This window comes from Thermobia domestica, chromosome 1, assembly GCF_964235325.1.
Source record: "Thermobia domestica chromosome 1, izTheDome1.hap1.1, whole genome shotgun sequence".
Lineage (NCBI taxonomy): Eukaryota > Metazoa > Arthropoda > Insecta > Zygentoma > Lepismatidae > Thermobia > Thermobia domestica.
The window spans coordinates 374,841,532-374,913,620 of record NC_137454.1 but is presented as its reverse complement, the minus strand read 5'-3'; the positions used below and the strand labels follow the sequence as shown (position 1 = coordinate 374,913,620).

Genomic DNA, 72,089 nt, shown 5'->3' with positions numbered 1-72,089 from the left:
GGTGAGATGATCGTATGTTACTGCTGAGTGTACAAAACTTTATGTGTAAGCAGCACATGTTTATTATTGAGACCCCATATTGTATCTTTAAGGTTTCGTAAGAGATTCAAACAACAACGGATATTGGCTTCCAGTTCTGTGAAATGAAGTTTCCAAATAAGATGTCTGTCAAAGGTTAGACCCATGTATTTGAGATTAACACTGTGAGAGTCAAGCAATAAATAAAATGTGCTAGATCGACATTTTATTGACGAACACAAAAATAATAATCTATGCTCGAGTTTAAAACTTCCTTTCAGAATACAAATGTACGTGTTCAAAATAGAAAAAGTAAAACTGCAATTAGTACGATTTTTAGTAACTAAATTATTGTTTGTAATACAAAGTAAACTTAACATTAGAACGTCATATATTCTATCCACAAGTTTATCTTACAAACGACGTCATCTGTTACATTATTTTCCTTTCTTTCTTTCTATAATTAAAACCAATTAAAATTTTTGTTCAAGGCATTTACTTTTCAGACACAATTAATCCATAGAAATATTAATTTTAAAAGAATGGTTATGCGATTTCTTGAATAGCTTTTAGACTCTATTTTTTCTAACTTTCTCTTCAATCTTCTGAGAAAGAAGTAACTAGTAACACTGCTTAATCTTATCGTACCTTTTTTGTTTATAATGTATACACAAATGGTACATTTTCTTTTATCTTTGAGAAAATATTGTGTCAGAGAAATATCAAGATTACGGTAAGACTTTTACTTTCACGGATGTTGACAAAGAACTTTTAGCGGGAAATTCCAAGCCCACTGCTCAATGCAAGTGACTTCTTTATATACCGTTGTTTCGTTATAAAAACAACAAATGAATGCAACACTAATTGAAACGAAGGAATTATGCGTTGCTAACATTATTTAAACAAGTTTGTTGATCCGCTAGCCAAGGGAGCCGATTTCTTTGTAAATTGGGGGGGGGGGAGCATTCAGTTGCAGAAGGTATACCGGTACTATATATGAAGATTTTAAGACAAATTGCACTCAAATTATTCCAAATATTCATAAATACAATAGGGGGACCCCCTCGCCCACCCAGGATAGGCGCCCTTGCCTCTACCATATGTTTACATGAATACACGTGTCCAAATATTCTGTAAGAAACTCAGGCCTGCATGCAGGGGGTGTCAAGGGGAGCCGGCCCCCTAAAATGTTTACGATAGGCTTGCAAATGAACTATAATATGGTGATGAAGTATAATATGGTTGGATCGCCCCGCCCCGCCCCACCCGTGCCCCCTTACATTTTTGGGCTGGCTACCGGGCTGAAGAACCTTTCAACTCAAGACACTGGTGTTTTTAGCATATGCTGAGATATGAACATATTCCATATCAAAACATTTTATTTCATGTACGAAAAATCTTAAGCTATATTTTTAAATCGTGCATGTTATAATTAATAATGTAATATATACATATGAACAAAAACACCAGAGTTGCAAAAAGTGCAGCCAAGTTCGTCAGCCTCAAAAAGTGTTGAGATGAGGATGGATGAGCCAAGTTTCTTGGCCACTGCATCTGAAAGGAACACTGGAACTTGGCGTGAGGTGTCTAACATATTCGAATACATTAAGATGTCTGTTCCTAGTTTCACGGCCGAGACATTTCAGTCCTAAGGCTAGTGGTGACCCCCAAATCCACCACGCTCACAAACACCACCCCTAAGGCTCGTTAACATAATTTACTTTGACACTTCGTGGAGGAATATGTTTTCCTTGTCTGGGTTTCGAACCACCAATCTTACTGCAGTATTCTGTATATGTGCCTTAGCTCATTAGCAAAGTTGATATTCCTAAGGTTGATGGTGGTCCCAAACCCACCACGCCCACCACCACTATCCCAAAGGTTCCTTAACATCATTTTCCTTGACACCTCGCGCCAAGTTCCAGTGTCCCTTTCAGATGCAGTGGCCAAGGAACTTGGCTCATCCATCCTCATCTCAACACTTTTTGAGGCTGACGAACTTGGCTGCACTTTTTGCAACTCTGGTGTTTTTGTTCATATTTCACTTCTTTTTGTAGTTCACCATGTCAATATCGTATATTTTTCTATTGAAATTCTCAATTGTGGCATATTGCTGGATTTAAATTTAAAATTGTACATTTTTAGAGGAGTCCTAATGTGTCACATACAACATTAGTTCCCAAGGGCTCTCCCACCGGGAATCGAACCCAAGACCTGTACAAGAAAGGCGCACATGCTAGCCACTAGAACAGCGGGGAGGATTTATTCTATCAAATATCTGTCAGAGCGTTATGTCCGAACGAGATTCCAATTCATTTACACGAACTACAAAATCACGATCGCTAACATCTCATTTTTCATTGCCTAAATACGAAGAGTATCAACAGGGCCCAAAACCCTTGATGCTGAATCCTCGCTGCTACATCACTAGACATAGCTGGTGTTTCAATATACCTAGTTGTTCTCTACCTTTTCACATTGCGAAATTACGGAGTTCATTACATGACGCGCATGTTGCGCAGTTTCATACTGCCTCGGGTTTTCCTTCCAATGATATACACCTTTCAAATAGCTTGTAAACTTAATAATATTTGCCACCAACATATCCTAACTGTATATAAAGCTACATGAACTGACATAAATTAAAGGGGTGCTTCCGGTTGACGTGGAAAGTTGAAATGATGAAGGGGGATGAAGAATTTTCCCATGTTATTTAAATGGGCCTTTTTTTCGACATATAATCTCATGTTTTAGGAACTTGGAATTGGAATAAAAAATTGAAATTCGGTATGCTTGTACGTTTTCATTAGTATTACCTAAGTAAATCAGTAAAAATAAACAATTCCAACTTTAGAGTGGTTTTCTGGGGAACTGAAAAATCTTTCCCATGGTACGTATTTATATGAGACACCTTTTACACCCCCAAATTATACGGCACTTCCTGTAGGGCTACCGAGATTAAATTTGACGTGAATGTAGTTTTTCGGAACTAACCGACAGAAAAATTGCCAAAAGTGAATATTTTTAATTTTTAGGGAGTCTAAAGGGGAGATGAAGAAATTCCCCATGCTATTTAAATAGGCCTTTTTTTGGACAAATAATCTCATATTTTAGGTACTTGAAATTGGAATACAAACGTGAAATTCGTATGCTTCAACGTTTTTGTTAGTATCACCTAAGTAAGTTAGTAAAAATGAAAATATCCAAATTTAGAGTGGTCTTATGGGGAACAGAAAAACCTTTTCCATGTTATTTATATTGGACGTCTTCTAAACCCCAAAATGTTTAGGCACTTCCGGCAGGGTTAGAATGATGAAATTTGGCACGATTGTATCCTCCCGGGACTAACCAACAGGAAAATTGCTAAAATTGAATATTTTTAATTTTTAAGGAGTCTAAAGGAAGATGAAGAAATCACCATGTTATTTAAATAGGCGTTTTCCTGGAATACAAAATCTTATCTTTTAGATAGTTGAAATAGGAAAAGAAACTTGAAATTCGGGAATTGTAAGCTTAAGAGATGTGAGGAAGTAGGACGAGCAAAGGCGAGGGTGTGTGAGCGAACCCCCGAAGGGCAAATTCAGGAAATATGAAGAGCAAAAGGCACGAAATTCACTGTTGATGAAAAGGCTGATACGTAAGAGGTTCTCACACTGTTCACAGATAGAGACACGAAGTATCAAGAACATTTTTACATAACGACTGTGGTAACTATAATATAACTCTGGTACTAATATATTTACGAAATCGGTTACATTTTGTTGCTAGTCTCACATAAATTCGAATTGGATTTCTCATTTCTTCGAAAACTTCATTAATTTTAAACATTCTCACCTCTACATTATCTTACTTATCAAATTAATTTCAATATCTATTTAATACCAATGACTGCAATAAAGGAAAAATATTCACCGTAAAAAGGCAAAATATTGGCTTTCCTTGTCTGGGTTTCCAACCACGAAATTTAAGGCAGTATGTACGTGTCTTAGCCCACGGTTTTAAAAGTTAACTGATTCACAGAACGTGCCTCATTAACTTGCTTAACTACTTATTACTAGCTTTCATTTATTTTACTTTCACACAGAAAAACTGTATGTGGCGTACGTAAAAACGTTTGTTACATCTCTGAATCCTGTAGTTGTTGGACTTAACGTACACTAAACGTATAACTGAAAAAGTATATTTGAACGTACTTTCCGTATAAGTGTTCCGAATAAACGTACTTTCCACACAAACGAAAAGACTGTATGTAGGCGGTCAGGATCTCTCATACAGATGGCTGTATGTAACTTATAGCTGACGTACGTAATGTACGGAAGACTGTTAGATGTCAGACATCCTGCAACGACATTGTGTAACATCTAAGCGGGAAAGAGGGCAGTGCGTATATAACATACGGATAACGTATGTTAAGTATAGCCAATACACCAGCGAGGAGGGCACCAACTGGACCACTCAGACGATTGACAACATTATCACTATGCTCATGATGTGTTCAATAACGGAATCGATCCCGATTTCTGATTGTAAGGACAGTTTTTTTTTTTTTTTGGCTAATGAAAAAATTTCCGTAGCAAATTCCTCAAATTTCATTTTCAAGCCGTTATAGTGTACCTTTATGGAGAGTTTCGCATCTTTATCTCATTAAGAAGTACCTAATGGCTATGGACAGTTTTTCGCCCATAAAAATTCCCATAGTACATTCCTTAAATTTGGAACCTTTATTTACACAGGTCATTACATAAGGTAGGTACCATTATGCAGAGTTTCAATTCTCTATCTCATTTGGAAGCTCGATTCCCGGCGGGAGCTCATGTGGTTCGAATTCCACGTTAATCAGTAGGTCCACGTCTCATATAGCCTCGCTGCTGAAAGGGACGCTAAACTAAAATCAACTCAACTCAACTCATTTGGAAGCACCTAATCAATGATGAGTGAGTAAATGAACCAATCTCTGAACCAAAGGACAATTTTTCGCCCATAGAAAATTCCATAGCACATACCTTAAATTTCGGATATTTTTCATATTCAAGCCATTATAAGCTACCTTCGTGTAGACATTCACATCTTCATCTAATGGCTACGGACAATTTTTCGTCTATAAAAAATTTCCCATAGCACATTCGTCACATTTCGGACTTTTTCCATACTCAGATCATTATAAGATACCTTCATGCAGTTTCACGACTTATCTCATTGGAAATACAAAATCAATGTGATGAGCAAGTGAGTGAACCGATTTCTGCTTGACTAAGGACAGTTTTCACCCATAAAATTTTTCCATAGCACTTCCTTAAATTTCGGACATTTTCCATACTCAAATCATTATAAGGTACCTTTATGCAGAGATTCATCCTTTTATCTCATTGGGAAGTACCTAATTAATGCTATGAATGAGTCAATTATTGAGTGAACCAATTTCGGCTTGGCTACGGACAGTTTTCACCCATAAAAATTTCATTTAGTACATTTCTTAAATTTCAAACCTTTTCCATACTCAAGTCATTATAAGGTACCAATATACAGACTTTTACGTCAATATTTCATAAACAAGTACTTAATCAATGTGACGAGTGAATGAATGAACCGATATCTGCTTGGCTAAAAATAGTTTTCATCCATAAAAAAATTCCCATTGCACATTCCTCACATTTAAGACTTTTTTCAGAGTCAAGTCATTATAAGGTACCTTTATGCACAGCTTCACGTCATTATCATTGGAAACTAACAAATCAATGTGATGAATGACTGAATGAACCGTGCTTTGCTAAGGACAGTTTTTCGCCCATGAAAAATTTCCAATAGCACATTCCTAACATTTCGGAATTTTTTCACACTTAAGCCATTATAAGGTACAGTACCTTTATGCAGAGTTTCACGTCTCTATCTCATTGGAAAGTACCTAATCAGTTTGATGAGTGAGAAGACGAACGTATTTATGTTTGGCTAAGGACAGTTTCTCGCCCATAAAAAATCCCATAGAACATTAATCACTTTTCGGACTTTTTCTGTACTCTAGTCATTATAGGGTGCTTCTATGCAAAGTTTCACATCTATACCTGATTGGGAATTACCTAATCAATTTGATGATTGAGAGAATAAAACGATTCCTACTTGGCTAAGAACAGTTTTTCGCCAATAAAAAATTTCTTATAACACATGCCACACATTTCGGAACTTTTCTATGCTCAAGTCATTAAAGGGTAACTCTATGCAAAGTTTCACGTTTCTATCTTATTGGGAAGTATCTAATCAATTTGATGAGGGAGAGAATGAAGCGATTTGTGTTTGACTAAGGACAGTTTTTCGCCCATAAATAACTCCCATAGCACATTCCTCACATTTCGGACTTTTTCCATATTCAAGTCATTATAATGTACCTTTATGCAGAGTTTCACGTCTCTATCCCATTGGAAAGTACCTAATCATTTTGATGAGTGAGTGAGTGAATCGATTCCTTGGTTGGCTAAGGACAGTTCTTTTTGCCTATAGAAACTTTCCCGTAGATCATTCCTCAAATTTCGGACCTTTTTTCATACTAAAGTCATTACAAGGTACCTTTGTGCAGAGTTTCACGTCTATGTCTCATTAAAAAGTACCTAATCAATTTGATGAGTGAGTGAGTGAAACGATTTTTTTCATGGCTAAGGACAGTTTTATGCCCATAAAAGATTTCCCATAGCGTATTCCTCAGATTTCAGACTTTTTCCATACTCAAGTTATTGTAGGGTATGTAAAGTTTCAAGTTTCTATCTCATTTGGGAAGTACTTAATCAATTTGATGAGTGAGTGAGTGAAACGATTTTTTTCCTGGCTAAGGACAGTGTTTTGCCTATTAAAATTTTCCCACAGCACATTCCTTGCATTTCGGACTTTTTCCATACTCAAGTTATTATAGGGTACCTTTATGCAAAGTTTCAAGTTTCTATCTCATTAGGAAGTACCTAATCAATTTGATGAGTGAGTGAGTGAAACGATTTTTTTCCTGGCTTACGACAGTTTTTTGCCTATAAAAAATTCCCATAGCACATTCCTCACATTTCGGACTTTTTCCATACTCAGGTTGTTATAGGGTACCTTTATGCAAAGTTTCAGGTTTCTATCTCATTGGAAAGTACCTAATCAATTTGATGAGTGAGTGAGTGAATCGATTTTTTTCCTGACTAAGGACAGCTTTTTGCCTATAAAAAAATTCCCATAACACATTCCTCAGATTTCTGACTTTTTCCATACTCAGGTTGTTATAGAGTACCTTTATGCAAAGTTTCAGGTTTCTATCTCATTGGAAAGTACCTAATCAATTTGATGAGTTAGTGAGTGAAACGATTTTTTTCCTGGCTTAAGACAGTTTTTTGCCCATAAAAAAAATTCCCATAGCACATTCCTCACATTTCGGACTTTTTTCATACTCAGGTTGTTATAGGGTACCTTTATGCAAAGTTTCAGGTTTCTATCTCATTGGAAAGTACCTAATCAATTTGATGAGTGAGTGAGTGAATCGATTTTTTTCCTGACTAAGGACAGCTTTTTGCCTATAAAAAAATTCCCATAACACATTCCTCAGATTTCTGACTTTTTCCATACTCAGGTTGTTATAGAGTACCTTTATGCAAAGTTTCAGGTTTCTATCTCATTGGAAAGTACCTAATCAATTTGATGAGTGAGTGAGTGAAACGATTTTTTTCCTGGCTAAGGACAGTTTTTTGCCTATAAAAAATTTCCCATAAAACGTTCCTCAGATTTCGGACTTTTTGCATACTCAAGTTATTGTGGGGTACCTTTATGCAAAGTTTCAGGTTTCTATCTCATTGGGAAGTACCTAATCAATTTGATGAGTGAGTGAGTGAAACGATTTTTTTCCTGGCTAAGGACAGTTTTTTGCCTATGAAAAATTTTCCATAGCACATTCCTCGCATTTCGGACTTTTTCCATACTCATGTCGTTATAGGGTACCTTTATGCAAAGTTTCAAGTTTCTATCTCATTGGGAAGTACCTAATCAATTTGATGAGTGAGTGAGTGAAACGATTTCTTTCCTGGCTAAGGACAGTTTCTTGCCCATAAAAGATTTCCCATAGGACATTCCTCAGATTTCGGACTGTCTCCATATTTAGGTCGTTATAGGGTACCTTTATGCAAAGTTTTACGTTTCTATCTCATTAGGAAATACCTAATCAATTTGTTGAGTGAGTGAGTGAAACGATTTTTTTCCTGGCTAAGGACAGTTTTTTGCCCATAAAAAATTTCCCATAGGACATTCTTCAGATTTTGGACTTTTTCCATACTCAAATTGTTATTGGGTACCTTTATGCAAAGTTTCACGTTTCTATCTAATTGAGAAGTACCTAATCAATTTGATGAGTGAGTCAGTGAGTCAGTGAGCCTGAAAACTGCATATTTTGGGGGTCCAGTACTCAAATATGGTTGAAGGTAGGAATGTGAGATTTGGCATATGAGTTCATCTGTGGGATATCTCCTTACATTCTAAATTTCATGTTTCTAACCTTAATAGAATCGTTTTTACAAAGCCTCGAAATCGGCGATTTTACCCAAAACTCTTGTTCGTGTATAATATGCTTACGGCAGTGCAGGCCAGTTTTCATTTGCTTCACTGAACTTGGCTGCCATGCACTGCCGTGCATGTTGATATGAAAACAAAAGTGACTATGTTTGTTATTTGATAACTCTTGAACCACCCGATCAATCTCGATCAAATTTTCAACATAAATGATGTTCGGACCTGGAAGTTTTTTTTTTTTTTTTGTTTTGTTTTTTTTTATCATTGCACTTTGATGGTGCAAGTTGGGGGAGTAGGTGTTCGAAAATGATCTCTATATTAGTGCCTAATCGATAGTTACCGGGGTCGAACAGTGACATTTCTGATGCCGTTTAAATCCAAATTCAGCCCCGCAATATATAAATGATCGAAAATGACCGAATGATCGAATATTGGAGAGCGCTTCAGTACTAGTAAAAAGTGTCTGACTAACGGAACATATCACTAATTTTTCTTGTTTTAACCCAGCGAACTGACACTAGTTATAGACTAATTAAGGACTTTGGTTTACCAAAATTCCTAGTCTGTGTCCGCCCGTCTGTCTGTCCGGCCGGACATAAAAACATCTCGAGAACTACTTGATCGAATAGAATGAATTTTGGCCAGGATATAGACAATGAAAAATTGAGTTTGTTGATGGAGATGATAAATGAGAAGTGATAAAAATCAACCATTTCCGATTTTAACGTTGATCACTCTATAGCAAAAATGGTCTGCAAGCAATTTCCTTTAATCGATTAAGTTACCCAAGAATTACATTTCATCTTCACCCTTAACTCTTTACTAAAACCGGAAGTGATAGAAATCCACTTTAACTTCCGGTTTTAATATTGATCTACATAGACAAAAAAACGGTAACAGATAGAGACAGGTGTTGGTTTTTAATCGATTTTGCGTTTAAAGAATAAACCATCTTCTCTTTTAATTCTCTATTCAAACCGGAAGTGGCAAAAATCAATCAATTCGACGTTCATTACTATAGAATAAAGACAATAGATGGCGAGAAGGGTAAAAAAAATCTATTCCAAATCCATTCTAATTTCCCTACTAAAGTCGAAAGCGATAGAAATTTCCTACCACTTCCGGTTTCAATATTAATTGCGAAAATAGTACGCCATACAAACCAAACTTTTTCACGTGCTGTACACTTGACAATGCACTTGCTAGTTAGAATAGCTACAGGGCAATGACAATTTCTGTTTTCTGAATATTGTGTCTGTTAAAATGAATAAAGTAATAGTCATATTTTTTGGATTAGAGTTAGGGATGGTATCGAGTACAGTCTCGGTCTCGTCTCAGTTGATAAATAGCGGTCTCGGTCTAGATCTCGTCTCGAGTCAAAAATCGCCGTCTCGGTCTCGGTCTCGTCTCGGTCAAAAGATGCTTGTCTCGATCTTGGTCTTGGTCTCGAGGGCCAAGTCACAGTTTCGTCTCGGTTTCGTTTCGAAAGTCTCGAAATAAATACAGTTATCGTATAGTCTGTCGTTGCCGCTCATTTTTTGCCTTCATTTCTGATTTAGAATTATGGTATGGTGTACTTCTTCATTATTAATTTGCTAGCGCTAATGCTTTCTAATCGTGTGTTCCAGATTCAATCACCACTGAGTATATCATACCTAGGATAAAACTCTAATTGTAATCCATGAAGGAATTGTAAAGGAATGAAAATAACTTGTATCAATGTAGCCAATATAACTTTAGAAACATCCATACTGACTAACAAGAATAATGATCTGTGTTGAGTACTGTTCAGAAATGTAATACCTCTCTAAATAACTCGAAAAATGAATAATTGTGTAAATTCAAATGAATATATCAAGAAACAAATGAAATTGAATATAAATTCCTTTGATGCTGCAGGTAAATAGCTACAGGCAAATGGTTATCGATCTGAACCAAGATATTCACATGGTCAATATCGTGCAATGTTTGATTTATGTTGAATTTTGAATCGGATCCCATTGAGTGCCCAGAATGTAACTTTGTGATGTTTTAGTATACATATGAGACTACAATCTGGACAATTTTAAACAAATTCGCGGAGACATTTATATGCGAAATTCAAAATTTAAATTTGAATTTGAATTTTTGAAGTGTTATTTTTTTACAGGTTTCTTTCAACATAGTACAACTTGTAGAGCAATCTTTAAGCTTTCCAATGGTGTTTGTTTCACGTCTCTAGTACACATATTAACCATTTTATGACAATTTTTAATAATCACAGTAACTGAAAAAAATGCCCTTTTTGACATTTTTGAACACCCTGTATGGGGACACTTTCAGGAAGAGAAAGGTAATATTTGGGATTTTTTCATCTCTCACTGTAATAAATCTGTGCACCAATTTTTACAAAAATCTAAGATGTTCAGTCAGATTTTGTCATTTCATTGGTTAATTTCACATGGAGTGTCCCACTGTAGTTATATTTAATATCTAAATTAGAAATATGTAATACCTTACATAGTGCAATTTGAGAAAATACAACTTTGAGTTGGCAACACTGCTTGTTTCTCTAGTGGTATTGCAGAGTATCCAGAAGAATTTCCCTTTCAATATTTCACACAACATGTTACAAAATTTCAGTTTTTTTAAATATATATATATATATATATATATATATATATATATATATATATATATATATATATATATATATATATATATATATCCAAGGGGAGGGCCATAGGGCTATGGTCATAGGCAACCTTGACGCTCAGGTATACACTAGGTAAAATGGGCTTCATTCCCGCTTTGTTATATATATATATATATATATATATATATATATATATATAACATCTATTTTAAATATTTAACAAATAGTACCGGTAAGGCCTATGTAATTTTCTGATTTCAAAAATGGCTTAGGTTCGAATAACATCATAAAACAATGAAAAAAAAACTAAATTTTATTGTCAAACTAGCATCCTATCAAAACTCAGTACCGAGAAAGACTGACTTGATTCTGTCTTTGTTCGGAACAAGAAAGACCATGAACAGGACTTTTATACATAGATAAGCCCACCAACCCCCGGAATGAAATCTTCTGAAACACTGATCTCAGTGAATGCTTTAACATTGTACTTGAATCTGGAACATTATCACAAAATAATTAAACTTGAATCGATTGGAAAATGCAAATGAAAACTGTAAGAATCATTTTTTTAAAAAAATAACTTTAGTTATTCCTTGTTCTTTGTAGGATAGTCCTCATTTGAAAACATAAACGCTGGTATACATTTCGAAGGCAAAGAGTTTATTTCAAGTTAATATATGTTTTTTTAAACTAATTCAAAAACTGTTCTTGCATTTTCGAGACACGAGATGAGACGAGACATTTTAAGAGACGTCTTGTCTCGTCTCGTTGCAACACTAAGGAGGAAACGGGAGAAAACCTATGCACATGGCGTTTGTCCACCACAAAGCCTACTTGCAGGGGCTGGGATCGAAGCAAGGGTCTCACCCCGAGAGATGAACGTTCTGCTACTGAAACACAGCATCTCCCTTGAATAGTGTAATAAGGTGAAGATGTAAGCTATTCTTAGCACTCTCAATTAATGTAACCAAAGTAATTTTCCCTATCTCTTTAAGATTTCTCAATCTGTCTCTATGCGGATCCAATATTGTAACCGGTAGAGTCGCTGGACCCATATCAAGAAATTGTTACTGTTTGTTCTATAAATGAAAATTCCATATTAAATATAATTGTTAAATATACCAATTTTTCACTTTCAATAGCGCAGTGGTCCCCAACCTGGGGGTTGAACACTCTGAAGAGTGAGAACGGGGCGCAAGCTATGACAGAAATAATATGTGAATTTATGAATAAATAAGAACTTGTAAGAACCATTTACACTTTAGCTTTAGTAAACTTCAAAACGCTACAACTTTGACATTTTGTCTCTCCAATACCTATTCAAGATTTCTACTTTATTAAAACTAAATAATTGTGTACATTAATGTTTTTTTTTTTTAACAAAATTAACAAAAATGAGTACAAAATGCTATTTCAGTGTATACGATGAAGTTTAAATACTTATCAAGTAAAGACAGAGGAAATACTCAGTGTGATGATTGACACTGGTTTTCCTTCACAAGTTGCTTGATATTCGGTGATAAGTTCGACACAGATTAAATATGTTCATGTACCTTGCAGTTTATATTGTGGTTGATAAATATTTCAAAAAATTCAGAAAAAAGACAAAAGATCGACAGATGTCGAAAAATCACTTTTACGGTAAGTTTGTGGTTAGGGATGGCCAATTCCAGAATTTTTAATTTCCGGAATCCGGAAAGTAAAATCGGAAATATTCCAGATTTCTGATTTCGGAGAAATTCCGTAATTCAGAAGAATTCTTGAAATTTTCTCATTTTCCTTAAATTTCCCGAAATCCGGAAAGTGAAATTTCCGAATCCGGAAAATAAATTTTCATGATTCCGAATTCCGGGAAAATTTTGGTCATTCCTAGTATGGGTTATGAAACGTGTTCATCCGTTGAAACTTCGAATTCGATTTTTTCTCACGATTGCCATACTTTCTTCTCTCCTTTCGTTGTTCGAAAGTAAAAATAGAGTAAATCTTATTTTTTTTCGTCATTACAATTTGATTGGATTTAATATCTGTAAAGGGGGAAATGGGTTGAAATAATTTTCCGTAGAGCGTAGGGCCTAACCTATATTTTCCCGTGCGAAATACTTCCAATTTAGTTATCCATATTCAACTGATTCTTCATGTTTTGAATTAGTCTCTCAATATTCGGTGATAAATTGGATGTTCCAACGCGGAGGATAATTTTATGATGGACATCAGTTATCCAGAAAAAAAAAATTCAAGTTAAAAGTTTACGTAAAAGATACGTTCCCATAACGGATCAGGCGAGCCTTATGAAAGGATTGAATGGGCCGCAACCAGCCTGAAAGTCGGTTGTTCCACATTTTCTTTCAAATATTTGGTACGGAAATGCGGTTGCATATTAATCACAGACTTGTATACATGATAATCAAGCGCACAGAAATATATATGTGCTCCAGTCAACGCCATTTTTCTTAACTGCTCGCTGCTGACTCCTAGCGGTAGAAAGTGGAAACACTGCATGGAAACTAAATTTTGAAAATTAACCTTTCAAAACGTATGTCGCACAATAACATATGTTTACTAGACTTCACAGAATACATTTCTGAAATCGGGCTCACCATTTTGACTTGCCCTGTACTTTTGTATTAGACATATTATAGTTTGGAATGATATAATAATTAGTTATTTCATCGCCTTTCCAAACTCTTTTACTGTGCCCACCATTGATTTGGAAACACGATTGCAACATCAACGGGTAGTCAACATTTTTCACAACTAACACTTTCTACAAATATTATCTCTTTCTTGATTTCCAGATTTTCTTAGCAGTAGAATTACTTTCTTTTGTTTTGTGTTCACAAATCCATGACCATGATCAAGAGAATAGACAAAATTATTGTCGCAATAGCTTCTTATTTTTCGCGATAAAGATCACAATTTCAGAATGCTCTCCAAAGAAGGTAGCATTCTCCTGTTTGTCACGTTAGAGATCCTCTAGATGTCTAACAGACATTCTTCACGAACATCAATAAAATGCTATCAAAATCTGCAGCTTCCGGACTGGAGAAAGCTTAAATTGTTTCAGAATCTAATCAGAAAATTATTACAATGAATTATCGCATTAAAGCTTCACTTAACTGATTCACTGTCTATACCAACAAACAACAGAATATCTTGTTCTAATGATTATTGATATAACCTAGTAACCACTGTCTTGATAGTATTACCTATTACCTATAATTGTGATTTAGAATGCACATCTTTTGTATGTGATAATAATTATGTAATAATGTGCTGATAAAAAATAATAGATGTTCTTGTATAAAAAGGTATCTTGGTTTAAGTGTTGTATCAGATTTCAAGCTACTGCTGGCCTGCTAAGAGGTAAGAATCCATCCTTCTATCAGCTATGTTCTCTATAGTATGAATGTAATTTGTAATAAGGTGTTTCATGTAACGTTCCGGTCTCAAATATTTTCGAAGCAAAATAAAATCCCCAATTCTGGATCACGAATATCCTCTCATGTTATTTCCTGATCATAGGCGTAACTAGAGGAAGCTATCTTTGGTGTAACTAGGATATTTTGCCAGGCGGTTCATGGTCCTTTATCTTTCGACCAACGGTATTACGGGGAGAGCAAATAATCTTTCCCTTGGCCTTCTCTAGTTACGCCTATGGGACAAAGGCGAACCAGGCACCCTAAAATACTGTGCGTCTTCCAGTGGTGTCATTTGGGGAGGACAGAGGGAAATTGCGCCCTAAGTTTGAGAAACACGTGCGTTTCTCACTAGAATGGTTTTATTGAATGTCAATAATCTGATAAGTTTATGGGTCGCGGTGGCTCAGTGGTAGAGCCTTCACCTCTCGTGCTTGAGGTCCCGGGTTCGATCCCAGCCTCCGCCAAGAAAACTTGGTGGTGGAAAAACACCTCGTCCGTGGGTTTCCTCGGGGTTCTCTCGTTTCCTCCAACTTTCTTCATTCCACCATTTTATTCATTACTCATCATCACCGTCTCCTTTAGCCTCACCGGCATAACCGTTGGACGTAAAACTCAAAGATTTCATTTCATTTTCTGATAAGTTTATCGCAATTTACGCAAAAACAATTTTATGTTAATATTAACTCTATTTGGTACTATCCTTCGCCATTTTGATTTTCTGTGTTCGGCTATGTAACCCCCCAAGTTATAAGGTCACTATGACAGTAGGTGTGGTTTCTAAAATTGGGCCTTTCAAATTCTAAAATGTTAAAAGAAGTGAGTACTACAGTGAAACCTGTCTTTAGCGGAATCGAGCGGGACTTGCAAAAATTTCCGTTAAAGTCAGGTTTCCGCTTAGTGGAGGTAGACCTTTCCTTTCTTTCTTTTTTTTTTAAATACATGCTTATAAAGGGGCATACTGGGAAAATATATTGCTGTACGTACATTGTTCGATTACAGTACTTCTTTCTTCTACGAATAAATACAAAAATAAATAAATAAGTAAATAAATAAATAAAATGAATACAAAATTTGCTATGCACACGTTTTCTTTATTTTTCTAATAGCCAAGCAGGGTTATCTGTGTACATTGCTGCTTGGCTGCTTGACTTTCCGCATATACTTCAGCCTGAGAAATTATACTAAGTGAATCAGAATGATTTTTCCGTAAGGCAAATTTTTGGAGTTCCTTTAAACTTCTGAGAGAATCTTGATATGTATTTATTCTACACTCTTCTTGGAACTCGGTATCGTATTCCTCTTCTTCCTCAATCTCGTTTTCTTCTTTCCGACATTCCGTATGATTCTTAAGTTGCGGGGATTAAGGACAATTTGTGGGGGTCAATATGAGTAGTGGTCGGGGAAGGTCAATACTGTCTAGAAATATTTAACAAAAGAACGAACATTTTATCGCAGACAGTGTAATGTATATGTCTCATAGAATGTCTAAACATCTTTTAAACGCTGTAGTCCGGAACTCAGAATTTTCCGTTAAATGTTTATTTTTCTTTCCGTTGTCCGCGTAACACAGTTTCCACTTAATGAAGGGAGTTTTACACGTTTTCTTCTCCAAAATTCATGGGACCGTGAAATATTTCCGTTTAAGACAGTTTTCCGTTTAGTAAAGGGTCCGTTGAAGACAGGTTTTACTGTATTAAGTTTTTAAGCATAGTAGAAGGGAACAGTTGCGGGAGATTCAGAATTATTGTTGTGTACGAGATGAAACCGACTCTTTCAAGACGGGGACAGTACTTTCATAACATCCTTTTCGCAACGAGACAATCATAAGTCTCTTACTGTAGGCAACATACTCAGGAGAGAATAAGTATTACATAACCAAATTTTTCAAAATTATCGGCACTTTCAATTCTCAGAAACCAGAGGCCATGACTCTCCTAGCAAAATCTTTTGTTGGGTTAAGGAAGAATTCATGAGTGTCTTTTTTAATATTATTATTGTTTAATTTAAACAAATAACATCAAATTAATAAATAATAAACCCTCCGTTGTTATTTCTAAATTTCTCGCAATGTTCAGTTAGTTTTTTCTATACGTCGGCGATAGAAATTTCCCAGCCTTCAAGTAAAGGATTCGTGCAAGCTCTTATTTCTAGGTCGTTATTCAACAATACACCGCGCAAAGCGATCAAAAGATATTAAAATTTGACGGTGTTAAGCCTTGAGAGTATAGAGGATGAGACAAAATTTCCTTCGCGGCTTTGGTCGTATTGGCAATGCCATGTTGCTGAATTGTTTTATTGAGTAGATATGATTATTGAGCGTAGAGCTCTGCATTGAATGTTTGGCTGTGCTTAAAGCAGTTCATAAAGAATTGTGTTTTCCTAGTACCACCATACAGACAATGGTCTTTCGAGAATGAAGGTCTTGTTTTGCTCGCGGAGTCTTTTGTTAGTCGGGTATCATCTATTCTTTATGCTGCTTTTTTTTTCATATTGACGTAAAGACACCATTTTTCATTGCCTGTGCAGTTCGGTAAAGAAAACGCTGTTTGTGGTCATGTGTCTGCGATTGTACAGCGTTGATTTTTTTGTTGTTTTCGCTTAAATTATGTGACACTCAAGCTCCGAGTTTCTGAATTTTGCCCATTGAGTGAAGATGGTTCATCATATTATAAACAGAAAATCATAATATGTTCTGCTAATTGTTTGGTCGTTTGACGTGGATTTTCGTGAAGAAGATGGTTCAATCGCCCAATAGTCTTAGGAATATCGTTATTTTATGCCTATTCTTATGCAAGTAAGTTTTCCGTACTTTATTTCGTTTTGAAAATATTTGAACGTGCGACATTAAACGAAATACTCTCCCTATAAAGAACGTTAAGAATAGGTACATCGGCATATAATAAAGCTTTGTATTTGCAGAGACGTGATTAAGTATTGATGCACGTGACTGGCTACTGGCTAATGTGTTTTCAAGAAAAGTTATATGTGATTAAAATATTTACTTATATTGTTATCTTCCGTCTCAATGTTCTTCCCGAAAGCAGTGTTCAAACTCATAACCTACTGTAACAACAAAGGGGGAAGAGGAGAGAACTAAGCCGGCAGCGCATGTTAGAAAATAAGTAACTTGAGTCGAAGGATTATTAATTAGAAGTACATATACCATATATATAGGTAATGTGCTATATATAATATACTATATATATTTCATATCACTCAGTAACTGTCTTAATTACGCACATATGCATTTGCACTTTTGCTTTTCTTAACCAAATGTAATGAATTACGATAATTAAAGTATAATTATTTTATTTGTTAATTATTAGATTGACGAACATATTATTCTGCTTAATTGTAGTAATTTTAAGAAAAGAACCGTGTCTACTAGTGGGAGGTTGAACTTTTTTACATATATATTTATTTTTGAGGGACTCCTGGTTGGATCTCAGGACAAGTGATCTTGGATGGGAATTGCTCTACAATGAATTATAATATTACATTAACGAATGACATTTTTGCACGTTGCTAAATACTTCGTTTGTAAGTTCGTGAAAATGTTAGTAAAACTAGACAAAAAAGGAGAATAATACATATTTCGTTCATATGGAGAATAATCAGGAGATTGTAGTGTATGACAAGGTACTGTGAAAATGGGATCAAATTTACACAATACTTAAACTGATATTTCTTGCGAAAAATAATATCCTTGTGTACTTTTTTTAAGCATGCGCACATATCCCACTTGGTGCAGGTGAAGTTGAGGAGCACCATCAGATAAAATTATTCAAAATCAAAATTCTTTCACTAATTATCTTGCAATGCCTTCTAGACTCCTATTTTAGTGGCGCTTGCAAACTACTGCATACAAATTAATAATATTCCTGCAAACATATGTATCATAAATAACATAGCCACAAAGTTATAATTTATGTCATAAAAAACGCCAAGCGAGATAAACACGTATCAATCTGTGCTAAGTGGTCTCTACATGATTGCTTTTATATCAATTTCGACTGAGAGCGTGGCAAAACTGTGGCCCGCTGGCGCGTTAGCGACGGTTCAGTATATGCGCTTAAAGGAAAACAAACACGAAACACACTCAGATACATCTGTGATACTAAAAACAATCACAAAAAAAAACCTACCTTTATATTATGATTCCTTAGTAATGTAATCTTTGTTTACAAATGGCTTACATATTTGCTACCTATATAAACAAGTTCTTTCAGCATCACTTTTCTTTTGCAAATGAAGAGATTTTATCATTAATTTTAGAATAACTCCTTATGATAAGGAGAGTAGCTTTTGTTTCAATGTTATTTATTGCTAAGAATTTATGGAATATTTCTATTCTCTTTCAGACTTTGAGAAGTCCAGAAATGAACACTTTAATTATTCTAATTTTGTTTCAAGGTAAGTAAAGCTCCAAACAACTTTATAAAAAATGCTACTATTTGTTTGTTCTTAATTGTTTCTAAGTACTAAGTTCTAAGAAGTTTCTAGTTCTTTCTTAATTAATACAAGAATTAGCAAAGGTAATGGTTGACAAAATAGGGGCTGTAAGGTTAATCGTAAGGTTGCGCAACACATTTTCGATTTATTTAGGTACTAATTTAAACTTGAATTGTAAAATAAAAACTGATCTTATTAGCCAATCTATTCTCAGAACAAAAATGGTGTATAACTTTTGTTTTACTCTAGATTGCCTACAGAACTCGAAGTGTCTCGTCTTGAAAATGATATACGAATCGAGAGGAGAATTTTTTTTTTAATACCGGTACTTGTAGATTATAACTTGTAGACGCAATTAAGAAACAAATCACGGTATATAAATTTTAAACAAAAATTTTCAAAACGAGACTAGAAAAGATTTTTTTTCGAAATTTGAGACGAAATTAGAAAGATTTTTCTAGAATCGAGACGAGATTAGAAAGATTTTTCTAGAATCGAGACGAAATTAGAAAGATTTTTCTAGAATTGAGACGAGATTAGAAAAATGTTTTTCTAGAATCGAGACGAAATTAGAATTTTTTTCTAGAATTGAGACGAGATTAGAAAGATTTTTCTAGAATCGAGACGAGATTAGAATTTTTTCTAGAATCGAGACGAGATTAGAAAGATTTTTCTAGAAACGAGACGAGATTTCTACAAAATTTACGAGACAAGAAAACTAATTTCTCGTCTCGTCTCGTGGGACTACTAGTTCATCTCTGTTCTAATCATCAGTATTGATAATTTATTTTCTTCTTTTCTTCAAAATGCTGTATATTGGAAAATTAGTATGACCTAATCACTTAAAAACAACAGGAACAAGTTTTTTTAAAGTCTTCGAAATTCAGTGATTGGAATGCAGCTTGTGAGAACATTCTGACTTCAACAAAAATCTTGAGTTGAATTGAATTGACGATTAAGAAAGAATCTATGTCTTATTTGTCTGAAATCTGTTTATGAACTTTCCCATTTCTCTAAGGCAGGGTTTCTCAACCTGGGGGTCGCGAGAAGGTTTCATGATGACCACGAAGATAAACTGAAAAGATAAATTTAATTAGAGTCTAATACTGGAAAACATTTTTAAATATTACTTTGAATTTTGTACTAATAGGCATATTTTTATTTTTATATATACTGTTAAGAATAACAAAAAAAAAATCAACTGGTGCGGAGTTGATTAAAAGTCAATCTAAAAGAAAGAGGTACTATAAGAAACTAATGAGAAATACATATTGAAATACCAAAAAAATACAAATGCAAAAGAAACCTGCATACAATTAAAATTGAAAGCTAATGAGATACGTACCTGAGCATGATGTGGTTTCACTAGTCAGGCAATATACGGTTCAACCTTCGTGACGCACATTATCAAGTCATTTAAAATAATCCATTTTAACAATTATCCAAGTTTTTTAAAACCAAAAATAGAAATCACTTTATTTTTTTTAATCATATGACCCAAAATTAAGGGAGTTATGAAGATTTAAAATTTTTGAAAAAAATCTCCATTTTGAAACAGTATGGGGGATCGGATTCGATATTTGTAATATGAATGAACTGATCAAATTTGATTTTAATCCTTTTGCTTTTACTGAAGTTATTGTATCCACTTGTAAGAAACGTGTTAGGGAAATTACTGTAAGAAATGGTTTCTATTATTATAGAAACAGATGAATATCTTGAGATCTCCGCAATAATTATATTAATAATTCCATACAAGCTTATTACGAACCAGAAATTATAAGGAGGTTGCTGGCAAGAGGATGTGATAAAATAAGGGTCGTGATAGGAATTACGTTGCGAACCACTGCTCTAGGAGCATACACAAGTTTGTGTATGGGAAAGGCAAATGTAAACGCATTGAATTATAGCTTGAACGCAAGCAAAGCGTTCCTCATGTTTTGCATGGCATTCAGAATTTAATGATTCTGTAATTTGAAAAATATATCCATTGATTTTTTTTCTAATTTATGCAATTTTCTATTTTATTATTATTAAAGTGCATGGACTGTATTTAAGTTTTCATGTAGATAGTTTCCACAAAAGCTGAGATGTTCTTTTTCTATTCAGTTATGAAAAAGTGTGGCGTGTCTCTTCATTTACCATTTTCATTCTGAGACTTAATAACGGACAGACGGATATAGTTCTTCTGCAACTTATGGACTTCTGGACTTCCGATACTTATACATGGCATAGTTTGGAGGTCTAAAATAAACCAAAAATATTATTTTAAATAGCGCTGATCCAAAGATTCAATAGATTTGTTTCTTTTCATTATACAGGGTGTTTCGAAACAACACCGACAACGTTTGGGAGGTGATTCCTCACACCAAGATAAGACAGAAAGTATAGACCAACCTGGGTGCACAAATGCTTCCTTTCGGAGTTATAGGCTGCCGAAATCATTTTTAAAAAAGTAAATTTTAAAGGTCCATAGCTCCAATACTATGGAACCTACCGTAGTCGAGTCAATACTTCACTGAGGAACTAATATGTGTACTATCCAAAAATACATGTTTCAGAATCCTGCTGTACTCATGCAACAATTTTTATAGAAGGGTTTTGGCTACGGGCATATAATTTGAAGTACTCACCAACTACCTCTATAAAAGTTCTTGCAGAAGTACCGCAAGATTCTGAAATATGGATATTTGGATAGGATACATAGTAGTTCCTAAGTGATGTATACGGTAGGTCCCATAGTATTGGATCTATGGACCTTTAAAATTCATTTTTATCATGTTTTTGGCAGTCTATAACTAAAAAATAACGGACTTCTGCACCCTGGTTGGTCTATACTTTTTGTATTATCTTGGTATCAGGAATCACCTAAGAAAAGTTGCTTGTGTTGTTTTGTAACACCCTGTATATGAAAAAAAAGACATCAAGGCAATTAGCGTTTGATTTAATTGCAATTCTAATCTGTTAATGTAGTCACTAAATGCTCTCTTTTATATTTATAGGTGCCATCTTCAACTTCGTAACTTCAGAATCCATCAAGAGCAGGGTACGAAATCTTTTCATAATTCAAAAGTTTCTAAGTAATGTGTTATCTTTTTATTTTTATGATTGCCAAGTACTAAATTATTTCAATTTTACACAAAAAGAACTGTCTCAAATGTAAATTTCACAGCTATATTTCGGCATTGCCATCTAAGAATTTTGAATGTCTTAACGAAGGTTCGCGATAATCCCTTAATGCAAGAGTTTTATCAATGGTTATCTTTAGCAAAATATTTTTTGTCTGTTCTTTATTTGCTTTCCTCACATTTTTCATAACAGTTTCCAAAGTATATTTTTTAAACAACACCAGAATCATTTTCTTTATTATTATTATTATTATTATTATTATTATTATTATTATTATTATTATTATTATTATTATTATTATTATGTCCGTTCCCTTTTCCCCGTGAATTTTCGACGGGTGTTCGGTTCAGGTTTTATTCGCATATTGTAGTACCTTTATACGAGGATTGTACTGGAAGTTTCGGGAAAATGATAGAACGCAAGATCATCAAAGTACAGCATTTTTTTAATTGCTTTTCAAAGTATTCCTCGTGTGCAACAATGCATTGTTTCATGCGATAGAACCACATCTTGAAACAGTTATGCCACTCCGAAGTTGGAACGTGTGAAAGAAATCACTGGGAACAAAAAGAAATTACTGGAGGATAAGTCAGGGGAATAAATCGGATGTGTCCATGACTTCAACGTTTTCCTGGTTCAGAAAATGAGTTGTGGGAGCTACTGTGTGTGAGCTGACATTATGATTATGTAGAATGATTCGACAGTTGTGGTTGGACTGTCTCCGCACATTCAGTGCTTCTGGTAGACATGATTGTGTACCGTTCTGCATTGACTGTTCTACGATTCGCCAGTGGGACAGTTGCAATATGACTTGATTTACCCCCCCCCCCCAAAAAAAAAATGCAATCATTTGTTTGGACACACTGCGTGCACGAACAACTTTGGTTGGTTTAGGTTCATCGAGGAACACCCACACAGCAGATTGTCTCCTGTTCATATGCATGAATCCACGTTTCATCACCTGTTACAATGTTAAACACAAAATTAGATTATCCAGACTTGAACTGTTCCGTCATACCTTTGCATCGCTTCACAGGGTCTTCTTTTTGTGTTTGAGTTAAATTATGTGGAATCCAACGAGCTCAAAGTTTTTTCACACTTAAATGATTATGCAATATTGTTTGTATTTGGCTCATGCCAATGCCTAAGGTCCCCTGAATTTCGAGATAAATCACATGTCGAGCAGTGTTAACTAATTCACAAACAGCTCCAATGTTTCTGGACACAATGGCTGTCGATGGACGACCCGAAAGATCCTCATCACTCAGGCTGACCCCACCACATCTGAATTCCTGAAACCACCTGTCAATTGTCGTCTTGGGATGGGGCGTCACCAGGAAAAGTAGCGGTAATCCGACAAAAACACTCTTGCTGTGTCAACCCTTAGCGAAAATCGTAATAAATCATGGCTCACTCGACCACCTCACATCAAGCTGGTGTCCTGCAACGACAATGATTCCGAGTTACATATGGTTTTGCATTTAGAGTAAACAAGGATAACATTTTATAACTACAACAAAATCTAACAGGTTACATTGTACGTGATTCCCGAAACTTTCAGTGTAACCCTCGTATTTATATTAAATACTGTTGTATTATACTTTATTTATTGTAGTTAATAAGGATATGTGAATAAATAATTACTGTTTTATATGATGTACTATGTTTATGCATGCATCCATGTGTATGTATTCGCAACTACGCTTGTGTGTCGATCGTTTGCCCCTTTTGGAATCGGTCTATTGACCCCTTGGAAATATTCTGCGGACATCCCTACCTCCAATAGTGCTCTTCTAACCTTAAGCTATCCTACACTTCTGCAATGCTTTCCCTTTATATCCAGCATTTTATCTCCATTCTTCTTCATACTGCCAGTTTTAGTAAAGATTAGAGCATAGATGAAATCTGTTCTTGGGACGTTGAAACTATTCTATACAATAATAATAATAATAATAATAATAATAATAATAATAATAATAATAATAATAATAATAATAATAATAATAATAATAATAATAATAATAACAATAGCTTCTCGTTATATATTGCTGTTTTTGTTCGATTTTCATCAATGAGTTGGTGGAGATCCAATGAGTTTGTTGTGTTATAACAAACAGCAAAGAAACTCTTGATATCCCTCCAGCATTTTGACCATATGTTGCACTGTATGATAGAACACTGTAAAGAACATTTTGAATCCTTTCAATATTTTGATCAAATGCTATAGATCATGTACGAACTGGTTGTTTTTTAAATATATTTATGTATTTCAGGAGAAACGAGGTGTCACTATAACCAGGTATGCTAGTGGCAGCAAGACCCCTTTCCACATTTCAACGATAGCTTTACAAGCTGCTTACCGTGCGAAGGCTGCTAAGGCAGCTCAAAACGCAGCGGCTGAGCATGCAGCGCAACAAGTGAAGGCCAAATTAGCTCAACAAGCGCAACAAGCATCCCAAGCAGCCAAAGCAGCGTTAGCGGCCAAACAATCCATTGTTCAACAGCTAACTCAACAACTTCATGAAGCTCAAGCACAAATACAATCCGAGGCTGCTCAAGCGGCTCAAGCTCAACAGGGATTAGCAGCAGCTGAACAATCCTCTCAACACGCTGCTCAACAAATGCAAGCTCTTACTTCAGCGTTGTACGCGGCACAAGCGAATGCTGCAAATGCCGCCAAAGCTGTCCTCGTTGCTCAACAACAATTAGAAGCACAGAATCAGATGCTGTACGCTGCCAAACAACGGGCTCAAGAATTGGAAATTAAACTTCAGGCTGCGCATGCTCAATTAGCGGCTACTCAACAGGCTGCCTGGAAAGCTTCGTCTGCAGCAGAGTTTGCCCAAGTTAATGCTGGTTCTTATGGTGGAGCGTTTATAACAGCACAAAAGATTGGATACTAATTTACATATATGTATAAATCCGTTTGTAAATTAGAAAAACAAAATACATTGTTATACTTGTAACGTTTCTAATTTGTATACAAATAAATGTATTTCTTAATATTTGTGTTTTATATCTTATGCATAAAGATAAGTTAATCCCTCAACCCAGCATTTAAATCCCTACCTCCCTGTCCTACTGTCGTTACTTAAATAATACCCTGCTGGTAAGACTTTAAAACTTCAATTTAATGAAATGAAATTATATCTTTCAGTTTAACGTCCCACGATTATGCCCTTTAGGCTAAGGGAGACGGATGATTAAGGCAAATGAATGATGATAGAAGAATTGGTGGAATGATAATGTGAGAGGAAACCGGAGTACCCTGAGAAAACCCACAGACACGATATTGTCCACCATAAACTTACTAAGCTGGGATTGAACCAGGGACCCCACGTACCAGAGATAAGCGCTCTACAACTGAGTCTCCGTGCCCCAACTTCAAGTTAAAGTGGGCTCCCGATTTGAAGGGTTAATACTATAATATCTCAATATTATTAATGTCCAACTGTTAGATCTGATATTAAGAGACCTTATCACTGCGAAATTAAAATACCGCTAATTTTACGTTAATTTTGTGATATCTTCAAATAGATAAAAGATAATCAAAATGTGGAACAAGATCGCCCTAAACAATATTATTTTGCATGAGGTACCGTTATGACGAGTCACCTAGTAGCTTTCCGTTTGCAGCCATTTAGAAACGCGAAAATAAATGCCGATTTTCTAAGTGGCTGGAAATCGAAAGCAGATAAGTGAGTCATGATAACGGTATCTCATGTAAAATAATATTGTCTAGAGAGCTCTTGTTCCATTTTTCAATTATCTTTTATCTATTTGAAGATATCACTTAATTATTGTAAAATTAGCGGTATTTTAATTTCGCTGTGATAGGGCCTCTTAAAGTGTGAAGAACCCTTATATTTTAGAGAATCCATTATGCTAATATCAGAAGAACAGTAACTGACGTGTGAAAACTAAAATCTACAAATTGAAACTATAGGCCTAACTGAAGCAATCATCTCAATTGCGCTGATTAATTAATTTGTATTTTACGTCGCTTCCCAGCATAGTGTTATATAGGACAAGACCTACAGTTTAATGTGGAGTCTAAACCACTATTCTTCGCCATTGGTCTTCAACCGTGAATCGAAACCGGGTTCTCATACATTAAAGGCACGCAAACTAGCTACTGGACCTGCTAATAATTTGTGTGTCTGTCTGTTCGATAATAAGTTACGTATAATTTGTCCGATATTAATAAAAGATGAAGGTATATGAGGTTAGGAATTATTCATCTTGCATTGAAGTGGAAATAGCCAAGAACGAAGGAGTAACATTACCCAAAGTTCAAAGTTTGGAGAGATACATGCCTATGTAATGTTATAACTAGTGTTAGAATTTTTTAAATAGACACTTGTTTTTGTATTAGAGTAAGCATAAGCTCTCCGAAAGTACTCGAAGTGTCAGTTATCGCTTCCAGTTGAAAATAAAGATAATTTTGCAGCAATTATTTTTCCTATTTTTGGACCTCTACCCCTGCTTTTTCCCTTTAGTCTCCCTTTACTGATTTTTTAAAAACATTTTCTTCCAAAATACCCAGTCATTTTGGAATGAGTCTTCTGTTTCTTGTTCGAGACTTTTGAAAAATCAAGTAGTTCATACTATCTCTGGATCCTTACGTCATAGGTGAAATTTCAAAAAAAAAAAAAAAAAAACACCAAACTTCACCGAGAAAAGTTTTATGCTTTGCGCACAGAACTGGTTTCTACGGTTAGAAATATAACTTGTTATTGACGTCTTTCTTAGATACCTGATAAACCTCAATGCCCTCCCCCAAAGTTACACAGAAATCGGGGCCACTGGAAGAAATCAGTAAAAATTAAAACATTAAAGCTACAGTTAATTTCAAAGAAAAAAAGAGTATACTTTTACAGCTAAATCAATAGATTATAAAAAAAAAATAGATGGCGTAAGTACCTCATACTGTTAAAATTAATCCAGAAAAGCAAGAAAAGGAAAACAATTGCTGAGATTTTGAAACAGAAAAATATTTGTATTAAGATGAAAGACTAACAAGTCACTGCTATTTTACAAATGGTTTGTGGTACAAAGGAATAAAGGGTATCATTTATGTCTTGGCATCTAAACTCAGTAAACGAGAATGATAAGCTGTGGTTATATGACATTGACAATGCACATCGCAATTCAGCCATACTCTTATTTCTTCCTTCAGCTGAAATTCCTGCTGCAAGGTCCGCGTTTTCAGAATGATTACCGGTGCAGACAGTTGTAAAAAGTGTTCTTCATTTTCTGTACCCGGAATTTATTTGCAGATGGCATAAATTGTGCCGTCTTGGAAATTATTAGGATTAGGAATTAGATTTCTGGGCTTTCGGCATCTAAGGCCATTTAGCCCTTCACGTTTGAGGGATGACGTCCCTCAACGAGCACACAATCCGGGGAAAGGGAAGGAAGAAAGGAAGCGTTCTGAAACCTATATTTTAGGTACCACCCCGGCGTTTGCCTGGTATGAATGAAGAAAACCTCGTTCAGGGTGGCTGGCCTGAAAAAGCGTTTTACAATTTTTCGATCAAGTGCCTCCACCGGGAATCGTAGCCGGGACCGCTCGCACCGAAGGCGATCTTGGAGGTTATGTTGAAAAGTGAAAAAGGACCATGCTACTTGGTGCAACTTGATATTTGTACCTTAAAAAATAAATTTTGCAATATAGCGAAACTTTTTACCTTGAAAGACCCACGTATTTTGCAAATATAGTTACAAATGCTCTAAAGTTGAGTAATGAGGTGCGTGAAGTTGGCCCGCCACTTGCCGCCAAAATTCATCAAATTTTGACCATCGTTAGTGCTACGTTTCTGACGCTTTCTGCCGTAAAAAAAATTTGTTAGTGTTGCTAAACTTCAAAACTTAGGGTAAAATCAAAATGAGGCCAGCCAACTTCACGCAGCGTGCTACTTGTCGCGAAACTTCAGCAAATTTACTCTATCGTTAGTACTATGTCAGTGTTGTTTTCTGTCGTAAAAAAATTCGTTAGTGCTTCACGAATTAGAGCAACTTCAAAATGGCGTCAGCGTGAAGTTGACCCGCCACTTGACGAAATTCATCAAATTTCGTCCATCGTTAGTTTTACATTAGTGCTGTTTTCTGTCGTAAAAAAAAAAAAAAAAAAAAAAAAAAACTTGTTAGTGCTACAAAACTTCACGAATTTAAAGCAAAATCAAAATGGGTCCGGCTAACTTCACGCAATCCGCCACTTGTTCCCAAATTTCACCAAATTTCGTCCATTGTTAGTGCAACGTTGGCGCTGTTTTCCTGAAACTATGCACTTTTACCCCACAAGTCTATATGAACTGTTTGTCTTATTTTCATGTGAGGAATCACTTCTTTTAAGTTTGTCGGTATAATTCACTAACGATATATATACCTACATGTAGGCCCTATATTTTCTTTTAAGAATTGAAGTGTTTTCTGGCTTTTAAGAGCACTTTCACAATGTTTTATGCTTTTGCGTTTAACTTAGGATAAGGTGTCGGGGATGCAATTGCAGAACAATTGGATTCACTCAAGGGAGGCACTAGACTCGGAAAGAGTGAAAACCATTGGTACCAAATTTCACAGAAGTAAATCCCCACGCTGAGCGGGTTTGCATATCCAGGCTCCTAACTATGAAAATATTTACGATCACTCCAACCCCAATCATTTCACAGATTCAACCTGTTGTATATAAGTTATTAGGACATAAAATTGAATGTAATTTATACGAAAAACCCTTTTACGCATTGCAAGATCTGTAACTGCCAAATATTCACCACAAACTTATAGTTGTATCGACATAAACAAAACAAAAAAGTGTGGAGCAGGAAACCACTTTACACAAAAGTCAAAAGAGGTCATTGAAGACATACGAACTGGTCGAGCGGTTTGGGTGACTAGTCTGTCAATCAGAAGTTTATGTGTTCAAACCCTGTAGAAAATATTCGTTTTTTTTTTTTTTTCTTAAAAGTGTGTTCCTATTTTCATCAGAGGACTGAGAACATTTCTTTGAATAAATCTTTGGAAACTACTTTTCTCTCAAATTCGATTAGAAGCGAACATTATATGAATTGCAAATCTAACATCCACAGCTGAGAACAAAATATTAAGTATGTTCAATATGTCATTATTATCATTTGATTTGTAGTGAAAAACTAATTATAAGCATTGACAATTTCAGAAGATTCTCCCCCGGTAATGGTCAAGATATGAATGAGAAAAAACTGATAAAACATTATTAGTCCATTTGAGCATGATCGAAGATAACTTATGGCCACGAAGGGGAAATTTATGTCGACAGGATCTCAAATTCTCCGACAGGTCATGCCCTGAAATCTTCACTGTTTGAAAGGTATCCTTAACAAATAGAATATTATATTTATTTCTCCTTCTACGTTTTGAAATGGAAAAATCATAATTTTAAATAGAATTATAATACGATAAGCATAAAGATTTATACAACTAATGAAGTAAATATCCTTGTGTAAGTTATCGATTTCTATTCGGATTAAAACTCGAATATTCGTTTGCATCACACTTTAAAGTAAATCCTCTCTATATATAGTTCCTACTGGAAAGCATGTTTAACTCCAATTACTTAATCAATATTTTTAATAATATATTTTTATTGTAATACTCTTACTATTCAATGTTGTATGCACTTAATTTCACAAAGCAAAACCTCACAAATGTATAATTGACTAGTAAATATTATCAAATAAATTATCATTTAGTTTACGTAAACATTGCATCGCCTGATTTGAAACTTCGTATTTTAAATAATAATAATAATAATAATAATAATAATAATAATAATAATAGTAGTAGTAGTAGTAGTAGTAGTAGTAGTAGTAGTAGTAGTAGTAGTAGTAGTAGTAGTAGTAGTAGTAGTAGTAGTAGTAGTAAAATCATAGCCATATCTTTATCAGAATTTCAGGCTTAGTCAATAAATGAATTCAACATAGTCTCTATTCGAAGCTCTATTTAATCGAATCAGATAGAAATACGAAGAGGAACTTCGAGAACAGATAAAAGAAAAATGTTACTTTGGTGGGTTTGGAAGTAACTTTTAAGAGTTAGTTTTTTTTTTTTTTTTTTTTTTTGCAAATTACAGACAAATGCCTTGGACACTTTTTTCTTTTCTTTAAGTTAACTGATTCACCGAACGTATCTGACATATGAGTAACTTGTCTCTATTTTCTACTCGGTTATACACGTTTTACAATCTTTTCCATTAACCTTGAACGACAAGAACACGAACACAAAAACATCCACATAGGTATGACAGTTAAAATTCTTAACCTCCCCCACGGGGAATCGAACCCGGGACCACATACACCTGAGGCACACGTGCTAGCCACTAGACCAGCGGGAAGAGCAAATAAAATGTATTTTGTAGTGTCTGAAGTTTATAGCTATTTCACCCTGTTGTAGTATGTTTATTGATTTTTTAATGTTTACCGTATTCGTTACTTTGAGGAATGATATATATTATTGATATAGGTTTTATTACATATTCGGCCATAAATATTATATAAATTATCAGAATTATTCATGATCTTCCATGGAAATTCACTGGTGCATGCACAGTAGACAGACAGTGTAATTGGAAGATGAGTTCAACAGAGATTATAGGGCTATATTCCGCCGATTATATTTTATTTAATAACTATTTAGAAGAGATAACGAAAACGAGTCTACATAATGAAGATGGAATTTCCGTAGAAGATAGAATGGTGAGGTGTATACGGTTTGGGGTTGATATGGTTGTTGTTGTAGAATCTAAAAAGAAAATTAATAAGATGTAGAAAACTTGAGAAAGGCTTGTGAAGAATATGGGATGAAAATAAATGTTAGAAAGACAAAATCCATGGTGATTGAAACGAAGCGATCGGTGTGAAATATAGAAGTAGGAGCGGGAAAAAACAACAAGTGATTAGTTTTCGATATCTGAGTACTATTACTAGTGATGATATGACATGCGAACGTGAAATAAAAGCAAGGATAGAAATGGCGAAAAGAGCCTTTAGGATGGAGGAAATAGTATTTTGAGGGGACCACGAATAGAGTTGTAAAGAAAAAGACTCATAAAATGCTTCGTTTACTGTATTTTACTGTATTTATAGGACATAAACATGGACGAAACTGTAGAAACTCTTAAGAAGGAACTGTATCATGAGGGATGTGCTAGAGGGTATGGTGGCAGGGAAGAGAGGGAGAGGACGAGTTAGACTATATAGAAACAGAATTAGGCTATTGGCGATATCAAAACAGAAAAATCGTATGTGAAAATGGAGAGGTTAACAGAAGATCGTGGAGCATGGCAGCTTCTCAGCTGCGGTAAGTGACCCGCTGGTAATGGCGGAATACTTCTGATATAATGATACTGATGATGCACAGTAGGAACAGAAATATCCACTTTACTGTCATTGCTAATACGAATCACAATGCAGATTTCTACAGGTTGTCAAAATACCTCGCTCTAAAAGCTGTAGAAAACTATCTGTTACTATGCGAGGGAAAATCATAGGTCGAGCAACAATTAGACAAATTGCCATTCAGATAGCTAGGGGTATGAGCTGTGACGAGAAAACAGTGAAGAAATTGATTTAGCGGTATGAAGAAGGTAGTGAATATTTCACATCTTGGCCAAGAAGTAGGAGACCAATAATAATAATAATAATAATAATAATAATAATAATAATAATAATAATAATAATAATAATAATAATAATAATAATAATAATAATAATAATAATAATAATAATAATAATAATCATCATCATCATCATCATCATCATCCCAGGAATTTATATTTATTTCCAGCAAAACTTTTGCATACCCTCCTAGTGCAATATGATGTTTTTGTAAAACGGCAATTATAAAATTATCAAGCTGAATTTGAAAGTCATAATAAGTAGTGCTTTATTTATTTATTGCACAATTCTTTTATGCCAGTAGCTTTCGCCACCTTACTCGCTCTTCATGCTTACTCAGGAGGAAGCTGCGGGTCCCTAGGTTGGGAACTACTGCTTTCCACCAAGGAATTCAGACAGCCTGTTAGAAATTTGCGTTCTGACCAACATCAGAAAATTGTTTTCTTCTGTTTCTACTGCGCATGCACCAGTGAATTTCCATGGAAGATCATGAATAATTCTGATAATTTATATAATATTTATGGCCGAATATGTAATAAAACCTATATCAATAATATATATCATTCCTCAAAGTAACGAATACGGTAAACATTAAAAAATCAATAGACATACTACAACAAGGTGAAATAGCTATAAACTTCAGACACTACAAAATACATTTTATTTGCTCTTCCCGCTGGTCTAGTGGCTAGCACGTGTGCCTCAGGTGTATGTGGTCCCGGGTTCGATTCCCCGTGGGGGAGGTTAAGAATTTTAACTGTCATACCTATGTGGATGTTTTTGTGTTCGTGTTCTTGTCGTTCAAGGTTAATGGAAAAGATTGTAAAACGTGTATAACCGAGTAGAAAATAGAGACAAGTTACTCATATGTCAGATACGTTCGGTGAATCAGTTAACTTAAAGAAAAGAAAAAAGTGTCCAAGGCATTTGTCTGTAATTTGCAAAAAAAAAAAAAAAAAAAAAAAAAAAACTAACTCTTAAAAGTTACTTCCAAACCCACCAAAGTAACATTTTTCTTTTATCTGTTCTCGAAGTTCCTCTTCGTATTTCTATCTGATTCGATTAAATAGAGCTTCGAATAGAGACTATGTTGAATTCATTTATTGACTAAGCCTGAAATTCTGATAAAGATATGGCTATGATTTTACTACTACTACTACTACTACTACTACTATTATTATTATTATTATTATTATTATTATTATTATTATTATTATTTAAAATACGAAGTTTCAAATCAGGCGATGCAATGTTTACGTAAACTAAATGATAATTTATTTGATAATATTTACTAGTCAATTATACATTTGTGAGGTTTTGCTTTGTGAAATTAAGTGCATACAACATTGAATAGTAAGAGTATTACAATAAAAATATATTATTAAAAATATTGATTAAGTAATTGGAGTTAAACATGCTTTCCAGTAGGAACTATATATAGAGAGGATTTACTTTAAAGTGTGATGCAAACGAATATTCGAGTTTTAATCCGAATAGAAATCGATAACTTACACAAGGATATTTACTTCATTAGTTGTATAAATCTTTATGCTTATCGTATTATAATTCTATTTAAAATTATGATTTTTCCATTTCAAAACGTAGAAGGAGAAATAAATATAATATTCTATTTGTTAAGGATACCTTTCAAACAGTGAAGATTTCAGGGCATGACCTGTCGGAGAATTTGAGATCCTGTCGACATAAATTTCCCCTTCGTGGCCATAAGTTATCTTCGATCATGCTCAAATGGACTAATAATGTTTTATCAGTTTTTTCTCATTCATATCTTGACCATTACCGGGGGAGAATCTTCTGAAATTGTCAATGCTTATAATTAGTTTTTCACTACAAATCAAAGGATAATAATGACATATTGAACATACTTAATATTTTGTTCTCAGCTGTGGATGTTAGATTTGCAATTCATATAATGTTCGCTTCTAATCGAATTTGAGAGAAAAGTAGTTTCCAAAGATTTATTCAAAGAAATGTTCTCAGTCCTCTGATGAAAATAGGAACACACTTTTAAGAAAAAAAAAAAAAACGAATATTTTCTACAGGGTTTGAACACATAAACTTCTGATTGACAGACTAGTCACCCAAACCGCTCGACCAGTTCGTATGTCTTCAATGACCTCTTTTGACTTTTGTGTAAAGTGGTTTCCTGCTCCACACTTTTTTTTTATTTTGTTTGTTTGTTTATGTCGATACAACTATAAGTTTGTGGTGAATATTTGGGCGTTACAGGTCTTGCAATGCATAAAAGGGTTTTTCGTATAAATTACATTCAATTTTATGTCCTAATAACTTATATACAACAGGTTGAATCTGTGAAATGATTGGGGTTGGAGTGATCGTAAATATTTTCATAGTTAGGAGCCTGGATATGCAAACCCGCTTAGCGTGGGGATTTACTTATGTGAAATTTGGTACCGGTATACACTATGACTCTGCTACATATATTTTTTCATTCTTTTTAGTTCGAATACTGGTATTAAAACCTTTCCTCTATCGTTTGCCTCAAGAAGGAGCGGAATATGATACAACTCTACTATGGATTAAGAGCTTTAATTTCACATTTGGCATAAATACTTTTCATTACCTTGGGTCTTTGAAGCTTTCTGAGGGGAAAATGGAACAACTGTTCAACGTAAAGGACAGATACGTTAATGGAGCCATTTCGATGGAAGGTTCATGGGTATTAGGAAGTAATAATTTGTTACGTCAATAATGGATTTCCTAATGGAGTTCTTAATTGCAGATACAATAAATTACAACTTACTTATGCCTATGAAGTTTCCATCTGAACATCTTCATTAAACCACCTGTCGTTTATCTTGGACTATTGCTCCATTTTTTTTTTTTTTTTTTTCATAAAATTTCATAGACTTGAAATATACAAGCGGAATATAGTCGGTGAACCGAACTCATAAGCACTTGACTGAAACACAGCTACTGTTGCGCAATGATTTGCTCACCAATTTTTTTTTTTTTTTTCTTTTTTTTTTTTTTTTTTTTTTTTTTTTTGCTCAATTCCGACCAGTAATTACCGAGAAACAAAGTTCCCACACACAAAACGAGCCGAGCTGTGTTCTTGGCCGAGCTCAGCTATCAAATAAAGCGATTTTTTCCCCTTAGACCAAGCTTGTGAAACTCGCACCTCTAGATTCATTTCTTTACAGTACACTCCAAGAAAATATCTATACCATGTACTTATCTACAAAATTGTATTCCAACGTTGAGAAAGTGAGAAAGTGGTACCTAGCCCTTTCACAGATAGAATTAATAGAAATTCAGTGCTATTCAACTCTAAAAGAATAATTCAATGAAGTAGGTATTCACTAGTTTTACAAACACTATTCTGCACGTTTCACAGAATCCTGCAAATTTGCATCCTATACAGGCACGTAGCCAAAGGAGGGAGTCCGGACTCCCCTTCGAAACCAGAAATGAAAACAAAATAAGGAAGGATGAAACGAAAAGAAACGAGAAAAATAAGAATCAGCGTTAAAAATAAAAAGCTACAGGAAGTTTTTGGTTACTCTTTCTTATGAGGAGATTTGTATTACTTGCAATACAAGGTGGCCAATGAGCGGGATATTTTGGAAAAGTCAGGGAATTTGAAATTTCTAGAAAAGTTACGGAATTCTCAGAATTCCTGCTACTAATCAGGGAAATTTCAAGCTTCCGAAAGCACAGTGCCGTTCTATAACAGCGCGAACATTTTTTATCATAGTTTTTTGTTATCGTTTCTCTGCAGTATCAAACATATTATTTCGGAAACAGTTTCTACTGCTCCTTTAACCTGTCATTTGGAACAGACAGTAGTTGACGGAATAATGAAAACTAAAAGTTCTTTTACTCGAGATTTCTTCATAGTTTGCTATTAATATACTTACTAACATATACTCATTTTATTGTTCGAGTAGTCTGAAGCGTTAAGGTGACGATCGTGAAGTGAAACCCGTTGAGGGTTCGAGTTCCTCAGAAGAACATCGTCTTCGAAGTGTCTGTGTGTTTGTGTCCCTGTTATTTTGAATTAAGTAGGAAAGCTAATTAGATTACTTAAAAGACAATGGAAATAAGTGTTCCAGTTGGGAGGGAGTATTTTTAAATAATGTGGTTTGGGTTCTGGCTTCACAATCAGGAAATCCCGAGCTCTAATTCTGACTGAGTTTTCCCCAGAATTTTCCCTCACTTCCTCCAGGTGAATGCCGGTACAATACCTTTAAATACAGGCCGACTCCCACATTATTTCCTACTGTTGTTGTTCTAATTTTTATTAATTCCAGCGTACATTGACCTCGTCGCTAGGATATATCTCGAAGCACGTTAAATAAATAATCTCTCAATTGGATTGGCTGCTCTACTTTGGTGTTGACACTAACATGTATCAGAGTTTTTGTACCACTTTACTGTCTAGAAAATATAAAAGTAGAATAAATAATAAATCTCATATGTAAGGACATATAATTTATTGGTTACATGTAAGATTACTTGACATAGATACTGAATATTTTACTGAATGAAACATGAGCTAAGAGTTTGTTAACCAAGGTGACCAGATCCGTAGCTGCTGCCTCCATGTCCTCCGCCGTAGCTAATAGCATTAGCGTGAGCAGATTGAGCTGCAGATGTAGCCTTATAAGCAGCTTGCTGAGTTGCAGCTAAGTCAGCTTTAGCAGCACTCAACTGAGCCTGCAGATGTTGAACACGTTGCTTAGCTGCTGCCAACATCTGATGCTGAGCATCTGCCTGTTGCTGAGCAGCTTGAGCAGCATGTGCAGCATTTGCAGCGTTCGACTGCGCAGCGTAAAGTGCAGCGCTTAAAGCTTGTACTTGTTGAGCAGCTTGATGCGCAGCCTGTTGAGCAGCTTCTGCTGCCTGTTGAGCCTTCGCAGCTTGTGCAGCCTCAGCCTGGAGCTGAAATTGGGCTTCCTGGAGCTGTTGGGATAAAGTACTCACAATGGCCTGTTTTCCAGCAAGAGCTGCCTGAGCAGTTTGTGCAGCCTGTTGAGCGCTTTGAGCCAATTTAGCCTTTGCTTGTTGAGCAGCTGCTCCTGCAGCGGACTGTTGAGCTGCCGATGCTGATTTTGCTTGAAAAGCTGCTTGCTGAGCGATAGATGAAAGAATGGCTCCACCATGGCCAGCACCACTGCCTCCATGTCCGCTGTTCACTTGAGCCCATCCAGACACTCCTCGCTTGCTCTAAAATAAATAAAAAGACGTTCGAGGTTAGACACTAACATAAGTAGTTAGTTTTCTCACTCACATTGACTATTTTCTCTGTATTTTGCCTCTATATCGTTGGTAATGTAAACTAAGACAAAATTTGAAAGCATACATGGGTCTGGTCTGCGACCCGTATTTCAAGTATACGTTAAGAAGTAACCGGGACTATTCACGCCGACAAATGTCTGGCGTAAAACAAACAGGTGTCTCTCTTTGCAAATGCTCAATATTATCAAATATCTTTCGACATTTACCACAACTCGAAAGGAACAGCATGAAAGAGAAATAGTATTTATTTTTGGTTTTTACAAAGTTGAATTGTTATTATTAGAACTTGCACTTTTGTAATCATTAACTTGTTTTAAATATATAAGCACTCACGAAGAAGAACAAGGAAATGTTAAATATAAGAAAATGTTTTGTCGAATTCAGAAAGGTAATATGGTGGTTATAATTGACAATTCTGGAATTGAGTGATTAAGAAAACGCTCTTGATATGATGTGTTTTTGGCCAGAGCCGGCACACTGTCCCACTTACAATCAAGCTAAATACAATTTAACTTTATTTGTGGATCCTGAGAAGTTCGCGGACCACAGTTTAAGAATGGCTATTCTAAGGATCATTATTGTTTCATATACGATTAGTTACTTATACAATGTTAAAGCGGTAAAGAGAAAAACTTTTTTTTTTTTTTTTGCGTGGTGAGGTTAATTTATCGGTATGGAATCAATTCTTTCTGACTTTCAGCAGAACTTTTCAGTTTGAGTTTTGTGTCTTACGTTCTTATGTAATACCCTGGTTCTAAAGGACAGAACCTACTGTTAACATGGGCTCTGAATTTCGGTCTGGATTTGAATGTAGTGTAAATGTCGAGTGTGCTCACCCTCATGTAAGGCCAACTTTCGCTCTACAGCATAGAGACTACGTACTTCCCACCATATACAGTATACTTAGTTCCAAGGAACCTGGTTTTGCAAGTCCATACGATCGGTCTCGGGACCAGTATTTTATTGCTTTATTCCACCTTGCCGCTTATTTTCCCCTTGTACCGCTACCGTTTACATTTACCGTGGAAAACAAATAATTAATTATAAAAATAATTATCAGAATAATATATAATACTTACCCTTCCGTCTGCATTGCAGTCTTCAGCTGTGGCAACACTTACAACTGAAAAGAAAGGAATTTATTTGTACATTTAATATAGTTTTTTTTTTTTTTGGAGATACTTGTGATCAGGGCCGTGCCGGGGGGGCGAGCGGGGCGGCGGCCCCGAGAGCCGAAGTAAGGAGAGCGAAAAATTCGGGAGAAAAAATGGAAAAAGATAGGAAAAATTGCTTGGAATATGTGTATGGGGGCGCCGTCGTATACTCTCGCCCCGGGCGCTGATTTTCCACAGCACGGCCCTACTTGTAATGCCAGATATAATGTTCTTTTTCTCCTCCATTTCAAAAGTAACCTTTCATATTCTTTCTAATAACCATTTACCGAAGTACGAGGGCGATTCAAAAAGTAATGCCTCCAAGCCCACTACTTGACCAATAGTACTGCAAACATTCTGAACTGTTTATCATTAATGCACTATAGACTGTATGTTTAAGCTATAGAATGTCACTTGTTTTATCTCCCTATCTGTTCTCGTTCAAGAGTAATGGAACAATCTATGCTATCCAATGCTGACGTCCGGTTGAAATCGTGGGCTGTCATTGAATTTCTGACTGTGGGCTTTCAGATGTCTAACCGGATACCCTAAAGCGATTGTGGGCCATTCACCTTTAAGAGCCAACGCTACAGTTATGATGCGGAGGTTGAACCATCAGTTCGGCAACGGTGCCGCCAGCAGACACCACAATTCTTCACCGACGGCATGAAAAACCTTGTCTCGCCTTGGGGCAAGTGTGTTGCCAGTAATGGGGACTATGTTGAAAAATGATGCCACCATTTGTAGCTTACATTACAAGCTTTCCACTTATACCTGTATTGGTACTATCTGTCACACACAAATAAAGGTATCACTTTGGAGTCATTACTTTCTGAATCACCCACGTACTTCTCCAACCCATTACTTTGCTAAATAGGTGCTTTAATGAAAATGTAAATCTGAATTAAGTAGTTTCGTAAATAGAGAGGCTCAGAAATGCATATACATATCAACAGCGCTTGTCTATACCCTTTTTCAGCATTCGAAATGAATTGAGTCTGCATTGTGTAAAATGATATTGTTTCTTAAGACAACAGTATGGTACGATTGATAGGTCCACTGTATACGTTAGAATAGGCTTTCTCGACATGTTTAATATCACGACCAGTGGCGGATCTCGCTCACGCCTGGGGATAGCCTAGGCCCCCAGTTTTTTTTTTTTTTTTTTTTTTTTAGCAACATAAAAAATTTAAGCTATTAATTATATATTTTTGAAAGTTCATAGTAAACTCATGATATACCTAGCATAGTTTGGGTTATGACTGCTCCCCCCCCCCCCACTTTAACTTTCTAATCAGCCATTTTCATGGCCCGTTTTATCTCATTCTGTTTCCGTCCCATATCCCATATTCATATCCAATTTCAGGTTTGCAATTAGTTTTGGATTATTGCTTGAGTCATAGCTTACAGTTGTAGGCTGTATTTGTATTTTTCTTATATTTCAATATTCTGTTTTTCACCTTTTTCATTCCTAATTTTTCATATTGTTCTTTAAACGAATGTCTATTTCTTCAATATTCTTTGCTGTATTTGGCTATCTACCAAAGTAAGAAATTCAAAATAAGCTTTAAAATATTTTTCCGCTGCTAGGTTCTAATTACACTAGGAATGCAATGGATGTACCCGATTGCAATGAAATGAGCTGAGCGAGCTTAAACTACGTAATCATTCCTGGCCATTATGCAATAATAAATGTCATTTTTAATTGTTGACAAAAAAATCGCGTGAAAACTTTTTCCCCATGTTAAGTCTATGCAAGCGTTTTTCGGTGATTATTCCTCGATGGTACATCGGATTTTTGATTTCGACCTATGTTGTCACTCAGCACGACATACTCTATCAGCGTGCTAAGTTTTCTTGAGATCGGCCAAACGGTCTAGGAGGAAGCGTTTTTCGGTGATTATTCCTCGATGGTACATCGGATTTTTTATTTCGACCTATGTTGTCACTCAGCACGACATACTCTATCAGCGTGCTAAGTTTGGTTGAGATCGGCCAAACGGTCTAGGAGGAAGCGTTTTTCGGTCATTATTCCTCGATGGTACATCGGATTTTTGATTTCGACCTATGTTGTCACTCAGCACGACATACTCTATCAGCGTGCTAAGTTTGGTTGAGATCGGCCAAACGGTCTAGGAGGAGTTCGCGGACAACCAAACGGCTAACCCGAGTATAAGAGCTTCGCTTCGCTCAGCTCAATTAATCTTTTTCATCTCCCAGTCGCGACCCCGAGGTATTCCTCTCGCAATCCCCCGGTTGAGAAATTCTGTGTTAGAGGAATCAAACTGGTTGAGGATTAGGATAAGTCGAAAGAAATGCATTTTTTTTTCTTTTTTTGAAGTCGTAATAACCGTGAAAACGTTCCGGATTGGAGAGACCAAAAAGGAGTATAAAAAAGAAATAAAAAATAGGTTTTAAATCTTCCGGTCGCGCATATGCTCTAAATTTACCGAATTTGGAAAAAAATCGCCATTTTTTTACGATACTTTTTATCTTACTTAACTTGGCAATATTTAAATGGAATAGCAGTAGAAATTCAGTGGTCGTTGTAAGAATTGACAGCCACTGCGTGAGCGGAATACGTTGACTGATTTGAACAATCCTGTTTTTTTTTTCTTTTTTTTTTTTAATCATTATCGGTTCGAGTAAGATTCGATCAGAGCTCTTCGATCAAAAGTAAATATTGACAAGTTAAATGAGAGAAAAAATATCATAGGTATATGGATATTCCTTACTTTCCATTCTTTAGGGAAACTTTAGTGCACGTGCGACCGGAAGATACCAACCGATTTTTTTTCTTTTTTTTTTCTTTTTTTTTTTTTTTTTTTTTTACTCCGTTTCAATCTCTACAATTAGCAACTTTCCACGGTGTTACTATCTCAAAAAAAACTATTTTTATCGGTTCACTCTATTGAGAATACAACGAAGAGATGTTCTAGTACTTTTCTCCCTTTCATATCCTAAGACTTATCATAGGGATGCAATCAGTGACGACGCCAGAGGGGGGGCAAGGGGGGCGAGCGCCCCCCTAGTAGCTACTTCTGCCCCCCTGACTGCCACCTAGACTGCCCCCCCAGATTCCTACAGTCTTTAAACATTCTACATATAGTATTTTATATGAGTATCGTAACCAATCTCATTGTCAAATTATAGTCTACTTTCCATGCATTTACTATGTGGCAGATTAGTCCTGTCTCTCTTCTTTGAGCGTCTTAGTATGCACACATATTTCTGTTTTCTAATTTAGCATCTTTAGAGGTAAATTTTTAGTTATACTTCTTTCTTATGATTTTTAATTATTATGCCTAGCGAACAATAGTAGATTTGGTCGACTTGTTTTCTTCTCATTGGATCAACTTCGATTGGAAACAAAAGAAAGGTAAAACCAGTTACGTAACTTGTTTGTGTTTGGTGCTTGGGTTCCCGGGTTCGATCCCAGCCCCCGTCAAGTGAACTTTGTGGTGGACAAACACCTTGCGCGTGGGTTTCCTTGAGGTTCTCCCGTTTTCTCCCACTTTCTTCATTCCACCATTTCATTCATTACTCACCATCACCGTCTCCTTTAGCCTAACCTTCATAACCGTGGGACGTAAAACTCAAATATTTCATTTTTTGTTTGTATTTATCCAGGTTTGAAGTTTTCAGTTTCATATTTTGTTTTATTTAAAACTACTTTTTTCTGAAACATTATTCTCGGCTTTCAATATTCAGAGGATGTGCTTATAACAGCTTAGTTTGCAACTACCAGGGCTTACTTTCTTGAAGGGGATAAAAAGAGTTGTCTTTTCCCTTTGTGCAAATGATAATAATAAATTTATGGAATTAAACTGATTCCCAATAAAACGTATTGTCAGAGTGCTGATCTTTCGTTAGTAATTGGTATATACTAGTGCTCCATTACTTATTTTGTTTCAAAGTACTGACGTGACGTCTACCGTATTGACTAGGAACTGTTGAAAAATTCGTAGCCCAACCCAGAAGGAGTGCACGAGGAATGGTGAAGTTTTACTTCTTCTAAGCTTCCCCCGAGAGTCAATATACTACCTTGTACATTGCTCCAGTTTTTGCAGAAAAGTTAAAAAATCTGAAGATTTCCTTGCACCACTGTTCGTAGCACTACCTCTATCAGATCTAAAATGGAGTCCTTTCAAGTGTTATTTAAGTTTGGGAAATAAGTACACGTAATAGTTAGACGGAGCTAAATCTGCGGAATAAGAATGATGATCTAGACATTGAAACCCTAGATTATGCAATGCCAATTGTGTTCGCAGGGGCTTGATGGACAGGTGTATTCTCCTGAAGGAGCATAATTCCTTTCTTTTCATTTTCCGCGGCGTTGAACTTTGATTTTTTCTTTCAGTTTTGTATGTAATGTAGAGATTCTGGATTAAATATCTGACCGTTGCGGAGGTAGTCTATGAGTACGACTCCATACTTATCCCAGAAGAATGTTGCAAACAGTTTCTCAACCTACTTCTGTGTCTTGAACTTCTTGGGGCGATGGAGAAATAAATGCTACTACTCCATTGACTGTTGTTTCGTTTCAGGATCATGGTGGCGCAACCATATTTCGTCTATGGTTACTATTCGTGAGCGAAATTGATCAGCATTAGGGTCAGAAGAAGACTTCTCTTAATGCCGTTACTCTTTTATTCTCCTGATAGATATTTTGGGAACCCATTACGCCGTGAACTTTGCGCATACCCAAGCCATTCTGAGTTATGCTACCGACGAGTTCCAAAGAAATGCCCAGAACTGAGAAAGCGGGGTGCAGCCAGACCTCAGACTATAATAAGTATATTGTGAGTTTACTATACACTTTAAAAACTATATAAATAATAGCTTAAATTATTTTTGTCAGTTAAAAACTGGGGTGGCCTAGGCCCTCCAGCCCCGGGCTATATCCACCACTGGCTGAAATCTTGTAATTTTCAAGAATAATGTCACAAATTGCATCCATGACTTCGGGAAGAGTCATTGCTTTTAATCATCCTGGATGTAAAGCATAATTTGTTGAGAAAACGCCACGTTTATACTAACAAGGAAGGTTCATAAACCGTGAGAGTTGGATTTTGATGAAAATTAGTGACAAGATTCAGTTCGAGTCACTAAGTAACGTAGTAATAGTCACTGGATGCGCAATTGCTTCGTTGAGCTGCTACATCGACGCCATTTTGAAATCCGGTAGGCAATGTCCAAGAATACCCTTTTTGCACAAAACGGAAAAGGTTTTGGAAGATCTGACTTCACCAATGTAAACCCGGATAGGGCATTTATATGTGGGAGTACTGCCGGTGTATGATCGCCATCTTGAAAGGTGCCATATTGAATCATGGTCAAATATGATAAATGGCAAGGGGACCATGTGGGGTATCAAATAGAACTGAAATGTATTCCTGAATCCATTTCCGTAACCAAAATTTACATATCTGTTTTCACTACAAAGTTAAGAGCTCTCTCACCCACAGGAATATACAAAAACTGTGCGAGTTACATTTGTGTTAGACAGTAGTAGTCACTTGCTATGAAGACTATGTTGCGAATAGAAAATAGTATTTATACTGATGAAGATTTGGACAAAAGTGCATTTGTTAAATGTTTGAATTCCTCCACGATTCTGTAAACTAATTATGGATCTCCAGGATCACAACTGAAGAGCGAAAGATTAATATCTAGGTAGGTCAATATTTGCTTATGTGCACTAGTTTATATTATTTTTCGAATATATATCCGAACAATCCTTTTAATATTCTCTGCTCGTCAGTACTATTAAATGTGTGTTTTATCGTCCATCAGTCTATTCTATAGCGTTTCCAAATAGGTACAATTTGTTGCAGTATTGCTATTCCATTTTTCACTACAGGTATTTCAATTTTAATTAACGATATCTCTCACTAGGCTCAAGACCTGATTGGTATAGTGGCTATTGTACATCAAGTGACTACTACTGCATTAGTTAAAAAGCTGCGACTGCTCGCATGACCGCATTTCATAACACAAATCTAACTCGCACAGTTTTTATATGTTCCTGTGGGTGAGAGATCTCTTAACTCTGAAACGAAAACAGATATATAAACTTTACGAAAATGGTTTCAGGAGTAAATTCCAGTGCTATCTGATACCCCACATGACCCCCTTGTCATTTATCATATTTGACTACGATTCAATATGGCACCTTTCAAGATGGCGATCATGCACTGGAAGTACTCCCACATATAGATGCCCTATCTCGGTTTACAATGCTGAAGTTAGATCTACCAAAAGCATTTTTCATTTTTATGCCAAAAGCGTACTCTTGGACATTACCTACTGGATTTCAAGATGGCGTCGGTGTAGCAGCTCAACGAAGCATTTGCGCATCGAGTGACTATTACTACGTTACTTAGCATCTCGAACTGAATCTTGTCACTAATTTTCATCAAAATTCAACTCTCACGGTTTATGGACCTTCCTCGTAAGCCACTTACATCTTCACCACTGTATATAACGGAGGAGAGCCCCATGGTGTTTCACTGATTTCCTAATTAATTTACTTCGATGACTTTCCTTAACACATAATCACTTCAGAGGCTTGAGAAACAATAAGAATTTCATTATTAATATGAAAATTTGTATTTGTACATACAGAGATATGTTTTTCTTAACTACGGTTTCATTTTTCTACCTAGTACCTACACTCCTTCTGGATTCGACTACGATATTTCCAGCAGCTCCTCGTAAATTCTCTCTCTCTCTCTCTCTCTCGATATATATATATATATATATATATATATATATATATATATATAGAGAGAGAGAGAGAGAGAGAGAGAGAGAAAGAGAAGTAGCATATAGTTACTAGACGAATGTGTTACTTGTAGCATACGCGAATTCCATTTATGTTTAGGCTTCAAAAGTTTCATTGAAAAATATTTCATGTGGAGACGTTACTTATTTGTAGTAACAAAATTTACTTGAAATAACTTTAATTTATAATCATATAGGTCTAATATAAAAACAGCAACGAAATACACAATGTAATGTAAAATAAGTCAAACGTAATAAATATGTCATTTCTGGTATGGCAAATAGCCGCCCCCCCGAAAATGTATCTGCCCCTCCTTTGCCCCCCTAAGAACTTAAAGCTGGCGTCGTCACTGGATGCAATTAGTATGATGATTCACGACGTACCATCTCTTAATTCACTTGACTCCCTACCTCCCATCCCCATCGCAAAGAAGCAATATATTAACATCACTTCATGCTTTGCCATCAAGGTCAAAACTCTACCGATCTAAGCGAAGTGCTGCGTTTTGTACTCTATATTATTGTTCTATTGATTAACCTATGTAAATATCTCAAACTCAGGCTACTGCAACATCAAATGACGCCCCTGAAGCAATATCTGCTTATAAACTTATCTATTGTTTTAACAACAATAGTAAGACTCAACAGTAAGACTTTCATTAAAAGGCGTTGTTCCTGTACAAATTACGAGGCTCGGCTGATAAGTTCTCGGCCCGATCCTCTTCCGAATGTACTACACTGATGTAATTGATGTCATGTGAAATGTTGATCTTTTATATGTTTAAGTACCAAATTTCGATTCTACCGTCAACGGTTTTTATTTTACAGGTAATTGAATGAACCATGGCGGAGCCAGATGTCAAATTCACCAAAGAGGAGTTGCGAGGTATAATGAAGTTCTCCCTGCAACGACAGTGCCCTTCATACTCCACTGTTAAGAAATGGTGTGCGAACTTCAAGCGTGGTGAATTTTCAACAGAAGATGGTGACAGGTGTGGCAGGTCATTGTCAGTGTTAACTCCGGAAAAAGTGGACCAGATTCATGACCTGATTTTGAGCAACAGACGGATTTCGCTTCAGGAGATAGCTGACAAAGTGCACATATCCAAAGAACGTGTTAGGTCAATAATCCATGATCAGTTGGACATGCGCAAGCTTTCTGCGAAATGGATCCCGAAATGTTTGAACGCGGATCAGAAACGCGAACGCGTGAGATCATCGCAGATGATTTTACGGCATTTTGCGAACACCAAGGACGATTTTTTGAATCGGCTTGTTACCCAGGATAAAACGTGGTTGCATTAGTTTGATCCGGAAAGCAAACAACAGTCATGAGAGTGGTGCCACTCAGGACCTCCAAGCCCCAAAAAACTCAAAGCACAAAAGTCCGCAGGGAAGGTGCTTGCCCCAATATAAGGGATAAGGATGGTGTTTTGCTCCCAGACTACTTCCAAAGGGCCAAACCATAGAGTATTACTGCAGTGTGCTGGCTAAGGTAAAGGACGCTATTAAAGAAAAGCGCCGGAGAAAGTTGACACGAGGTGTCTTGTTCTTGCAGGACAATGCTCCCGTCCACAAGGCTGGCAGAACAATGGATTTTCTGAGGGATCTAGGGTTTCAGTGCATTGACCAGCCACCTTACTAGCCAGATCTTGCCCCTTCTGATTATTATCTGTTTCCAAAACTCAAAACAGCACTGAAAGGACAGAAATTTCACAGTGATGAAGAGGTGATAACAGCTGCGGAACAATTTTTTGCAGACCTTGAGATTTTTTTTAAGGGGTTGGAGAAGTTTCAGCATCGAAGTGCCAAGTGTGTTGACCTTCGAGGGGACTATGTTGAATAGCCTCACACCTTCATGCCTGCAGCTCAAGTCCTTCTGGGTCGGGCCGAGAACTTATCAGCCCACCCTCGTAAGTTTTTATGTGAATTATTGATTGCTAAAAGATTTTAAAATTTCATTGTTTTAAAAGATAATTTCTTTCCTTAAATAAATCAATGCCCAAGATATGTTATCGAACTAAAATTTGTCAAGATCCATATATTTCTGTAGCACTCCTACAAACCTCTTTTAAATTTCTAATCTATCTAAATTAATTTTTCAGGAATGTATACGTTTTTGATCTGTCAAACTCTTGTAGGACCAATCTGAAAGCTGTAACCTAATCTGAAAATGTAAGAAGTCTGTCAAAATTTGGTAAGCAGTAAAATCGTTTCCAAGGTAAGAATTATTACCAGCATTTTAGAAGCTCTAGTCTATCCTGAAAATATATATTTAAAAAATCTGTCAAAATTTGATAGAACCAACTCGAGATATCTAACCTAACCTAAAAATGTTACAAATCTGTAAATTTGGTAGAACCAACTGCTCGAATAATGCTCTGAGAGCTCTAACCTAACCTAAAAATGTAAGAAATCTAAAAAAATTGATAAAACCCTCTGCTCGAGTAATACCGTTTCCAATACAAAGAAGACATTTTGTAGCTGAATTTTTTTTAAGTAATGGATTAAAATCTATTGCCAACATCTGCAACTAAATTTTCAAAATAATCACAGCATTAATTCAATATTTGAGTAATAATAAATATTGTTAAATTTTATTTTAGATGAACCTGTAGTAACAGGTACGACATCTACCATAAACAAGTTTGTTTTAACCGAGAAATATTAAGCTAAACAATACTTTTGAGAAAAGAACTATATATTTTAAAAATAAATATAAGTTTTGAGGCATCTTAAATGGTTAATTTCTTAACAGTGATGAGAAGTTACGCCAACTACTGATTCTTGCGCCATCTTTTAAATTTTAGTCGGTTGATGTGTATTGGGATTTATCATTCTGTTTACTTTGAAATGAACTGTTATTTTAATGACCAAATGATGAAATGAACTGTTATTCATTTCTTCTTGAAATCTAGTTGCATGCCCCTTGCATTTGCATTAATTATAAATGTAATACTACTTTGATTAAACTTCATTATTAAAGATTAAAATCCTAATTCTAATTATACATAACACTACATGAACTGACATGAAATAAACAGGTACTTCCGGTTGACATGGAAAGTTGAAAATAGGCATGATTGTAGCTTTTAGGGACTAACCCACAGAAAAGTTGCCAAAAGTGAACATTTTTTTAATTTTTAGCCGGTCTCAAGGTGCGATGAAGAAATTCCCATGTTATTTAAATAGATGTTTCTTTTTTCTTTTATTTTTTTATTTTTTTACGTATATTCTCATATTTTACGTACTTGGAATTGGAATAAAAAGTTGAAATTCGATATGCTTGTACGTTTTCGTTAACGTTACCTAAGTAAATCACCGATAATAAAAATTTCCAACTGTAGAGTGGTTTTATGGGGAACTGAAAAATCTTTCTCATGTTATTTATACGGGACATCTTTTACATTCCAAAATGTTAGGCACTTCCGGCAGGATTAGAATGATGAAATTTGACATGATTATAGCCTTCCGAGACTAACCCACAGGAAAATTGCCGAAAATGAATATTTTTAGTTTTTAAAAAGTCTAAAGGGGAATGAAGAAATTCCCATGTAATTTAAATGGGCATTTTCTTGAGATACAGATCTTATAATTTAAATAGTTGAAGTACGAAAAGAAACTTGAAATTTAGTAGAATTGTGGGTTGAAGAGGTGCGATGCCGTAGGCGGAGTAAACGCGGGGGTCAGGGGACGAAGCCCTCAGCTGAGCCAAATTCAAGAAATGTTAAGAGCAAATGCACGAAATTCACTCTTGATGCAAAGGCTTAGTACATAAGAGACGGGAGGCCGCAGGCAGTAAAAACGCGAGGGTCTGGGGGCGAAATTTTCCGAATTTTTATTAATTTCCCGGGTAGAAATTGTTTTCTCAGGAAAATGTTATCGCAGTTATTGATGTACTTAACAATACGAATCGAATGACACCAATCCCGTCACAGTCGACAACTGGTCCCTGTTGCCCCAATCTAGCCCGGGACCGGGAGCCTAGTCCCCCAATTTCTCAGTAACCAAAATAATTTAAGCTATTATTTATATATTTTGGAAAGTTTATAGTAAACTCATGATATACCTATTATAGCCTGATTCTGGCTTGCCCTCCCCCAGTTTTTACCTTCCAGATCCGCCACTGGCCCCAAATCTCGAATTATTATTATTATTAATTTCCCGGATAAAGGTTGAAATCTCGGGAAAATATCATACAAATTATTGATCTACTTCTCAATACGAAGCGAATGATATCCACCACGTCCTAGTTAACAACTGGTCCCCATTGCCCAAGTCGTCGCGAACATTCAATGAAATTTAGAGAAGAAATCAGTAAAACCATATAATTAGAAAATCAGTTCATTTCAAGGAAAGGAGAAAAATAATTCTTCATACCTTAAATCACTCCGCTAAAAAATAAATAAATAAAGTGAAGGGTCTCAAATCCGTTTAAAAACACTACTTTCCTACTGTAGTATAGCATTATATAGCACTATATTTGATTACAATACATACTGATACAAATACTTTTTTTTTTGATTTAGTGTTTTCTAAGAAAGTAAACTATATAAGTTGCAACTGGCCTAAAAAGAAAGGGAGAAGTATTTTCAAGTCATAACTGCGTGAAAAGAGATGAAAAAGGAAACACTGTCTTTACATTTACACGGAAATTTGTTTTAGAACATTTTATACTTTAACAGAACTTAATTTTAAACCAACAAGTTATCCTCTAAAAGGACCCAGAACCCGAATAAGAACTCCTCTTTTAGAACAATGACAAACAAAACTAATAATGATGATGACTCATGCTTCAAATACACTTGTAACAAGTAAGTGCTGCTGTGTTACCGAATATGTGTTTCTTATTCACGTATACTATATAATCCACATCCTTAATTTTTGATATTTTGGGAGGAAAGTGTGGTTCATGCAATCAAGAATATGATATATTGTAAAAATTTGGAAGAAAATGTTCCATTAAACTAATGCCTATTCTAAAACAGTGGCTGTTCTTATGGGAAGTCACACTAGTAATAATTACAATTTTTTCACTACAAGCCAAGACAAAAGAACTTACTTAAATTTCTACTTTAGGTATACAAGAATTCGGATATTAGATGAAATTTCTTCTCTTAGCTTGAAGCGGTCAAATTGCTATTATTACTAATATATCCTTGCTTGAATTATTACTGATATTTTTTCTTCTAGTTTGAATTATTACTGATATTTTTTCTCCTAGCTTGAATTATTACTGATATTTTTTTTTCCTTGCTTCAATTATTACTGATATTTCTTCTCCTAGCTTGGATTATTGCTGATACTTTTTCTTCTACCTTGAATTATTACTGATATTTCTTCTTCTAGTTTGAATTATTACTGATATTTTTTCTCCTAGCTTGAATTATTACTGATATTTTTTTTTCCTTGCTTCAATTATTACTGATATTTCTTCTCCTAACTTAAATTATTGATGATACTTTTTCTTCTACCTTGAATTATTACTGATATTCTTCTCCTAGCTTGAGTCATTACTGATATATCTTCTTCTACCTTGAATTATTACTGATCTTACTTCCCTTAATACCCGCAATTGAATACTAAAAATTAAAAAGAAACTATACCTAATATATTTATAGTAATACTTACAGGCAACTACTAAAATGGTAGTTATGAACTGCATGGTGAAAGATCTGGAAAAAGAACTTGAAAAAAGAAAATTATTTTTAGAAATAGCTAGGCTCCATGTTCTACTATATAATTCCTAGATAATTTATACAAATAGCAATATAAAGTTAATATTATAAAGTATTGTGAACACGTCTTTATCTCTGACTAGAGTATTTCGATATCTATTAGCAAAGAAGAGAATGCATTAATTGTATCAAAAATTAAAAGAGTCTATGAGTGGATGGTTTCAATAGTTCAAACCCATTTACTGTTGGAAAATTGGAATGTTACATATACATACTATTAATTGATCTTTATTGGAACGTTATATTAATTTGTCGGAAAAGTTTTTTTTTTTTTTTTTATTCTGTAGTCGGTTTCAAATAGTTAGTTTTTATATTGAGAAATAGAAACTGTTTTAAAATAAGTTAAACATAGCTTGGCTTTCTTCAGTTAGAATCAGTCTTCTGACCCGTTGGTATATTCAGTTACATGTAGGCAAATACAGAATGAAGACTTATATTTGATGAGTAACATTGAATGAAGATAGATTCTACAAATATAATTAGTCTTCTCCATATGGTAATGCTGTGATAATACATTCGTGAAATGAAATTTCTAGCTTCACATATCACTGTTATACACTGTAGGCTAAAGGAAAAATTTTAATGAAAATTTTCAGTTTAACATCCCACAATTATACCTTTTAGGCTAAGGGAGACAAAGGCTAAAGCAAGTTAATGATGATGGAATAAGAAAGTGAGAGGAAACGGGAGTACCCCGAGAAAACCTATGCACACAATGTTGTCCATCACAAACTTACATGGCCGGGGATTGAACCAAGGACCACACGTACCAGAAGTAAACACTCTACCGCTGAGCCACAGTGTTCCCTGTTGATTAACGGAGACGGATGAGGCCCTATCACTGTGAAATTAAAATACCGCTAATTTTACAGTAATTATGTGATATCTTCAAATAGATAAGAGATAATCGAAAAGTGGAACAAGACCTCCCTAGACGATGCTATTTTGCATGAGATACCGCTATCACGAGTCACCTAGTAGCTTTCCGTTAGCAGTTATTTAGAAACGCGAAAATAAATGCCGTTTTTTTTAAATGGCTGGAAATCGAAAGCAGATAAATGAGTCGTGATAACGGTATCTCACGCAAAATAATATTGTCTAGGGAGGTCTTGTTGCACTTTTCGATTATCCTTTATCTATTTGAAGATAATCACATAACTACTGTAAAATTAGCGGTATTTTAATTTCGCAGTGATGGGGCCTTTTAATGAAAGTGAACGTTCAAGGCAAAAATTGGTGGAAGAAGAATGTGGGAGGAAACCGAGAACAGCTACGGACATGATGTCCACTACAAACTCATCTGGCCTGGGTCGAACCAGAAACCCCTCCCACCAGAGATGAGCGCTCTACCACTGAACCACCGTTGAGTGTTACGTCACATTTATGCCGGCTAGGATAAAGGAGACGATAATGAGAAATGAATGCAATGGTGTAATGAAGAAAGTGGGAAGAAACGGAAGAATCCCGAGGAAATTCACGCACACGGTGTTTGCCTACCACAAAGTTCACTTGGCGCGAGCTGGGATCGAACCAGGGGCCCCACGAACCAGAGGTGAACACTCTGCCACTGAGCCACCGCGGCCCCTCGTGTTCCCTTACAGTGTACAGAAAACATTGTCTTTCCATCTAGAGTCAATAATTCCGTTGTGGAAATATGTATAGCATACGCGCTTACAGCGTGGGCGACCCGAGTTCAGTTCCTAGTGGAAGCTCATGAGGTATGGATTAAGCTGTAGACCAATGTCCAAGTTTTAGCCTTGGTGCTGAAAAGAGCTCAAGCTCTATTCCTCCTATAGAAACGTCTGGAATCGAACTAACAACTTTTACATTAAGAAACTGGAAAAGTGAACTCAGTTAATTGAGATTTACCTGGAGAAATCAGATGATATCACACTGTGATGGATTTGATTTCTGCCATATTGCAGCAACAGAAAGTGTTTATATAGTTATCTCACAAAGGAAATTTCTTCCGGAAGCAACTCGTTTTACCAATTCCTTTCACTTCATTATATTTTATCGATGTATTTTGTATCATCTATTCTTTCCATCCATCTATTATTCAATTATCTTTGTAACTTTTTTGTCTTGTTTTTAATTCTCGTTTATACAGAAGGTCTAACTGGACTGAAATCACTGGTAAAGAACCATTTTCTCTTCAGACGACGCGACGGTACAAAACAAGTTCTTTGGAACAGTTTTTGAATTTATTGTATTTACATTAAAGTATTTAGATGTAGAGATTGGTCTTGCAGTTAGTATAGCATGGAATCTTTTCTTTTACGTTTCAAAAGTCAGTTTTTTTTTTTTTTTTTTTTTTTTTTTTTGTTTTTCAAGCAGTTTGTATTCATACGTTTCTACTAACAAGAATTTGTTTGTTACTTTCATGTTAGTTACATTGCGAAATATTTTAAAGTGCAATTCGTCATCCAAAATTTCACAAATTCTGATGCAAGTAATTAACGCTACTATGAATTATTAATAAACACGAGGGTTCATCGTCGCAGAAACAAATGGCATCGTCGCATCTGCAATATATCTAATTCAATCATAATTTTTTATTGAGGATACGTTAGATCAGTGGTATGGCGCTCAGTTCTGGTTCAACGCGTCCTTGGTTCGATCCCAGACACTACTCTTTCACGAGCCAGGCTATATGAGACGTGGACTTATTGCAGTTTAACGTAGAATACGATCCTACCAGAAATTGAACATGGGTCTCTGGGCCATGTTAATTTGTGGTGGACAACATCGTGTATGTGGGTTTATCTCGGGATTCCTCCGATTTCTCCGACATTCTCATTCCACAATCCATGGACGATATTAAAATAGAAAATTCCTATATGAGTCGTCCATTTAAAAACGGCATCTTGTCCACCAAACAAAATTTTCCATAAATCGAGAAAAACGCTCTGGAGCGTCAAATTTTCACTAATAATGTGCTATTTTTTTTGCAGAATTATTGAGCAGGGGCAAATCAATGTTTGCTAAAAATTTGAACAAAAACTATGCAATAATTTGAAGAAAATATTAAAAAGTAATTTGGACAAGAGTCATTTTGGAACTGTTTGAAGGACAAGATACCTTTAGGAACTGTACGAAGGCATTTTGTCATGGACAAAAGGCGTTTTCGTAGACAAAAGTGATATAATGACGTAATGTAATTATTTGTTTATTATAATGTCTGAAATATAGCTATAAAAGAAATTATTATTGTAATGTCTGAAATAGAACGACTTATGAATAAATAATTGTTGGTTTTATACCCATTCTTCAAAGCAGGAGATTATATTATTAAAAGCAAACGACAACTCCTCTTAAAACTTCACGAAACTAAACCAAACTAAACTTTAAAAAAAAAAATTGCGTGATCAAATCGTGTTTGCATGGTAAACAACAGTACCCAAAGTACCTTTAAAAAAATCCATTTGTCACATGTAGTCTCCCATATACTCCATTATAAAATATTTTGATATTTTGCCCCCGTTTGCCATGATAATTTTTCATGACATCTCGGAAACTATATTTTTTCATGATATGTCAGAACTACTTTCCTGATAGCACCTGAATTTCGCAAAAATTCGACACTTCAATTTTAAGTTCTTTGTGTCAAGAGATCCTTTTTAACTTATCTGAATCTAACTGTGACATGTGAACAAGAGTCGCTTTGAAATTGTTTTTTATTTATTTATGTATTTATTTATTTATTTATTTATTTATTTACACTGCTGCCGTGTCGTGACAAAACGCTGTAACTTTGGCGCAGCAGTTTTGCGAAAAAGAGCCGTAAAGTTTTCATCCGAAAATGTGATCTGTATCGTGTAGAACCAGTGTAACTAGGCAATAATGGTCAACCAATCAGTTTTCACCAAATTTAATCACACAACATGCATTTACGTAACATTACATGTAACCACGTGTTTCCAAAGTCAAGATACACTGGTTCTACACGATACAGATCACATTTTCAGATGAAAACTTTACGGCTCTTCTTCGCAAAACTGTTGCGCCAAAGTTACAGCGTTTTGTCACGACACGGCAGTAACTGATGTCTAACGGATAAAGAAGTCGTTTCTTTCTGTAGATCTAAAGATTTTTCCTCTACCATTTTGGTTTGTTGGACGTGGACAAGAGCCAATTTGTAACTGTACGAAAACATTTCCCTCATTTGAACGTAATTTGCACCTTATTATTATTATTATTATTATTATTATTATTATTATTATTATTATTATTATTATTATTATTATTATTATTATTATTATTATTATTATTATTATTATTATTTGGAACTATAAAGCATATATCGTATAAAAGCTATGAATACTATTGATCCAATGGTATCAATATCACAAAATCGAATTTTCTTGGAGAAGATGCCATTTTGAAAATGAACGACTCATGTGAAGACGAAGAGATTAGCTGACGGCCGTGGAGAATGGAAGTTTCTCAGTTTGTGGCAAGAAGCCTGCAAATAATGACAAAATACCTATGATGATGATCTCAATTCTTACGATTTAGTGTCCTCTGGCATTCATTGACAACCATAATTACCAACAATAGCAACATGCAAGGGGGCCGATTTCTCTGTAAATTTGGGGGGGGGGCATTCAGATGCAGATATGAGGATTTTAAGACAAATTGCATTCAAATTGTGCCAAATATTGTATATTCATAAATACAATAAGGGGACCAACATGAGCTTTGGGCCCCCCCCCCAGGATCGGCGCCCTTGGCAACATGATATTTTAAAAGGCTTTAATATATTTTTAAAAAAGTATCATAATATTTTAGTTTACTTAATGCAACATACAAAGCGGGTAATCGAGAGTTTATTGTAGATTGTTTCTTGGGCTTGTAATATAAAGTTCGGTTCCCTTTATTTCAGTATCGCAGAAGCTTCATAGATAGCAGCATGTGGCACTAAGAAATTGATATGTGTTTACTCAATATCTCAAGGGAACACTAGTGTTGGAGTGCAAACTCCGAGTGTAATGGTTCGGATTCCATTTTAAACAGCAGGTTCTGTTTCTTATAGTTTTGATTTCTTTTCTTTAATCAAAAACGTTCAATCAAACTCCATGGTTGAAGACGAGGTTCTGAACCTGCACTAAGAAAAAAAATTGTAGGTGGCGTACTTAAAAACACAGGTTACATGCGTAATTCCTGTAGTTTTTGGACTTAATGTACAGCAGACGTATAACTGAAAACGCATGTTTTATAATACTTTCTGTATAAGTGTTCCATCTATACGTACTTTCCGTATAAAACAATGTAAGCGGTTAGGATCTCACATACAAATGGACGTATATAACATATAGCTGACGAAGGTAACATAAGTATATGCATGTGATATACGGAAAACTGTTAGATGTCAGACATCCTGTAACGGCATGATGTGCCTATGACATCCTCTAAGGGCAGTGCCTATGTAGCATACGGATAACGTATGCTCCGTACTGATTTCTATAGTAAGCAAGAGAATACCGTATATTTGTATAATATACCGCTGTCCGGAGAACGGATTTTTCTCTGTGTGGAGATTGTGATTTCTAGAGGAGTCGCGAGAATACATAGGAGTCACAAAGAGAGGTGGAAAATAAATGTTAAGTAGGATTTGAGCGATCGACAGAAGGACCATCACATACATACAGGGACATAGTAATGCATACTATCAAAATTAATCCAAAGATAAGTGCCCTTCAGATTGCAAATAAGCTGCAGAGACGACGAGTAGAGGTATCATGGGCTACAGTAAGGAATGCATTCAAAACAGAATGCCATAATTGCCTTATATCAAGAAACAAAACTTGGACGGTTAACAGTAATCGCAAGAAGCGCTCGCGATTCGCTCTGAAGGACGTAAATAAGCCCTTAGACATTTGAAACAGTTATTTTCTTCGACGAGAGTTAAGTGCTACTTGTTTGGGTCAAATGCGAGAAAAACTATGCAAAGAACAGAGATCGATGCCAAAAATCGTACCATAATAGTAATGCATGCTGGAGGACCTATGCTTGCTTGGCGACCAATGAGTACTGTTGTTGTCGGGAATTTGTGTTTTGTAGGAGGAACGATGAACCAAAGGAACTACTGTATATCAATATTTTAAATAGCAATCTTCGGTAAAGAATTACAAAAATGGATCCCAATAATGATTTCGTATTTTTGCACAATGAGAATCCAAAATATACCTCACATAATCAGCGGTGCAAATCTGTCTTCAACATGGAGGGGGGGAGTAAGTCTGTTCCATAATCTTTTTTTTCGATGTCCAAAATTTTATGAAGTTGAAAAACACTGTTGTGAATGATGCGAGTTGCCTTCAGCGTTGGGAGGTGGGCAGATTTGAGGCTTATTCTGGGGGACTTCAAACTCATCTCACGTTCCTTTGTGGCAATCGGACAAAAATCATCAAATTTCTCCCCAAAATCACATTTCAAATCGGATTGTTGAGGAGACAGATCCCCTCAGTTCCAAGATTGGAAGGGACACGTCCCCCTTATCCCCCCCCGGGATTTGCGCCAGTGGTCATAATACTAGGATGTAAGTACTGATAATAATGTACCCAAACAAGTTCACACACACACACACACACACACGTAGTGACCAGACATTAACCCGTAGAGCGTATATGGGAGTTTTTGACCCAAAAATAAGATACAGGGATATTTCTAACAAAGCAGTTCTCAATAAAATTCTTTATTGGAAGAGTGTGACAATATTTCGCCTAGAAATATAGCGAACTTAGTCGTTCCCATTTACAGAAGACTTCAGGACAAGCTAAAAGGAGCCCTATGAAATATTAATGAATTGAAAACTAATGCTGTTATTACTATTATTTTCTGGAATATACCAGTTATACGAATACTTTTTCCACGTACAATTTTAGATTTTTTAAAGAATTTTTTGTTACAAAGAGGAAATGGTTTTTATTTGAAAGTCATTTTGTTAATATATTCATAGATGTATACGCTTATACGCGTAATTTTATCACCCATTTTACATCCTTGTTATGAATAGTACCATTTTAATTACACGAAACCTTGGGACTGTAAGAGTACTTCTTCCATTCCAGTCACTGTATAATCACAACTCGCAACACACTTCCAAAACAGGAAGTAGTGTCGTAACACACTACCAAAACAGACAATTTTGCTACTTCTTTTGGTTTTAATACTGAATTCCGTAGAGCAAAAAAAGCAAGAGATATCGAGATGCAGTTTTTTGTAATCGATTCATCTTTCCAAAAGTAAGTTCTACCTCCTCCCTTAAACAATCCATTCACTCTGAAAGTGATTCAAATTAACGAGTTCCGCTTTTAATCTTTATCGCTATAGAACAGAAACACTAATGTATAGGAAGTAATGGCTCTTTGATATTGATTCCGCGTATGAGGAACTGGTTGTAGTTTCAATCTTATTAATATGTAACAACTAATAATTATAGATGTACCACTTCAAGTTTGAATATTGAATTCCCATAGTTTGGGAAGTCAGCTGTAGTTTCACACTGTTAATTGAAATTCACTTGTTTAATGAAATACGATAACTGGAATTAACTTGCAATAGATAAATGCTGTATCCATGCTAAGAAAAATTACCTGATTATAGCCACTGAAACTAAAAGAAAAAAAAATCCTTTTCATTCACTTCGCAAAATTGGTTAATTTCGCTGCCCTCACATAACTTTCACATGAGTGAACCGCTTGTGCCATCTGTCGGAAATAGTTTTGACTTCAGCACCGCCAAGCGGTAGCACGGAAAACTTCAAGATCTAATGTTATTGTTTGGTAAGAAGAGAAGAAATTATTTACCGGCATTTCAAACTTTAAAATGAATAAGAAAGAAAGAAAAATGAACAGTTGTATTGAAACATTATTTAAATTTAAATTTATGTCATTGATATATATAGCTACAGTGTTATATACATTTGCGTATATAATATATAAAGAAGAAATTAGGTTTATAGGTAGGGAGTAACGTCAGGGCCGGTCTGTAGATTTGCAAGACCTAGGGCGAAAGTAAATTGAGGGTTCAAAAATGTAGGAGGTGAGAATTTCATATGCAGCATGAATACACTACTTATCGTCTACTTTGACTTTTTTTAAAATTTTTATCCTTAAGTAGTAAAAATTACTTAGGTCCTACAAAAAGAAAACTTCCTCGTAGTTATGTGAACAGCATACACGTCTTTGATGTGGGAGACCCGGGTTTGATTCCCTGCAGGAGCTCATTTGGTTCGGTCCCACGTTAAGCTATAGGTACACGTCTCATACAGACTCGCTGCTGGAAGGGATGTTAAACTCACACCAAAAGCAAATTGCATGATTTGCAAAATTATTGTTTATTATGTCTGCATTTTTTGAATCAAGAGAATAAATTGGAAATACTGTACTTATTTTTTTTTTAACTTTTAATGAAAGACTTATTTTTTTTCTCCTATGATTCCGAATCTGAGCAACCACTTCACTTGCTTAACCCACGGGATGGCACTACATATGGTTTTACCCTTCAGCTACAGTTTTTTTTTTTTTGTTTTGTTTTTTTTTTTTTTTTTTTTTTTTTTTTTAATGCAGATCCATCCGTTTATCCCAATGCATGTCTACAAACCTAGGTGGAACACATTATAAAGACTACATATTAAAACCACTTTGAAATTTCTCCAGTTAGTTTCCAACTTTTTGTACTCCTTATAATAATGTTAACTTATTTACAACGAAAATTGAAGAACGTTATTTTCTCGAAGAATGATCTTAGGGTTTAAACACTTGAATTTTATAGTAATATAACAATATAAAGCAAATCACTACTGGATCCTTTGGTCTTAGTCTTGTTGTAAGAATTTTTACAAATGTTGCTTTTAAGATAACTTGATCTTATCATGCGTAAATTTTACTCTGGATATAAGACATAATAAGACCTATAAGTATCATTGGCTGTCTTAATGTGTTAATAGTAACGGACCATCATGTATGATGTTGGTGTACAGAATTACAGAAGGATTTCATTAACATGTTTTGTAGGTTTACTTAGCCTATACTTTACCTGCTGTCTTAGGCACACAACTATTTTTTCGTAGGATTTCACATAATCTCATCATGGGCTATCGTAAATGAATTTAGTGATGGCGAAAAGTAAATTAGTGTCTAATTTACTGACGTTCTTACCTTGTAACAATTCATAGAATTGTACTTCCTGTCTTCTTCTACACACTGTTCCAATTTATCAACCCCGCCGTGGCCGGTCCCAAGCCCGTGCTGAGAAAGGGGGAGGGACCCCTGTGTTTTGGCCGCTCTCGTATTCTTTTTCGGGAGCGGTGCCTACACGGGGGAGATAGGGTGGCACTGGTACCCATACTCGCTGCCGGTACTTTAACTGCCATATGGCAGTGGGTGAGCACGTGGTGTCAACAACCTACCGGCAGAGGTGAGCGGTCGGGTGGCATCCTCTGAAATGGGCGACTAACTCGTGCCATTGGATCCGGGAGAATACGTGTGACCCCATCACGTTCTCAGTGGGGTAGGTAGCTTCGGCTGCCGTACCTACCGGCGGGGGTGAGCCTTCGGGTATCCCCCGAAATGGGCAACTAAGCCGTGCCCTTGGGTCCGGGAGATAAGGCTGCGTGGTACCCCAACACGCTAAAAAGAGTGGGTAGCTGGTGTGCCCAAAGGTGTGGGCGGATCCAGCGCCCTGCCGGGAGGATGATGTAGGTACTGCCCTCAAAGAGAGTGTAATTCGTTCTCTTGGGTCCGGGATGGACCCGTACCTCAGGAGCGCTGAGGAAGTGGGTCACTCCTTCGTCCCAGTAGTGTGAGCTGGGTGCAGGAGCCACGACCCTACCAGGGGAGCCGCCGCTCCCAAATGGCCATTGTCTTTAAAGGTAGACAGTCTACATCAGCCATTGGGTCTGGTAATGTACGGTTAACCTCTCCCGTAAGAAGAGGTAGTTTCGTATTGTTTGGACGGCCCTACCGAAGGAAGGGTGTGGGTGTCCCTTCTAATTCGGACAGGTAGCTTTGCTACAACGTGTACGTGGTACCTAAACACGTTAAAGATAGGTAGCCCCGTATTGTTTGGGCGGGCCTACCAGGAGAGACACGGCTCCCTCGGGACACGGCTCCCAAATGACAATGTCTGCCTTTGAGCAAACGGTCTACATCAGTCATTAGCTCTGGTAATGTACGGTGTACCTCTACCGTAACTAGAGGAAGTCCCGTATTGCTTGGACGACCCTACCGGTTGGGAGTGTCGGATTTCAGCCTGCGGGGGGACAAAACAGAGGTGGGGGAGGGGCCAATCCCAGGAATCTGGGCAACGGTTCTGATCCTGCTAAAGGGAGGAAGTTCCGTGGGACATGGGCCGGCACCAAACTCAAATGGTGACTAAACACGTACCATTGGGTCCGGGATGAGATACGGGAGTATCTCGACGTGTACGTGGTACCTCTACACGACAAGGCGGTTGCCAGTTGAACGATAGAGGTAGGCAGGGCCGGGATTGAACAAGCCCCCTCGGGCGTAGCCTGGGGCCCCGGATTGGGTTGGACTCTGCCGGGCTGTGGTCATACCGTGGGATTCGGTAGCTTGTGGGAGCCAATCCCAGGAATCTGGGTAACGGTGAACACGGGTGGAAGGTGAGCTCGCCTTAAACGCTCGGGCGCCATGCCTGCAGAGCATGGTAGGACTGGCTCGCTAGCAGTCTGCCTCAACCAGTAGGTTAACTGGTAGGCACTCAGGACTTCGGTCTGGCCGCGCAGTGGGCGTATCCCGCTCCCTCAGAGAATGGGGGTTACACATTTAGGTGTCAAGGTTAAGGGACAAATCTTGACGGTGCACTTCGTGCACGAGGAACAATAGCGTATATTGTGGAACTACGGGCGGGGTGCATGACATTCTTGCGGAACCCGTCCATTAAATAGACCGAACGGTCGCGGGCATGCTCCCCATGCATGCAACTAAGCGTGGCATAGTAGACCACTAGCTCACAATGTTCCAATTCATTGTCAGTCCTAAAGGAAGAGCAAAGATACACAGAGATTCTATTTGACTAATACTTACTTTTCTTTCTTGCTTTTGATTCTAGGGAGGGACTCTTGCCACCGGCGGATCCAGAAGAAGAGAGGCTTGGAGGGGCAGATCACCTCATGGACAATTAGACAGGTTTCAGATACGTAGTATTACATTAAATCGAAATAAAGTATTGCAATATTTTATATATAGATCTGTAAAGACGTAGCCTTTGGGAATATTGGTAGTCGCCTTACCGCTTTCCCCGTAGATCCGCCCGTGACTCGTCGTGCCCACAACTCCGGACAATTGACAATAATGAGACTAGTCATGGCTCAAGAGACTGCTGGCAGGCAGAAGCGAGTAATCAAAGTAAAATTACTTTTGAAATGAAATGAAATCTTTCAGTTTAACGTTCCCCACGATTATGTCCTTGCGGTTAAGGGAGACAATGACTAAAACAAGTGAATGATTATGGAAAAAGTACTGGAATGAGAAAGTGGGAGGAAACGGGAGCAACCCGAAAAAACCCACGAGTTTCCACCACAAACTTAATTGCCCGGAGATGGAATCAGAGACCCCACACACCAGAGGTAAGCGCTGTACCACAGAGTCACCGTGACTTCCAAAGTTACTTTCGAGATTGTAGAGCAATATTTCGCTATAGAACGAATATATCAATGTAATCTTTCTAAATTTGGAGCCTTTTCACGGTCAATACACCCATCTGTTACATTTTACTCACTGTAAAGAAATTTTTGTTTTTATTGTAAGTTATCCAAAAAAGATCAGTAAAGAGCAAGCACGGCATGAATTTTTCAGTTATATTGAGTGAAAGTCTGAATAGTAATTGTGCTTTGGAGATAAAACAAACAGATGCCTGACACAATTGCATAAGGCCTGTATATTTTATATTTACCTTCAGTAGATACAGTATATAAATTTTAAATCATAAGTCATCAATACTAACTTTAGAAGAATTTTTTATACGTACCCTGCTATTTGTGAAAATTTCAATACCAAGAAAGACACGTGTGAATGGCATGTAATGCATACCACAGAATGCTTAAGTGATTATACAGAATTATTACAATTTCAAAACTTTATAAACTCTTATTCTTGATAAATCAATAGGGTTAACACGGGGGTCAGACAAAGTATTCGTGACGAGTTCTTCCAATAGAAACAAATAATAAGATGGAACACTATTTTCATGACTCTTCCTCCAGTCGAAACAGCACTTTCACAACATATTTTCTAGACGATACACCATTTTGTAGACGAGACATTACTTTCACCATACCTCCTCCAGATAAGACATCGCTTTCACAGTATCTCTTCTAGACGAGACATCGCTTTTACGACACCTCTTCTAGATGACATATCACTTTCACAACATCTTTTCCCGACGAGGCACAATGTACCTCTTCTAGACGAGATATCACTTTCACGATACCTCTTCCAGATGAGACAACACTTTCATTACACCTCTTCTAGACGAGACATTACTTTTACGATATCTCTTCCAGACGAGACATCACTCTTACGATAGCTCTACTAGACGAGACATTACTTTTACGATACCTCTTCCAGATGAGACATCACTTTTTACCGACACCTCTTCTAGATGAGACATCACTCTTACCATACCTCTTCTAGATGCGACATCACTTTCCCTACACCTCTTCTAGACGAGACATCACTCTTACAATATCTCTTCCAGACGAGATATTACTTTTACGATATTCCCTCCAGATGAGACATCACTTTCACGACACCTCTCTCAGAGTATACGGATGGTATCGAGACGAGTTTTTTTTACAGTCTCGGTCTCGTCTCGGTTGATAAATAGCAGTCTCGGTTTCGTGTCGAGTTAAAAATCGTCGTCTAGGTCTCGGTCAACAGATGCTTGTCTCAGCAGGGCAATTTATAGATTTAGTATCCCGTCATTCGTGGGACAAAGGGCGGACATTTTTACATTTTCTGTTTAGCTCATCTTTTCTGCTTTCATTCTACTTTATTTAACTTTAACTTTTTCTGTATTGGCCGCAATAGCGAGCAAAGGCTCCGTTCCGTCAATATCTGATTGACAAGCCGTATTCTCCAGAACTGTAGGGCCCATTATTTCTGATTCCAAACGCCTGCAAAACGAATGCTTCCACATGTTCTTTTCTATTCCCATTACCTACTCCTACACCAAATTTGTTGCCATTATCTCTGAGTGACATCACGCCCTTCCCTCGTTAGTTTATTTATTATTGGATATTAAATTTAAATAATTTTGGAAAAATTTTATTTAGTACCATCAGTATTACACATTACATTCCAAATGTGTAGGTCTACAGAAATAGTGTTCAAAATTTATGCTGAACCACTTACAATTGGATGCTTCCTTGTATTGCCAGTATATACGTATTTTTAAAGTAAGTAGGTAATATAAGGAAAGATCCGATGCATGTTAACCTATCAGAAATTGGTCCAGATTGAAAATTCTCAGAACGCATGTGGTTACAAGCTTCGTGTAATTTTTTTGATTGATTGATTTATAGTTTATTTTGTAGCCACTGTAATTATGCATTCATATTCTAAGAGTGGGGGTAAAATATCTAAATGCGCGAATATAATTAACATTATTTTTCAAAGTAGACAATTATTTTTCCTTGTAGACAAATCGTATATTTGTTCTATTTTCATTGTGCCGACAGTTTGTACCTTAGAGTTTTTACATTTCGTATACGGTAGTTGCTTTTCTTTATTGTGCATTATGCGGTAATGGCGTTGGTATTACTTATGCAATTTCTATCTTATCAGATTACCTAGAGATGTGGCCACCGTTGAAAAAGATTCCTTAGATTTCAGTCGTAAATTTTCTAAACGGTGGTATCATTTTCTTAATCTGTATCTTTTCCTACCAACTTTGCTTTGACTTCAAAATATTCTAAAATGTTATTAAAGTGTGTTCTTATTAACAGTATACTTCATAGTATTCACATCACTTCATGCATTTAAGTAGAAAAAAACATGGCGATCACCATGGTAACGAAGAGGAAATGACGACATCACTATTTCAGTTTATAAGTCGCTCATGGCATTTAGTGCCATCTATGGAAGAAATGCTGTATGAATTTTAGCTGTGTACCTGCGTCAGTTCGTTCGAGACAGTGATTTGAATCGGTCGCAGTGAGTTGAGCTCAACTCGAATGCTGCATAAGAATTCGGAAGTCCCAAGACTCTTGCTACCAATGCTGCACTTAAAAATTGAAGCTTCAAGTAGATCCAGAACCATCCTACAGCCCAGATTCTGTAGTACTAGTAAGTAGGTAAGCATTATTAAGGATTTAACAAGTCGATTAAATTTTACATAACGAGATAAGATTTTTAAAAAACGTTATACAGGGTGTCCCAAAAGTAATGGCTAAAAATGAAACCACGGATTCCTGACACCAAAACAAGAAAAAATGTTTATATGACATATAGTCCGGAAATAGAAAGGGGCGGAGCTAGACAGCTTCAAATATGGGAAAAAAAGGTACTTCACACCTGTTTACCGGAATAATGATAGGAGCTAGGAAGGGGGTTCAGAAAGACATAAAAATCATATCGGCTTCACATCTTAAACGCATGTTATATAATTGCGTCAGAGATTCTCCATATGCCATTTAAGGATTCACCGAATGTCTATCCGACAGGGGTAATGAAACGGTACAATAAAGATGGAAACCATACATAAAAACGTTATTCGTGCCACGATTGCACGCACATGTACAATGGAAGTCAAAACAAAGGTCACTTAGCATGGTTGCATAATCTCAGGAGCAATGGGAAGTGGTATGGCAGATAGAAACTTGCAGAGAGAGGGTAGAAATAAGAATAAGTGTAACTAGTTGTGCCGTGTAATAAAATAACAGGCAGAATCCACAACAACGTACTGTATTTGTAACGTGCTATCTTACACAGAGTAGCACTACAAACTACTTGGCCATACGTGCTAACAATAAACGTACCTACAGAAGATCTTCAAAGTACCGTCCTCCCACATTTATGCGAGCTAATCATGAGTTTCGAATGCATTTCATCATTCCTAGTGTGCTGCATAAGTGTTCATACGCGTCTTCAATGCGGTTTTGTAAATCGGCAAGTTCCTTTCCCTAAGTGTGATGTTCCTTTCCCCCCACATTCGAAGCTGCCTATTTCCGCCCTATCCACTTCCGGACTATATGTCAAATATTTTTTTCTTGTTTTGATGCCAGGAACATGTGGTTTCATTTTTCGTAATTACTTTTAGCACACCCTGTATATGTTGAGTAAAAAAAGTAAATGTTTATTTAGAAAACCAAGATTATTCTCTAATGCTTATTTACACATAAGAAGAAATATAACTACACATGTACGTACTTGAGGTAAAAGCGGTCAATGTTGTTGGTAAGTGGTGAGCAGGGAGCGTCGAATAAAACGGAAGCGTTATCAGTAGAATGGAGACTCGAACTTGATTTCTCATTCTATAATAAATGTGGGAATAATTTTCATTCGTATGTAATGGGCTATATTTCGAGGTCTCTTTAATTCGAATTTGGATTTCGGCTCCGTCATAGCTAAATTATAGGGATAAGCCCGAGCGAGTTTTCTTTGAAACTCGACTCGACTCGAAACAGGCATATTTTAGCTCGACTCGTGAACTCGGCTCGAAAAATTTCCTCCAACTCGACTCCAAACTCGAATCGAATTTGACTCGAGTTTCGAGGTGAGTAGAATCAAATCGAGTCAAATCCTATGAGTAGTTTCAAGTACCCTCTTCAATTATTCTACTTACACTGTTAGACAATATAATTATTATCTATATTGCTACTTCTACTACAACATTATTATTATTATTATAAGAACACCGTGTATAAACATGAAAGATAAGCGGTTTGTATCTGAATACTAGAAACTAGTTGACTGTCGATCTCGGTCGTCGAGAAATCTTCAGGAATGAACTACATCGATCACGAGGTTCTGGGTTTGAGTTCCAAGGGAGCAAGTATTCAGGCTCGAGCCATCGGCCCAGTTGAGCTGAGTCTAACCGAGCCGATGGACTTGTTTCAAAGGAGCTGGCTCAACCCGATGGCTCACATGAGATGAGTCAGTGGCTCATCCCAATCGAGCCGACTCGAACCATTGACTCTATTCAGCCAAGTCAATGGCTTGTCCCAAATGAGCCGGCTCAAGCCATGGGCTCAATTGAGCCGAGCCGATAGCTCATCCCAACTGAGTTGGCTCGAGCTGTTCGCACAGTTGAACCGAGTCGAGCCGGTTGACATCACAACCCGGGTTGGGCTTCTCCTTGGGCTCAAAAATTCTACTGTGCAGGTCTCAGCCCTGATGATAAGAACTACAGTATATTTATATTGGTGCACACGACATTTGAGGCTGTCTCGTTATAAAAATCTATTGTCGTCTCGGTATGGAGACGAGACGAGATACACTAAAAGTACCCAACGAGATGCACTAAAAGTACGAGACGAGATGCCCCCTTTCCTGTCGTGAGCAACACTAAAAGTATTGTTGCTTACATTTCTTACGGCTTTCGCCTTCCAGTCTAATCAGGCCATGATTTCAAAATGAGTTAAAACGACCTGAACGAGCGAGCCATTTATCAAACTCGACTCGACTCGAAACTCGACCTCAAAACAGTGACTCGGATCGGAAATCGACTCGAGAAAATTACCTTTGACTCCACTCTTGCCCATCCCTATTTACCTAGGTAAAATTATGGTATTCGAAGTATTTCTGCACATGCTATAGGTTATTATGTTCCAAGTTGGTTTCCACAAAAAAGAAAGAAAAGATAGAAACATGATAGAAAACAATGATAAGGTAGAGTTAGGTTATATACACATTATAATGTTAAGTTGATTAATAGTAATCACTTTTTTTAAATAACTAAAACCGTTCAAAAGTTGGACACAGTCAAAACTAGGACACAAAATACAATTTCTTCAAATTTGCTACTTAAACTTTCAGGGCCTTATGCAGAGTTGTTTTGACATCTGATTAATGCCATACTACGGGGTTGACTAAAGGATGGTTATAAAAATTGTATCAGAGTCTCTGATTAGGACGTCGTATTTGACGAAGTTAATCACATGTGACTAATTAATCTAGAGCAGAGGCTAATCTTTTACCCACGGTTTAGCGTGCGAACAACATTTCGGATTTCGTAATTCATCTATTTTCATTTTTAAAGACTACACATGAGCTCATCCTTTTCCGTAGTTGTCACATTTATTTTTTCACCAATGCATTTAGTCTGGAGGAAATCCATCGAAACTAAACATTTCAGTATGTCTAATGTTTCTCGGTGGCTTTTACCTAATTTGAGGGTGCTGAATCTGAATCTGCCGGGTGTACAAATGTACACCTTGAGCGTTTTGAATAATTCAAGATGGCGGCCAAGATGGTGGCTGTAAAATTGTTATCAAATTATATGTTTTTTGGGTTGCAGGTTCGAATAATAATGTCAAAAATGTTATGAAATTGATACAAATCGAGATATTCAATATGGCATCCAATATGGTGGCCGTAAAATTGACAAGAATATTTTTGGAGTATTGTATCGACCCTGGCTATCGAATTATATGTTTTTTGGGTTGTAGATTTCAATAGTTACTTCAAAAATCTTATGAAATTGATAGAAATCAATATATTCAATATGGAATATTCAGATTCGCGACCCTCGAGCTAGGTAAATACTTAGAACAATATCTGATACACTGAAATTTTGGATTGGGTGTTGATGCTTTCTCCGTCACCGCAACTCACCTCGTTTGCGCTCCAGTACATTTTTTCCACATTTTGGGCTTCTCTATATTTATTTACAAAACCATTCCTTTCTGTGTGCAAAAGGAAACAAACAACACAAGCTTAGGTTTGAAGATTTTCTTATTTTTTTTTCAGCACATTTTCTTAACCAAGAATTATGTTGATATGATCTTGAAGCTTTGTTGACGTCTACTATTAATCCAATGTTCTCGGGATTGCTGCCAGAGTGAGTGTTGCTGTGCTGAGCTTTCGTTACCTTTCGTAAGATGTTGCCGCTGTATGGTAAAGAAAGCTCAACACAGCAACACTCACTCTGGCAGCAATCCCGAGAACATTGGATTAAAAGAATTATGTTGCTGGCCACATTAATGCGAAATATGTACATTTACAATACAAAATGCCGATGTTTCTATGTTACTCCGCAACAAAATAATAAATATCACAGATCAGTCATTTGCCAGTCTTCGTCAGAAGAAGTATCCATGTTTTCGTCTTCTAGATTCCTAGTATTTTGACGTGTGAAGATATTCTGGCATCGTTTAGAGGCTTCACAATTGCAGAAGTCAGTGCAGCTATTATGATTTGCCACACAGCCACAACATCCTTTACACATATTTTCAGAAGAACAGCCGCAACTCACCATCTTCAAGATGTTACTGTGCCATCACAGTTCCCGGTGGTACAGTAACTGGTTCCAATGTTTTGTTCAGCTCATCACGACACCACCCAAAATGTGTCGGATCCATGTCTGGTGGGTCTGGTTTATCTGCTTGTTTCCAAATACAAGCCTGGAAATGAGCTCTTTTTACATTTTCAGAGAATGCCTCCGTAGTTGGTGGCAAGCTCTTCAATTTCGACACATGTACGGCAGTCTTCTTTGACAATTTTTTCACCCAGACATCTCTTCTGACATCAGACATTGTAGAGCCAGTTATCCTACTACCATACAAGAAGCTATAAACTCAGTTGCCTCCTGAATCACATCTTCAAGTAGTGATGTCTTATTTCCAAGCTTTTGAAGCTCCTTCCCACTTTGTAGTACTTTCATTGTCTTCTGCTTTCCAATGCCATAAAGAGTAGGAACTGTATCGCAGCCAGAAAGAGAATGAAGTGCTAGTAAGTTTGAAACGGTGTTTGAACACAGACAATACAATGTCAATAACTACTCTCTGACTTTGAGTTGCCTCCATAAAAATGTTACAAGTAAGTTTTTGTGTGTGGTAGTGGTGCATCAGGAGGAGAAGAACATCCGTGTCATCACTAATTACATTTATTGTACAATTTCTGTCCAGCTGATTGGCTACCATCATTACTTGTGTGATAATTATGACATCAGCCTCTTCGTGAGTGTTTTTCATATCTGGACGTTCCTTGATACAATCAGCAGTTATTTCTGTTGTAACATCTTCTGGTCCAGTGATGAATAGGCTTTTGGTGGAATCTGATGGCAATCCTTCTGTCATTAGATACTTGCAGATCAGCTGTACTAGTTGTACCTTATTCTTCGTAACATTCAGCACAACTTGTTGGGAGGGTAAGGACGTGTTGAAAGACAATTTATGATACCTGCTAAATGTTGATCCTGTTCTGACGCTTCTTATTCCTCCTTTGGTGCTGTACTCCTTGTATTTGTCAAATATCAGGTACACGTTGCATTTGGTCAATTTTTCAAGAACATATGACCGATACAATTTTATGAAGTCAAGAACAGTTCCGTTAGATGGCCAGTTGATCACCCACAAAACAGCACAACCATCAAATATGATAGCATCTTCGTGCTTGTACGATCTCCGTGACTTCTCTTTGACTTACTTTTGCAGAAACTGGGCGACCCATATTCATCAAACAAAGATGTGGGGACAGCGGCAAGCTCATATGAAATCACTCCTTTAGCATCAATATCTCTTGTAGATGTGAGACACATTGCACGCGTGTTCAAGAGTTCTGTGTCAATGACACCAATACTAGCTGTTCTTTTGACGTCATCGCAGGACACATTACGAACCGTTGCTGAGATTGGATCGTGAAAACCAGTTGATAGTTTTTCTTCGTAAGAACACAACGCCTTCTCACCTATCTCAACAGCATTATCAACATTCACTTTGTGGGAACAAATTTCCCTGTCACAATATTCACAATAGTTTTTGGGTGATCATCGGTCTTCAGAGGATCTATACAATGAGACAGCTTTTCCTTTAACTTAATTTGGTCTGCAGCATCTCTTTTACTCGAGATGGCATTTCTTTCTTATGCTTAGTTATTTTCATATCTCGTCCAGCATCTCTCATGACATAAATGTCATTTACTAAACGACTGCTGGTGTGAAGGCTGAAAGCCCATCGCTTCACTGCCGAAGGATTTAGTGTAAGTCCGATTATTCCTCCTGGTTCATGGCCATAACGCATAAATGTATTCTCAATGAACATGTCTGACCATATAGCATTCCAGATACCTGGTTTGTGACATGTTCGCCTTTCATAAATCGTTCTTGTATTTCACTTGGAAGTCGCCCTATTGACCGCAGATAAATAAGACCATATCTAGCATAATTAACGTGACCAGCAGAAAAAAATATGGTAACATCAACCTTACAGCAACTAAATGTAACGGAAAATCACCTTCTCTCTCTGCACGTACGTAAAGCATTATAATGAAAACAGGTTTAATGACAACATTTAACCAAAGTTTGCAGGTTCGGCTGCTCTTTGCTCTTTCTTCCAGTAATCCCATCATATCATCATAGTTCTGTAGATGTGTACTAGAGATAAGTGGTCAAAGTTACTCTTCAACAACCAGACGTAATGCTCTCACATTCTGAGGAAACGTTTTACCTGACAACATTCTGCTGGTACCTCCAAAAGCAGAGTTCATTATTTGTTGTAGGCCACTACCAGACATTAATGTTCCGATGCTTCCAATGAAACTCATTAGCAAGTGGATGCCACCTAGTCGTAGTATAACGTCCTTGAATAGTTCAGGATATTCCCAAATTACATTCACTGCCACACGGTATAGCTGTTGATCCGGAGTGAGGATGGTGTATTTCTGTCCTGCTTGATGTGTTTTTTTTTTTTTCATAGCTTCAACCATAGTTATCATCACAGTGGACGGATCAGATGATGTCATATCAATAGTAGGCATATACGTTGAAACTGTCGGTGCTTTTGATTTCCAGCCCACTTCGCGCGCTTGTTTGTTGTGGTAGCCTCATCCTCATTTACACGCACGGTTCTTAGTTTCTATTTCTTCACGTGCGTGGGTGTACGCTATGTCGTACGTCTCCTCCACTCACCGTCGTCATAAGGTATTTATCCTTTTACCAGGTGGCACGTTACAGATGTTAACTGGCGTTGTTGTTTAACGGGTACCCTTATTCCTGTAAATCATACTAGGAGATACAATCCCTACGATGTACAATGAACGAAGGTTAATACGACAGCCACAGCGAGGAATTGCTTGTATTACGCATCGGTAACGCAATTTCCTGGTTCTTGAATGAAC

At 36.4% G+C, this 72,089-nt stretch overlaps 2 protein-coding genes across 3 annotated transcripts in view; one reads left to right on the top strand and one right to left on the bottom strand.

Moving 5' to 3' along the window:
• The window catches only part of LOC145668279 (uncharacterized), a 25,895-nt gene extending 753 nt beyond the window's left edge, over positions 1-25,142 (top strand). Inside the window, exons 1-4 of one of the 2 annotated variants that reach the window (XM_081736002.1) lie at positions 14,449-14,533; positions 18,951-19,002; positions 22,044-22,087; positions 24,444-25,142. In XM_081736002.1, coding sequence (XP_081592128.1) covers positions 18,969-19,002; positions 22,044-22,087; positions 24,444-25,073 — 708 coding nt within the window. In that variant the 5' untranslated portion in view covers positions 14,449-14,533; positions 18,951-18,968 and the 3' untranslated portion in view covers positions 25,074-25,142. Of the gene's footprint in view, positions 1-14,448; positions 14,534-18,950; positions 19,003-22,043; positions 22,088-24,443 lie in introns of those variants that run through there. The other variant, XM_081735992.1, reaches the window with a different exon arrangement.
• Positions 25,143-36,374: 11,232 nt separating this feature from the next.
• LOC145682395 (uncharacterized) lies at positions 36,375-70,512 on the bottom strand. The gene is made up of 3 exons (XM_081754003.1): positions 70,401-70,512; positions 38,186-38,229; positions 36,375-37,034 (listed from the first exon to the last, which is right to left on the bottom strand). The coding sequence occupies exons 1-3, from the start codon at positions 70,510-70,512 to the stop codon at positions 36,375-36,377; spliced, it is 816 nt and encodes a 271-aa protein (XP_081610129.1).
• Positions 70,513-72,089: the final 1,577 nt, after the last annotated feature.

Coding starts and splice junctions, on each gene's coding strand:
- LOC145682395 (XM_081754003.1), bottom strand. CDS start 70,512: ATGTGTCTCACATCTACAAGAGATATTGATGCTAAAGGAGTGATTTCA. Junction 38,230..70,400: donor GTCGCCCAGTTTCTGCAAAA/GTAAGTCAAAGA, acceptor CTTTCTTTTCAG/TTGTAAGTGTTGCCACAGCT. Junction 37,035..38,185: donor ACTGCAATGCAGACGGAAGG/GTAAGTATTATA, acceptor TATTTATTTTAG/AGCAAGCGAGGAGTGTCTGG.